Source organism: Ipomoea triloba, chromosome 7, assembly GCF_003576645.1.
Source record: "Ipomoea triloba cultivar NCNSP0323 chromosome 7, ASM357664v1".
In the NCBI taxonomy this organism is placed as follows: domain Eukaryota; kingdom Viridiplantae; phylum Streptophyta; class Magnoliopsida; order Solanales; family Convolvulaceae; genus Ipomoea; species Ipomoea triloba.
The window spans coordinates 27,101,231-27,168,603 of NC_044922.1; the positions used below are offsets into that span (position 1 = coordinate 27,101,231).

Below are 67,373 nucleotides of genomic sequence, written 5' to 3' on the forward strand. Positions count from 1 at the left end.
CTCCTACTTCTGACTATGATCAACAGGCCGAAGAAGTCTTCATTGGCGAAGTGCGTCAATTCATGGCTGATCAATCTCAGAAGATGGCTCAGCTCGAAAGAATACTCGCTGTGGTCCGCAATGCTGCAATGCCTGCTGATGGCACAAGTGAATCCCAAGGCCGTCATGCCGAACTTCTCGAACAGGCGATATGGGCTGAGGATGCAGCACGGAAAGCCACTGATGAAGCCGCTGTAGCTCGAGCAGAGGCTGCAAGTGCGAGGGCTGAATTAGCCGAGATGCGAGCAGAGCTGCGAGCCTTCCAATATTCCAGTGAACTTCGACAGGATGTGATGAAGGCCATACTCGATGACCTGTCGAACCAAGTCCCTGCCCAACTTCAAGCTATTTTCGAAGGTATGTCCACCCTCCTCTCCCGTACTAATGATGCCAACAAGGGGGAAAATAAAGAGAAAAAGAAGGGGGATACAACGGGCAAGAAAAGGGCAGCAAGTGAACCAGCTGGACCACCTCCAAAAATACCAAGAATCATGAGCAAAGCAGTGGAGGATGCCAAACAGGCAGAAAACCTAAGGGTCCAGCGTACACTGGAAATGGAGAGAAGGAGAGAAGAGGACAGAGAAAGAAGAAGAAAAAGACAAGAACGACAGTCAGAAGAAGAAAGGAAGATAGATCTTCTCATGACAAACTTTAAGTTTGGGAACAGAGAAGACACTGAACAAATTCTGACTCTGGAGATATTCAAGCTTCTGAAAATCACTGGAATATCAACACACAGCAACATGTCTCCAGAAGAATGTATTGCTTGGTGGAAAGATGGAGTAATTGATGGTGAGTTCGTGGGGGAAGCCTACAGGAACTACAGGCATCTAGATGTCACAGATGAATACTTAAGCCTGGTAAATCCAAAAGACCCCATCAAGACACGAGAAGCCATTAACAAGAAAAGGAAAGGCAACAAGAAGTAAGCTCTCGTGGTCCAAACTCCATCTTATTTCAATGTATTGATACTTATGTTGTTCTTGGTCTTACTTCTTTGAATCTTTTCCACTAAACTCTGTAATGTAAACATTCCCTTAATCTTAATACATATATCTTCTGCTGGGGGTGTTGCGTGAGTTTACTTATTCATGTTTAGTAGAATTGTTGTCAAACTTACCATATGCGCTGAAAATAAAATCAATGCTTTTTCTTTTTCAAATCAGCCATATAAGTAAGTATAAGTGTTGGCATCATCAAAAAGGGGGAAATTGTTAGGAACATCATGTAATAGGTTTTGATGATACCAACTGTTAAGTAAGAATCCCCAAGTCTCGATACATAGGCAAAACAATGTAAGTTCGATAAGTAAACTAAGAGCGAAAATACAACCGGGTAATTTGAGCTCAACTCGGGAAATATTTAAGCTTAAGGTAAACTTGTTTGAACAACTTAGAAGTTTTCGTGTTGTAAGCAAACAGATAGATCAGAAGCAGGCACGAGACAACTCTGGAGGAATAAGGGTCTACGAGACATCAACTAAGTCTCGAGACACAAGCCAAGTTCGAGAGGTAAGGACCTCTCGATATACCTATCGAGTTCGAGACGTAAAGAATATTCGAGAGATAGACCTCTCGATACATGGGATTGAAACATCAAGTGGTCGAGACATCTTTTATGGTCTCGATAAACCGGCACTTCTCCAAGAGGCTGAATGTTAGTCAACATGTGCAGACAAAATACTCTAAGTTTGGAGAAGAAGAATATCATGGAGATAAAATATTGAAGAGGTGCTGAGCGGGAGGTTTCAAAATGGACGGAAGTGGATGACACGTCAGACCTCCACCACAAACGGTCAAGAAGTGCACCAATCCTGAAGTGGTCAGATTCCCCAAACAAGGAATGATGGGAACATAAAAAGAGTAACTTTATCCAAAAGAAGCAAGTGAAGCATGAACTCAAGAAAGTGGAATATGGAATATTCACTACAAAACAAAAGGCTCAAGTTACAAGACCACTACTCCATGAAAAATGCTGAAATTGTGCAAAGACCCATGTTCGGCGTGGGAGACCAATTTCAAACGGAATAGTTTTCCCTCCAACGGAACTATTCTTCTACTCTCATATATAAGGACGTAAAGACACAGAAAAAAAAGGGGTTGTGAAAGAGGTCAAGAGGTTAACAAGAGGTGTCTGATAAAAACGTTCCAGTGCAAAGTGCTTAACTTGGAATATCATCCTGATATTCAATACAGCGAGAGAACACATCTTAGTGTTCGAAGAGAGTTACAAAGCTAAACTGTCATACATCCAGAAGGTGACCAAAGCTGCTCTACATCAAAGTTGATTCAACGATAGCTTGTGGTCAGATTGGAGATTGTTACATTCAACTGTGACTATCAACAACGTCTTGCTTTGGATTAAGCAAGGGAGGTGGAGTATCCTGGCTGCTGTCCGAGCGAAAGAAACCTGAGGCTTGACGCGGGCTTGGTGATCAAAGGTCAAGTGCTCGAGAGGTGGAGTAACTGGAAGCGGGGAGAAAAACCTGAGGAGAGGCGGAGTAACCTGGCTGCTGTCCGAGCGAAAGAAACCTGAGGCTTGACGCGGGCTTGGTGATCAAAGGTCAAGTGCTCGAGAGGTGGAGTAACTGGAAGCGGGGAGAAAAACCTGAGGAGAGGCGGAGTAACCTGGCTGCTGTCCGAGCGAAAGAAACCTGAGGCTTGACGCGGGCTTGGTGATCAAAGGTCAAGTGCTCGAGAGGTGGAGTAACTGGAAGCGGGGCGAAAAACCTGAGGCTTGAGGCGGGCTTCGTGATCAAAGCTCAAGCGCTCGATATTGTACTAGAAAGGGAAGTTTTTAGTGCAATCCTTCCAGGGAGTTTCTGGAAGAAGAGTGGAAGTAGGCGGGTTGGCCGAACCACTTAAAAATCTCTCTTGCATTTACTTTCTGTTTTTATCTCTCGCTAACTTCTCGATTGCACTGCATATAATCACACCTCTCGAACTAACCCAAACTCGTGCTAACCAAAAAGGGGATAATATTTCCGCTGCGCATAAAACTTTGTCTTCACCTCGTGAGGTATCGAACTTAAACATCCTAAGTTCAATACACACGAGAGGTTGAAAAGATTTGCAAAATCTTATACAAGTCTATTCCCCCCCCCCCCCCCTCTAGACTTGTACCCCATCCCCTTGGGACCAACAGGAATAATTTTTTTTTATCATTTATAAGAGAAAATGTAATACTTTTGAAGAAAAATGTATAGTAATAATTTTGCATTTTGATGTAAAAGTATTATATTTTTCATCAAAAATATTACATTTTCCGTAATAAGTAATGTTCCCCTTACTTATAAAGAAAAATATAATACTTGAGGAAAAATGTAATACTTTTTAATCGAAAGGTAAACGTATTACATTTTTCCATAAAAGTATTACATTTACCATTATAAGTAATAAAAATTTTATTCCTGATTAGTATTACATTTGAGTATATAAGTATGACATTTGTGCGTATAAATATCACATTGACACCTTGACCCGATTCATCTCACGGTGAGACGGTCTCACACAAATTTTTGCCAAAGTAAAGGTTGTGAATAGATTTGTGAAGTTCAAGTAGTATTTTTGTAAAATAATAATAATAATAATAATAATAATAATAATAATAATAATAATAATAAATAAATAAATAAATAAATAAATTGAGAAATAATAACGATATCAATTGCGACATCTACTGCCATAATTTGGTACTCATCACGTGGAAATGAGACGCCCTACGTTGTTACTTAGTATACGGGCTACGGCCTATTATATTAAATAGGGATAGAGAGGCAGACCTGCCATTTCCTCTACTTTGTAGTTTGCACCACTCCAATAGAATGTCGACAACAATTATAATAAGGGCTGCAAATTTTATTGTGGACTATGGTTTATGTAGTAGCGTGAATTATGAAATATGTATCGTTTTAATTACACTTTAGTTTCATTAAATAATATTGTTGCCAAGCACCTTATGCTCAAATGGCATTATTGGCCTCCCTCAAATGAAAGGTCATGCGTTTGAGCCTTAGTGGAGGAGATATCGAAATTAACTCTTTGTTCTTCTACAATGTAATAGGGTCAGTTGTATTCAAAAAATAATAATATTGTTATGTTTTTTAGTTTCATTTTTTTCACACTAATTTAATTTCATTATAGCAATAATAAAATACCATTTTAATTATACTATAGTTTCTTTTTTCACACACACAAGTTATATTATAGTAATATTAAAATATTATTTTAATTACATTTCAGATCATTTGACAATATATGTTATTGTATAGCTCTAGATAATTTTAGTTTCATTTTTCACGCACATTAGTTTCATTATAACAATAATAAAGCATCATTTTAGTTATAATATAGTTTCATTTGACAATAATGTGCTCTGTTTTTTAGTTTTACTTTTCACACACACTAGTTTCATAATAATAACACTAAAGTATTATTTTAATTCTACTACAGTTTCATTTGACAATCATGGTCCACTGTATAACAAAAATAATAATAAAGAAATAGAGCCACCAAAAAACTAGGCAAAAACTTGTGTGAGATGGGTCGAGGTCAAGGTAAAAATATAATACTTATACTGAAAAATGTAATACTAATCAGGAATAAAATGTTCATTACTTATATGGAAAAATGTAATACTTTTAAAGAAAAATCTAATACCTTCTCAAAAAAAAATAAAAAACAAAAAACAAAAAAAAAATCTAATACTTTTACAGTTTGATTTACAAGTATTACATATTACCTTATAAGTATTACATTTTATCTTATAAGTAATGCTTTTGATGAAAAATATATTACTTTCACATTAAAATGTAAAAGTATTACATTTTTTAATATAAGTAACAAATACTAAATTCTTAATTAGTATAACATTTTTCGTAGAAGTGTTACATTTTCATATTAAACCGATCTGACCCAACAATTCTCACAAAAAAAAAAAAATCCGTGAGACGGTTCCACACAAGTGTGACCCAAAACTTAAGGGCTGCAGCATCCCTATTTATTCGTGGTATTCCTCTTTTCAATAGTTTTATCCTTCATCAATAGATTTGTGGACCAATTATCATTCCAACCATCTTTTATTTAATATTATATATATATATATATATATATATATATATATATATATACACACACACACACAAGGTGATGTTTCAATGAGACTATCTTCTTCAGTGGGACTGTGAGACTCAACATTGATACCACCAATGTGCATTATGTGATTGAAATTTTAGATTTTGTGTATTCATGTTTTTTGGGTTCAATCTCGCTAGGGAGGTGATCTCACTTGATCACTAATATATATATATATATATATATATATATATATATATATATATATATATATATATATATATATATATGAGTGTGTGTGTGTGAGAGATTTAGAAGTGATGGACAGATAGTACAATTGGGTGTTTAATTTGACATTGAGATCTTTGTGCGCAAAAGTATACAATTTGATATTGCGTCTCGAAACTTAATTGTCTCGTTTTACTTCTTTATAGGTTTAAGGAGCAAGTTCATGTGGGTATAGTCTGACGAAATTGAAAATTTTGGGTTATATTAAAAACAAAAAAAAAAAAAAAAGATGCTACTACTATCATTGCATTTTGCATCTTGTGGGCATGTGCTACTCACACCGCCTTTGGACGCAGTAGTGTTACACTCTCCCTTTTTTGTTTTCTATTTTTTTTAATTAAATTTTACTACATGAACTCTGAATTTTTACTCTCAATTTCTATTCTCTTTTATTTTTATTTGTGAATCCCAATCATAATGACCTTGTTTTTTTAGTGTCGTTAGCTTATCCGTCAAATTTGATTTTTTTTAATTACTATAAACTGTTTGACTTTGTTAAACAATCAATAAGAGTGTTTGATTAATTAGCTTTTTGTTACAGCTTATTGTTTCAAAATGTTAAAATTCAAAACGCTAATCAAAGCTCGATCAGCTTTTTGAGAAAGCCATTTTGCATGTAATCAACTATTAACTAACAACTAATTTATCAAATATCTTTCTACAATCAACTAATTAATGTTATATCAACTAGTCAAACACAATAATCCAATAAGCTAACAGCTATTTACCAACACCCTTATCTATTAAAAATTTTGAGCGATTGGAGTAAAAATTAGGTGTAGAATTTAGAGTTCAAAAAAATTTATTTATTTATTTGCTATTATTAGACCTTGTAGAAGAAGCTCTCCTCCACTATTTTTGCACCCAACCTGTTCGAACTCAAATATTTAATTGATTTGACATTCCGGCCAATATCTCCACTAGAAAGTCTTAGAGCAAACCAAAACAGTTTTTTTTTTTTTGTCCTTTTTTTCTTTAAAGTTTTCGGGTGAGGCAGAGGGAAGAAAGTGTGGGAGAGAGAAAAAATAAAAAAGTTAATACACAATATAGTACTCGACTATAGTGATTTTATTTAATTTAGTCCTAAATGACTTTTTGTGTTCAATTTAATCCTCAACTTTGATGGTTTTACACAATTTAGTCCTTTGTTAAAAATTTTGTCAGTTGACTGTTAGAAATAGGGTCTTAATGGTAATTTATCATCCTTCATCCCATTTGGGATGATTCCTTTATCTTCCCCTTATTAAGATCTACGCAGAGTCGCCGACCAAACGCTGTTAGTAGCCGGAGATCACCGCTACTATGCGATGTAGGAATGAGAGATAAATTCGGCGATGGAAGATGAGGATACAGAAGTAGCAGGCGGTTGTTCACCGTAGGCGGCGGCCACCCCGACGTTTTTTTAAACTTTTTTAATTTTTAATTTATATTTTTAAAGTTTATTATTAAAAATTATTTTAAAATGCCAACACACCGTCTACATGTAACCTGATGAAATAGATTGTAACCTGCTATTAGGTGAAATTGCATGTATTTGGAGTGTTCAGTGGCCTAATTGCACTTTTTTTGTTCAGTGGCATAATTGCACTTTCAGGTTATGTTCAGTGGCTAATTTGAACCTTATTGCTTTATTTATTTGTGGTTGAAGTTGATTTGGAGATGAAGATCTCCATTTTGCATGGAGCTTAATAAGGGGAAGAAGAAAGGATCATCCCAAATAGGTTATGACGATAAATTACCATTAGGACCCTATTTCTAACAGCCAACTAACAGAATTTTGACAAATGACTAAATTGTGTAAAATCATTAAAGTCGATGACTAAATTGAACACAAAAAGTCATTTAAGAGTAAATTGAGTAAAACTACTATAGTCGAGGACTATATTGGATATTAACTCGAGAAAAAGTATGCATCTCATAGAGATATGAGTTTTTTGTAATTTTTATCGCATATTTAAAAAAAAAAAAGTCAATACCCGTCTAGCACACTAACATCGCTCTTAGTCGGCACGTGCACTGCATGTGTCAGGATATTTGCCAATTAACTACTTTTCTTCTTCTTCTTTTTTTCCTTCATCTCTTTTCTACATATATTGAAAAACTCAAAATAACTCCAACCTATTTGGCTTGCTTTTAGTTTTAGTACAAAAATACAATTGTGGGGAACATACGTACGTACGTACATACATATAGGTATTGGATCATATATGAGAACCAGTCTTGGAAAAATTGAACGTATCAGATCAATTTTTTTTTTTTTTGTTGTAAATGTGGTTGCAATTTCGTAATTATCACTAATTTTACTATGCAAATGTGAACACAAAATCTGTAATTTTTAGACTTTTCCATGTTTGCACATTTAGTATTAACGTTTTTCACATTTAGTGTTAACATTTTGAATATTTAGTATTAAAATTTTGCACTTGCAAAAATGCGAAAGTACATTGCAATTAGGGTTTCAATTTTAGACTTTTATGACTAAGTGTGTTTTCTTTTATTTGGTTCAATGGTTCATTGTTTACTACTTAAGGTCTAAAATTTACGGTTTAGATTTAAAATTTAGATTTTCGTTGATTTTATAGAATTTACTAAGTTTGCATATTTAGTTGTTAAAGATTGCATATTAAAGTGTTAAAGTTTGCACAATGAAGTTGATTATAATTACGAAACTATCAACCGAGTCTTTTGTAAAAATCTGATCAGATCTGTCAAAATTTTTACAGATGTAAAGCTGATATTGATTCTTATTTCTCTCAAAGTGTTCTTGTAGGATTCAATTCATAGCCTATATATAAACAAAATTTGATTTGATCAATAATATAATAGTAAATATAACAAATAAAATAAAATATGAGTGATATTATTTTAATTGAATCGAGATTTGACTAACTAGGTAAACAACTGCTGCGTTTCTGAAAATACTACGTAGTATTTTAGCAGTAATGTGAAAGGTATCGATTCAAAACTATTGACCCTACATAGAAAAGTTCTAGTACGTACTAGGTAAACAAATGCTGCATTTGGAAATAGTAATTTGGTACATAATGATCTGAAAGGTATCCATTCAGATTTGCTTGTGGCCTACAACTGATATGGTACCTTTCCATTATTTTCCAACGTTAATTAATCCAACGTCTAATCCTAGCTACAGCCCATGCTCCCTATGCCTGCATGCAAATGTACGCATATAATAAATGATTTTTTTTCTTTTTAGATTGGGGCTTGGTCGCACTTGCATAAGGCTGTAACTCTGTGATTTTTTGACGGTTTGATTTGAACTGATTAGTCATAAAAAAAATTTAGGTTAATTGGTATATAATATTGTAATTGATCTTTATTCGTTATGTTTTAATCAATCAGCTATGAATAACATATGTTGATTTCTCTTTATGGTCTATTGTCGATAATGAGTGTCAAATTTCACTATTTTTTGGGGGCATTTAGGGACCTATTTGAGATTAGATTTGCTTCATTATTTGTGCTCAAAATGTCTTGAAATGTATTCTCAAAAAAAAATGTCTTGAAATGTGATAAATTGTGTTTAAAGACTTAACTTTGAGGCATTTTTTGTGTTTTCTTCCCCAAGAATCCCACGCAATCTCTTCCTTTCCTCTCCTCTCCTCTCCTCTCCATCTCTTCCAGCCACCAAACCGCTTCACACCACGCTCAACGCCGTCCGCCATGCTCCTCTCCTATCCAACCATCGCATTTAAAAAAAAAATTATTTTAAAAAATGGATATCCGTGACCGTTTCAACTGAGAAACGGTCACAAATACCCTTTTTAAAAATATAATAATCCGTGATCGTTCTTTTCTAAAAACGGTTGCGGATGCTTAACATTACTGTGTTACAATGGTTGTGGAAAGCCCAAGAGTTTTTGTGACCCTAGTATCTGCGACCGTTGTACAATAGTTGCAAAAAATGCATTATAATAATCGCGAATTAGCAATTCTGTACTAGTGTCTAAAGATACTTCCCACCCAACACTCACCCAAAATACTATTCAGCCGGCTAGGTCATATAAACCGCAGTAAATAAGATGTAGTCATAAATTATAAACATTAAAAAGACACACATTTATTAGATTTGATGCATCTGACATAACGTAAAGAATAAGTTTATCGTCCAGATGAACTATCTAGAAATATACCGAATTCGACTCCCAAATTTAACTGGAAAATTGTTGCATCCAACAAAAATGGGAAATGGTAAATGCTATTGACTGTAGTGAGGACACGTTTTAAAGATGCTAGTAAAACAATAACGACAAATATTATTTCATATGTGAAAGTTGTTCTTTGCTACAAAATTTCATCAGCTTTCTTGGGTGCAAAAAATAAAATCCTTCGCCTCGAGACTTGTACACACCGATCTTATAGGGATTGTGAAGATCGTTAAATCACAGCAAGAGTGAAACTCCCATACTAGGGTGTAAACGCTTCTTTCATTGGAAAATCAATACCCGATGTCCACGATGAACTATTCTCACAAAATGATGAAACTGACATTTTAATTTGTAGTTGTCAACATTAGATCGTGCGTCATGGGTGTACCATGCCAAATAGATGGCATTGGGAATACATTGATGATCTATTTAAAGTGAAAGAAAAGAAAAGAGCATGACTCTCGCATCTAAAAGTTATGAGTTCGATTCTTCGATTCTTATTAACACTTACTCAATGGAGTCAGTCACGCATAATCTTTCTTGAGCCGCTAACATTTTCAGTATGATTTGCAAGCTATTATAAATGGGTGAGTTTATTTAAAGTCCAACAATAAATTTATACATCATTTTTCTTATATACATACACTAAAAGAATTTGTACATCATTTTTATTATATACATACACTAATAAATGAATTTGGTGCATGAGTTATGGTTACTTGTCCTACGCCATGCAAGTCTATAGTCCATACCATAATTTAATTTCTTGCCCACTCAAGTTGAAGCATGTTAGACCATTTAACGTTCAATTGAATCCTATTTGGGAAGCTCAATTAAAGCATGTTAGACCATTTACAGAATTTGAATCCAAGACTTTATTCGGTTCCTTTACACTCGATGATGTGTTCTACATCAATTACAGATAGAAATTCGGATTAAAATATAAAGCTTGTGTCATATCTAAAAACATAATAAGTGTGAATGAAGGTTATACCCTTTATTTATGTCCGGTTTTTCCGTTAAGTTTTTTGTACATTATGCTATAAAAGTTGTACTTTACAATATATTAGACAAACATACCCCTACCGAAATTTATTAATATGCTTACTAAAAATTTAATTAAAAACTTATTTAATAAAAAAAATACTTCTATGTATATTTTATTGTACACTGCTTTTTTGGATAGGATTTAAACTTGTAAATTACTCTATACTAATGATTTGATCAAATGTTTCCCTATACCAAGATGTATGGCAATCGTTGCAATTAGACGTACACCTCAATTTGTCAATTGATGCAATTCAGTGGATTAGCATATTACCAAAAGGAAACTATATTTTGATCGTCTATTTGAACATTTTAATTAAAAAAGGTTTGACCTGATACTAATTTTCAAGATTAAGCATTTTACCTACGTCAAAAGTTATATTTAGTAGTGAATGTGTAATTTTATTTCTGTATACTCATCTAGAAGTCCGTGCTACATTTCGATGGTAGATTTATCGAGAGGTTAATTTTACTGCTGACAATTTGACTAATTTTAATTTATCTAGTTTTTATATTACGATCTCACATCATCACTTCCTTAATTTGTCAAAATACGCCTATAAATTTACATACATTTAAATACCTACCAATTTTATTGACTTATCTACAAACTTTTTATACCAATAAATTGATTTTTCTTATAATAACAAAATTCCCATATATGCCATGCACTTAGCCATAATGTTGGTACCCCACCCCACCCCACCCTACCCCACACATTATATTCGAAGAAAGGCAAAGATAGATATACACACTCTCCCCTATGCATTATTTGACAACTTTACATGAGAATGTGACCATACACAAGCCATCTCTAATCCTTAACATCTCATGAAAAGGGAACTTTTTAGTAGCACTTGCAACATTGCCATTCCACCATGCTTTATAAAAAGCCATGCATAATAGCTCATCTCATCTCTAATGCATATATCTTTGGTTGACAACTGATAGATATATGCAATATATAACTGGTCAACTATGAGCAACCTAAACTAGTTTACTCGTGGTCATTTGCCGGTCAGATCATAAGACGGGTTTACCCAATGCACACTTTGTTCCAGTCAGCTATGGTCGGACTACCTAGACTGGTTTACCTCTCTCTGATAGTGGCTACCGGTTCCTCATGATCACTCAAAAAAAAAAATAAAAAAATACATGAAGTATATGGTTGCACAGTTGCACTACAGCGGCTGTGTTAGTGTTTCAGTCTCCATACTTGAAAAGGTGAGCCCTAAATTTCAATTAGGGTGGAGGAACCATCGTCATTGTGGGCCAATGGTTCACATCTCTTTGGTGTATGTGAGATTGCTTATTTGTGCCACCATGAAAGATCAGATAGAGTGGAGAAAGAAAAATGTCCTCTTTTGTCTAAAGTATAGTGCAGATTGTTGGTTTAACTTTTAGTTCAATTATGTTAACATGATTATTATTTATTTATTAAAAAAAAAAAAAAAAAAAAAAAAAAAAAAAGAGTCCACAAAGCTTCATTGTGTTAGGACAGATTTAACTCCTGAATAATATATACTTAAATTTATTTCGTAATATTTACTACTTAACGTAACATGTCCTTGCGATAGCTCTCAACCATAGTAAGTATGACTACTTTGCAATCTTTAATTAGAATTCAAGATATATTATTGTCCTCTATACCTTTATGGCTTTATCCAAATTTGTTACATTACATAATGTTGAGGGCCACAGACCATCAATTATATAATATAAAATAATTCATTTATTTAAAATTTATATATGATGCAATATAACAATCATTATTAGTTTTTTCATATTCCAACATAGTAATCCACTCTACTTGGGCCAAGAAAACTTATTCATTATTGATGACCAAAGTGAGTTATTTTTAGTGATGAAAAAATTCGTAATTATTATTTGAAATGTGTATTAAGTAAATTTCATTTTTGTGTAATAATTCATAAATTATATAAGAGGGATAAATCACACTAAAAATAATTATATGTGGTGAATTCAATCAAAAAAACATTAGACTCGTACTCTTCCAATACAAAAATCATATTTCGCGTTAATTATTACTTCCAAGACTTTTTTTTTGTTCAATATTCTTTTAGTTTATTATTATGTTATACATACTAGTTTTCAAAAAAAAAAAATGTTATACATACTACTTTTTATCCGATGAATATGTCAGTTATCGTTGAAAAGTTTGGCCATGATCTGCGCATGCCAACTAATTAAAAAGACATAAATAAATACTATAAAAGTAAGAACCAATCCCATTCTGACCGCTCTGATTCAAGAAATATTCCATCCATCTCATGAGAATAAAATACTAATATATATAAATCTATTGGATCAAATAAGAATAAGTCTTTAGTAGAGAAATTAGAATTAATCTCAATTTTACATTTGGAAAAATCGAACAGATTAGATCAAATTTAAAATTAAAATAAAAAACGCGATAGCATTTTTGTAATTATCACAAACTTTACAATGAAAACTTGAATACAAAAATCTACAATTCTAAGACTTTTCTAGGTTTGCGTATTTAGTATTAAAATTTAGTATTAAGATTTTACATATTTATTATTAAAAGATTGCACTTACAAAAATGTGAAAGTAATTTAGTGGTTCATTTTTTACTGTTTAAGGTCTAACATTTACGGTTTAGATTCAAAGTTTAGCATTTTAATTGATTTTATAAAATTTACTAAGTTTACATATTTAGTTTTTTTTTTTGAAAACACATATTTAGTTGTTAAAGATTGCATATAAGTGTTAAAGTTGCATAGTGAATTTGAAGATAATTATGAAAATGTCACCGCATTTTTTAAAAAAATCTGATCAGATCCGTCGAATTTTTACAGTTGTAAAACTGAGATTGGTTATTATTTCTCTTCTATGGTACTATTTTTTAGGATCCTTAGCATATATATATATATATATATATATATATAGAGAGAGAGAGAGAGAGAGATTGGTTCACGTGCAAAGAAAATTCCAGGTGAAAAATGAGGTGAGATATTAGCCATAGATTAATCTTGATTGAATGGACAAAAAGGCATGTGTTTTTTTGTTTTAAATGCTAATAAGAACTTTTTGTCTTTTTCCTAATATTCATAACGTTTTTGTTAAGCGCCTTCTACTCTACGAGTCTACGTGTGAGATCAAAGCTCTGTTCTTCTTTCTCTGTATCTAAATTTCAGGTGCATAAATTTGCACCTTAAGGTGCATAATTTTGCTCCTTAAGGTGCATAAGTTTGCATCTTAATCTGCGCGAATTTACAGCTTAAGGTGCATGAAATTAACTGCTAAGATGCACAACTCATTTTCCTTACAAATAATGGCTCCCAAACATAAGGTGCATATATTTAAAGCTTAAGGTGTATGACTTTGAAGTTTAAGGTGCATGAATTACAGCTTAAAGTGCATGAAATTAACATAAATGTGTGTGATACAAATTCCTGCAACAACATATATGTTGAAGATGCAAATTAAAGACAACAGGGAGTAGTGGAGAAAATGTCGTAGCTTTGCGTTGTTTTTTGTTTTTTTTTTTTTTTACTTTTATACCCCTCAACGCGTGAATTCAAACATAATCAACCGCGGATTAAAAATTCAATCACCAGTTGAAATCAAGTGTTGAGCGTTAGATGGATGGTTGTGATTAATATCATGGTTGAAAACATCGCTAGGCGCTCGGGGAGCGCCTAGCGCCTAAGACGCCTAGTCGGGGATTGATCGGCGCCTAGGCGCCCGTGTATTTTTTATTTTATTTTTATTTTTTAAAAATTTGTTTAAGTATTTTTAAATTTTTAAAGACTAATAATTATAAATTATATAATACTTTAATAGTTAATACTAAAATATTAAATATTAACCTAAAAAATATCTAAAGTTTGTAAAATTTAGAATTATTTCGCTCAAAACGATGTTATTTTGAGTGAAATAACCTATTAAAAAAAAGAATAATAGTTAATCGACCGACTAGAAGGCCTAATCGGTGCCTAGTTGGTCTAGTCGACGCCTAGGCGGTCAGCGCCTAAGCGGTGCTTTGGCGGCCTAGGCGGTGCTTTGGCGGCCTAGGCGGTGCTTTGGCAGCCAGGCGGAGCTTTGGCTGCCAGCCGCCTAGACCACCATTTAATGTGATACGCTAGGCGGTCGACCAGCGCCTAGCGCCTAGGCGGGGATTAATCGGCGCCTAGGCGGGATTTTTGCAACACTGATTAATATATACATATTTCACCTGGAAGAAGTTTCGCATCTGATCCCTTGTGTGTGTGTGTATATATATCACGTGATCTGTATTGATTAAATTAGACAAAAAGAAAAGAATAAAATGTCTCTTAAAATCATTGATCAATCAACGCAAGTCAATGGATAAGAGATAAAATGCAAGCACAAGAAGTTAATTCTTCACATTGGAAAAGTATTCTAAAATAATAGTTTTAATTATTATATATTTTTTCTCAGACACAAACTTGGAGTGCAGTTAATTTATTGAGTTGAGAATTTCTTATTTTTTTATAGAAAGGAAAATAAATTTTAAAAGAATGTTTTTAATTAAACATTTATCTAATTTGAAAACAAAATATGAAATGAAAAACTGAAGAAATAAAATATGAAATTGTGATACTATGAAAAGGTTTCAGTCGAATTGATGACTCATTGTGGATCCTCCCTCCCACTTAAAGAATCATTACGTCACTATGATTTAACGCTTGCACAATTCTAGTAGAACCAGGGTATTGGAGCTCTTGGCTGAAGAAATATATTTCGCCTTTTGCACCTAGTGTTCCGACTAAATCAACGCACTAAATCAAAACATATCACGTCAAAAGATATTAATTATTATTATATTAACATTTTCCTTTCAATTAACATGTTAAATGTTTGTTCCATGTTATAAGACTCCCATTATTATTTCAGTTATAATTAATTAAGCTAGTGATCAATTCAACACTGCCACGTTGGGGTGGGTGGGTGGGTGATCATGGGCCCAGCATTAGTCACTAACAAATACAAATAAAATATTTGGGCTGATATTGAGATCTAATGGTGGATCAGCTTCCAATTAACAGGCCCATGACTGAGGTGGCTGGATAAGAACCACTAAGTAATTAACTCAACCACCCCCCCCCCCCCCCCCCCCCCCCNTCCCCCCTCTCAATAGTCCTTATCTTTAAATCCCACCATTTATAAGGTACACGTGTCAATTGTCTAAGTAGAGGTTGAGAATTATTTTTTGGAAGATTGTGATTTAATTTTTGAAAATATATATTATTTAATGTAATTATTTATATGTTTATTGCTAATCGTCATCATGATGTTGGAGATTGGAGAATGAGTTCAGAAATATCCATTAGACCATCATAGAGATATGATTGTCGCACATGTTCTCTCTCTAAACGTATATAGACTGCACTGCATGGTTTGATAGACAGAGTTTAGCATTCTGTCTTCGAAATAATATAATAAAATAAAATTGTGTATTTGTTATATTAGGTATAACTTTTGGTATATTGGTAAACACTTGATTCCAAAATTAGCCATTGAAAGCCAATGAGGTTGGGAGGGAGAGGGGATTGTTGAGCGACGAATTGGACACTCACATTGTCGTTGATGAGACTCAATCTTTAATTTCTCGTGACAAATTTCACCCATGCGACCAGTTGAGCTGTCTATGTGAGCTTGATACAATATATATCTATTTTAGTTGTGTGATTGTATGTAATAAGTAGAATGCACTATGACTGTCTGTCAACATTATTAAGGTTGTTTATTTTTTTTTATATATTTATTATAAGCATTTTTAAAAGCGAAAGTTTCTCGTTTCAAGAATGATACATATTGGATGTTTCATTTTTAAAAATTCAATTTTTTTTAATTGACCAAAGAATTTTGGATCCAAAAATACCAACCACCCCNTCCCTCCCCCACCCAAAAAAAAAAAACGCATACAAGCTTACAGTGAAGCTTTTAGCGGGTGGGCATGCAATGATGCAATGCCATTTAAGTTTATGCATTATTCTCACGCAGTTCTATGGGATTGGAAAAGGAAATTTAAAAAAAATAAACAAAACAAAACAAAACAAAAAAGGGAGGATAATTCCAACATTTTCTTAATTGCCTTATTGGCTAGCTCTAATTTGGAAAATCTTTTTACCAGAAAAGTTCTTTAGTATCTCTTGCTTTTTGACCAATTTGAAAAAAAAAAAAAAAAGGGAGCAAATAGAATTATACATTTTGAAATTATCATATTATTATTATTTTTTTTTTTGAAAACGACCCCGAGAGGTTTCAAATATTATAGAAGAGAAATAATAGAGTCGGGTGGGACTGAGTCCCAGTACAACGTGCTAGCCTGTGAAAAGGCCGCAGAAGCTAAAGAATGAGCAATCACATTTTGTGACCTCAGAACAAAACAAAAACGAGAAGACGTAAAATCTGAAGCTAACTTCCTGCATATATTCGTCCATAAATAAACCTGCATAAGAGTAATAGGGAGATAGTCTTGAATTTAAACCACTGCAGAGTTGGATGCAATCGGTGTGAACATCAACAGCGAATACCTCCTTATCTTTAAGCCATGACATCACCTCTTTGCATGCGATAGTCTCGGCCATAAGTGGAGAGAAGCTATCGTGAAGAGGACCAGCACAAGCAGCCACAAAGTTCCCTGTTGATGATAATAGAACTGCACCGAACGTTGCTTTGAGAGACGTCGGATTGTATCCTGCGTCGAAGAAACATTTTTAGTTATACTATGTTGCTCGATTCAATTATGAATTATTATATTAATAAAAAATATGTAAGTACTTAACTTTATTTCTTTATACTTGTATAGCCGCCAACGCCATTGATAGTAAGATATTAGAATTGATGCAGCTCCAAACCTCTGCCCAACACCACCATCAAGTTTTGGTAGTAAGATGTTGGATTTAACCATTCAATATCATATCCGTCGAACAATTATCTTATTATTTTCCCTTATCCGATCCAAATATTTGTCAAATATAATGTCACACCCTGAAAAGGTAGAATATGATCCTAATACCAAAAGGTCACGTGTTCAATTCCTACCAACACCTTCTTGATTGAGGCGGTCACACAAGATCTTCTTAGTACGACTTACTTCTATTGTATGATTTGTAAGCTATTACACGAGTAACGTGATACATTTGTGGTACACTCATACATGAACCATATCCTCCCACCATTGATGAATAAAAGTTGGTTAAAGTGGCACCAACACAAAAGAAATAAGGATATATGAAGGATAATATTCTTCTCATAGGATTTCATTGGTGGAAGAAAGAGTTTGATATATATGGATTGATTTACCTAATCTTTTTTATGCAAGCAAAAGACGACAAAAAAGCCCTCACAAATAAATTGCCCATCTTTCTCATTGCAAACATTTCAAACACTTCTGGCTTTCATTTTCCTCTCTTTCAATTCCTCCCTCTTATTTGATAGCCAAAAAGGGAAGAAAAAAGCAAGCACAAAAATGGTGGCTAAAAACAGGTCCTCTGACCTTCCTCCTGGTTTTAGGTTTCATCCGACCGACGAGGAACTAATCATGTATTATCTCCGAAACCAGGCAACTTCTAAGCCCTGCCCGGTGTCCATTATCCCAGAAGTCGATGTTTACAAGTTCGATCCTTGGGAATTACCTGGTTAGTACATATAAATATATATATTTGTTAATCATTAATTTCTCGGTCATAGTGACGTTTTAAAAGATAATTGGTGTAATGATTAAGTGGAATAATTTTATTTTTTTTTGCAGATAGAGCTGGGTTTGGAGAAAATGAATGGTATTTCTTTACTCCACGAGATAGGAAGTACCCAAACGGCATTCGTCCTAATCGTGCAGCGGTATCGGGCTATTGGAAAGCCACGGGCACAGACAAGGCCATCTATAGTGGCTCCAAATATGTTGGTGTGAAGAAGGCTCTCGTGTTCTATCAAGGCAAGCCACCTAAAGGCACCAAGACTGATTGGATTATGCATGAGTATCGCCTTAGTGACTCCAGATCACACCCGCCCAAGCAGAATGGATCCATGAGGGTATGCTAACTTTAATTCTTTCATTGACTAAACAGAAATTCTGGGTACCCTTTATTCCAATTATCCTGAATTTTATTACTGAACAGTTAATAGTAACTTTTTCGTGTGCATTTTTCAGTTGGATGATTGGGTTTTGTGTAGAATTTACAAGAAGAAGAGCATGGGGAGCAATAGAGCCATGGAGATAGTGAAAGTTGAAGAAGAGACACAATTACCACAAGTTAATATTGCAACGAATTGTGAGCCTTTGATTGGTAATGGACCACAAGGATTGATATTGCCAAGGACATGTTCCTTAACACATCTATTGGAATTGGGTTACCTCGGATCAATTCCCCAACTCCTAGGTGACGAAGACAACAACAATAATTTCCACAATTACCCAAATCTTGACCATCATCAAAGCGCATTCATGGGCAGCAGTGGAAATAATGTCCCTTTTGCCCTTGGTGAAAGTACTCCACAGCACCAATATTTTAGCAGCCAAAGTGGGTTCTCCAATAACCAGCCAATGCCAATTTTTGTCAACCCTGTTGCATTCCAGTTCCAGTGACATCAAGGGTAGAATTGACAATTCCAAGGTGGGAACTATGATCAAGATCAAAGTAGTTGCCGTCATTCGGGCATCATCAAGAATTGGATAATGTTTAGAAATTAAATGGAAAATTAAACATGACCCATAATGTCAGTCCAATGTAATTTTTATTTAATGTTCTACCCCCCACGTGCTTGAGAAAATGTTAAATTAGTTGGATTGTTGTGTTTCTACCTTGCTGAATTGTAATAAATTTTTGTTTTTATCTTCATCGTCCAATCACATTGTGATTTAGTGGCCTGACACAAAGTGGCTCTTCTATATGAGAGATCATGGATTCGAACTCCACTTGGGCAGTATTAATTTATGAGAATATAAACAACTCTTGCAAGGTATAGAGAGTCAATTTGTTAACTACTCGATCTGCTCTGATCTGTTGGGCCCCTTATAATTATGATATTTTAATTTACGAAAATATAGACAGCTCTCGCAAGGTATATAGAGTCAATTTGCTAACTACTCGACCAACTCAGTTGGACCCCTTATAATTATGATATTTTGATTTACGAAAATTAAAACTCACCTCTGCTCCCTGAAGGTGCACACGGTGTGAAATGAGCATTATAATCTAACCGGTAAAAGATCACAATAAAGTAAATTAGCCTTAAATTCCCCTTATACTTATAATACTTAATTCAATTAAAGAAAGTCGGATCTATTCACACATGTGGTTTATTATGGTCATCTCTTCTTAATTTATTTTTTTTGTTTAAAACGATAAGTATAAGGATACAATTATAATATTGTTAATCCAAGAATACAATTATTCAATTATACCATGAGGCTTGAACTCATAGGGATCACATGCTTTATGTGGTCAAAGTGTTAGAAAAATCAAACACTATATGTCTCTATGGCATTTTTCAACTTAGTCCATCTATTTACATTTTAATCAATTTAATTTGATACTTATCTATACTTTTTACATTTAATAAATTAAAGGTTAAAAAAACTAGTGTAGGTAGATAACTTTGATTTTATGAGAAAGTCCGCAACTCCTAGTCTAATGTATACTTTGGGTGAAGCCTATCTTGTAATCCTAGCCGGTAATAAAAGATCACAAGAAGGTAAATCAGTTTAAGTTGCCCATAATTGACCAGTTCAAGAACTTAAAATCGAATTTTGTACCAAATCAATTCGACTGGAGTTGCTCCCAACTAGCATAGTTAACTATAAATATTAGTTGATATAGCTGTAGCGTATTAAAATTAATTGACATGACAATATTGCACTAAATTTTATATTTATTTTAAAATTTATAAACTATAAAGTAAGATTAAAATCAATGTGAATATATACAATATGCATGATTATGTAAATCATTTCTCAAACAAAATTTGTATTCATATAATTAATTATGATAATATATGGTGTGATATGTCAAAGAATATATTTTATTTAGAAATACATATATATTAATATAAAATGAGGGATGCATTGCATGAGGGAGAAGGGAGATTGGAGGGGAGTGTGGTGTATGGACCACTTTAGCCTTGAGAATGGGAAGGGAGTTTGGTGCATGCATGGCAGCTTTATTCCACGACGTTGACATTTGGAAGTTGAAAGGGGCATTATGGAAAAGGATAAGTGTAAATTTTATTGAGAGAAAGTATAGAAATTGTAATTCTTTGTCTTTCTTTTTTTTAAGTAAAAAGTGAGGTTCATTTATTTCAGAGTTAATTCCACCAGAGGTCCCTTGTCTTTGGCGGCAATTCCAAATTTAGTTTCAGACTATCGTTTTTGCCATTTAACATCCCAGACTATTATTTTTTGGACAATTTTTAGTCCTTCTCATGACTTTTTCTATTTTTAGTAAGGACATTTTTGTATTTTCATATTTTTCTTTTGTTATTTTTTCGGTTTCAACCAATTTAATTGGTTTAGGACTTTAGGTAACCTCTGATTTTTAGTAACCTGATTTTTCAATCGGTCTTTAGTAAAGTCCTAAACCAATTAAACCGGTTGAAACTGGAAAAATAACAAAAGAAAAATATAAAGAGACAAAAATGTCCTTACTAAAAATATAAAAAGTTATGAGAATGACTAAAAGTGTCCAAAAACTAATAGTCTGGGATGTTAAATGGCAAAAACGATAGTCTAGGACTAATTTTGGAATTACCACCAAAGACAATGGACTTTTGGTGGAATTAACTCTTTATTTCATTTTTACTTCTTAGTGTAGTTTATATATATGTCTGTATGTATTTGATATATTAATATTAAATTTATGCTTCTTTTTTCTTTTTGTGCGTCTGCCCCGTTTCAAGCGCGTACTATCTGACTCTTCTGAATATGATTTCTCCTGTATCAGCTAAAAGGAATTCCAACAACTCATTTGGGGTCCTCTAAAATCATTGTGCCACCACCCTTTCTGACCTAGGCTCGCAAAGAAATTAGCACATTTGTTACCTTCCCTGAACACATACTTAAAAATCATGTCGTCAAATTCTGAAACAAAGAACTTACAATCCGAAATGAAAGTAATGGCAAAGTCACAAGTGCCCAAACCTTCACTCATCACTTTAACCACAGCTTCGAAATCAAGTTTTACCACCAGACATAAATATTATAAATATTTTTAGTCTAATAACATTAGCTGAATCAGACATAAAATGGGTGGTACATGAGAAGAATTTTATTTTTTAAAAGTATATTTATTATTTTTATGTACTATTAATTATTGGGTTGTATATATTTTTCAGTATATTCGCCGCCACTGCGCCACAATTGTTGTATATTGATCTTTTAAAAAGTATTTTCTTTTTGTGGATAAGATTGAACTATTCTTCCCAATAAAATCAAGATGAGTCTGTCACGTACGTAGTACTAGATTCTGATATGTTATCTTCCTAGTTAAGGTTTAAGGTGGTGCATGTATGTACCCACCAATTTTTACCCAATAATCCATCTATTCGCCGCGGTCGCATACCAATTTCTTTCATACATTTATAATTCGATGAATTGTCATATTTGATAAAATAGTTAGCTTATCAATTAATTTTAACTTATTTGATCGATCACTATTAGTTATTTAACTTATTAAAAAATAAATATAAGTGTTTTGTTAATTAATTTTTGTAACTTTACCTTGCTAAAATTCAAAAAACTGTTCAAATCAATTTTTCCAATTAGCTTTTTGAGAAAATAAATTATACCAAAAAAGTATCAGCTAACAACTAATTTACCAAATACATTTCTACAATTCGCTAATGTTATCAACTAGTTATACACTGTAACCCAATTAGCTAACAACTATCTACCAAACAGGGTTGTGTGTTAAATGATTTAATTTTTTTAAATATTAGGATTCAAATCATGTACTAATGAAGCTATTAGTGTTGGGTGTCACTTAGAGAGCGAGTCTAGAATTGCTATGCAAATATAAGAAATAAAGTACTACTTTCGCCACCAATTATAACTCTTAGCGTGATAATAAGCATTTGATCTTGATAGCTAGCGAAGCAAAGTTATGTACTGTGAATCTAGTTGGCCCAATCTTCTCTTAAAAATTAATATAAAAATTTCTTTAAAAATAATTAATTTAAAATTATAATGGCACTAAATTTATTAACAACTCAATCATGGATGGCTCGTGTTCGTAACACAAAGATTGTAAACTTTTTTTTTTCTTTTGAAATATTCATGATTCTTTACAATGTAGTATCTTTTCTATATTTTTCCAACATTAAAGTCCAAAAAATCTAAGCCTCATCACAGAGGTTCAAATAATGCACTTAATTTATGTATGTACATAAATAATATAGGGAGTAGTTTTTTATTTATAGTCCACACAGTTGTGCTGATCATAAATCATAGAATAATGATCCCGTATTATATTCTCCCATCAAAATTTGGTGATGACCGATGATTCTTATATTTGTATAAGAAAGTAAAATTACGCATTCACTACTAATCATACCTTTTGACTTACTAAGAAGCACTTACATCTATAGGTGTACATGTAAATGACAACAAGCTAAGGTTTCTTGTTAACTGGTGGGAAGCAAGCAAGCAGAAAGATGATGAACAAACAAAACTCCATGCAAAGCTCATGATGAGACCTATCAAACTATTCATTCGACTCCTCACAAGAAACCCACATCTCATCAACCTCTACTTTAACACTCCACGCATCTATTTATTATCTTCCTTTATACATAAAGCTGTCCGTCAAATCAAACCCACTAAAAGTAGTCTAAAAGTTAGCAGCATGGAAACGTTGGCGTTAGCTTTGGGTGTAATAATGTTGTCCTGGGTTTTTATCCACAGGGTGTCGCAGAGAAAAGGCGGCGGCGGCGGGCCCAGAAGCTGGCCGGTGATTGGGGCGAGCGTGGAGCAGTTGGTGAACTATGGGCGCATGCACGACTGGCTGGTCGGTTATTTGGCCAAGTCTACCTCGGTGGTTGTCCCAATGCCCTTCACCACATACACTTATATTGCCCATCCGGACAACGTTGAACATGTTCTCAAGACCAACTTTCCTAATTATCCTAAGGTTTGGTTTTTCCCATCTCCATTATCCATACACTTCATTTGTTTGTGTGACCACAGTGGCTGAAAAAATCGCTAGGACTTCTCGAGCACTTGGAGAGTGTCTAGTGCCTAGGGCGCTTAGGTGGGGATTAATCGACACTTATGTGTCCGTGTATTTTTTTTTAATTTGTTTAAGTATTTTTAATTTTTTAAAGGCTAATAATTATAAATTATATAATGCTTTAATAGTTAATACTAAAATATTAAATATTAACTTAAAAAATATCTAGAGTTTGTACAATTTAGGTTTATTTAGCTCAAAATGATGTTGTTTTGAGTGAAATAACTCATTAAAAAAAAAAAAAGAACAATAGTTAATCGGCCTAGTCGGTGCCTAGGAGGTCTAGTCGGCACCTAGGAGGCCAGGCGGTCTGTGCTTAGGCGGTCGCCTAGTCGACCAGTCACCTAGACCACCATTTAAGGTAATAGGTATCCTATACTAGTCGACTGACGCCTAGCGTCTATGTGGAATTTTTGCAACATTGGTGACCACGGAAACTCGCAGCCACTACTGAAAATGCGAGGTAAATATTACATTATGACCTTAGCCGGTAAATTAGAGGACTGAGAAATATAAATCAGTCTGGGTTGTGCATAACTGACTGGTTTAAACCAGAGACCAGACTGCTTCTGCTGAAAATTAAATTTATAATATTATGGTTACAAGTAAAAAATTGAGTTACTTTACTAGGTTGCTCTTGTTCAATTCTTTTCTTCTTCTATTTTTTTTTTTTTAAAAAATTTGCCTTTATTCTATTTTCTCTGATCTGATCGGAGTATATGTTCCATCATTTTTTGCTTTTCCTTTGTCACTTTCATTCTCTTTTTTGACTACCAGCCCACAGCTAGCTCTATCCTACTTTAATTATTATTGTTGTTGAAAAAGAGTTTTCGCACTTTTAGTTCCATGTTACGATTATTGTAGTGTTATCTCATATTTGGTAATTGATTTTTAATTTAGTAATTAATTTTGGTGTTTCCGGTGAGCTATTAAAGTTCCACTGTTTAAAATCTGCATTCTTTAATTTTCTTTCAAAAAACAAAAATCTGCATTCTTGGCCATTATATAAAGGCAAAATAGTTTTAGCAATAGTGTCTTCTTTTTTTTTTCTTTTTTTTTTTTTTCAATGAATCCAGGCTTAATACTATGAGCAAAATTTTGCATGGGAGGTCCGCAGGAGAGGAAGATAAGGTTTTAAAAAAAAGGTTAAAGGATCGGATGATAAAATAGAAAATAAAATAGCTTAATACCATGGGGGGTTAGTAATAGATATTCCCTTTACAGGGGGAACAGGTCATTCTCAAGAACATTATATTGTTCTTGGAAATAAAAGTCATTACCAAACAAGGGAATATGCTTGTTCCCAAGAATGCTATTTCATTCCAGACCAGCTATTCTGTGAACTAAACGTGTGGTAAAATTACAAATTTTGGAAGTCAATTGATCAAATTTGAGATGGCTACTATTACCATATATATCATATATATGTCAAGTACAGTACTATCTATGGTGGTGAGTGCTGACCAAAAACATAGTTTATGTATAAGGGACTTGTATGTTATCTCTAACTTTTCCCTTTGTCCTTTGTTAATTAATCTATTCTTCTTTTTTCTTTCTTTCTTTCTTTCTTTAATTTTGACACTTCTCTTTTGCTTCTTTTTTTTTCCCACTTTCAAGACTTTACTTTGTACCATCTTTTTTCTTTTTTGGTAAAATGAAAGCTAAATTATATTAATTTGGTTGCATTAGGGTGAAGTGTACCATTCATATATGGAAGTTTTGCTTGGAGATGGCATCTTTAATGCAGATGGTGAGCTATGGAGGAAGCAAAGAAAGACTGCAAGCTTGGAATTTGCTTCCAAGAACTTGAGGGATTTCAGCACTGTAGTCTTCAGAGATTATAGCCTCAAACTCTTCACAATTCTAACCCAAGCTTCTATCCTAAATCAACAAGTTGACATGCAAGTAAATTGTTAAAAATAAGCATTTTTATTTATTAATTCTTTTGTCGGGAAAACCCTACCGTGCCAATAATATCAAGTATAGGTTGTGTCAGTACTATCGGCACATGGCACTAGTACCAGGTACAACGATGTGTATTATTTTTGTTGTACCAAGTACTATTAGCATGTTCCAATAGTACTTAGTAACATGTTTACCAATAGTACTCAGTATATTTGACCGTACCTGGTATTATTGGCACTGGTGCAATAGAAAGATCTATCTTTTACACATAAATTTAATATGTTGGCATAAAGTCTAAACTTTTTTCTGAGTTTTTTTATATTAGTCCTTTTGTCGAGAAAGCATACAATGCCAATAGTATCAAGTACAGCCTATACCAATACTTTTGACACTAGTACTAGGTACACCGATATCTGTCTGAATATGTATTAAGCACTAGTACTAGGTACGAATATTTATAGTATACATTACTATTGGTAAACATGTTGATAGTACCTAGTACTAGGTATAGCAATGTATACTATTTTTGTTGTGTCGGGTACTATCAACATGATTACAAATAGTACTTAGTATATGTTCGGGGTGCACTGTATATGGTCGTACCTGGTATTATTGGTACCGGTGCGATAGAAAAATTTGTATTTTATACATAAATTTAATCTATTGGTATAAGGTCTAAACTTTTACCTTTGGGTTTTTTTGGTAGGATTTGCTAATGAGGATGACTTTGGACTCTATATGCAAGGTGGGATTTGGGGTAGAAATAGGAACATTGGCTCCAAATTTGCCAGAAAATAGGTTTGCAAAGGCATTTGATGCAGCCAACATTATTGTGACTCTGAGATTCATAGACCCATTGTGGAAAATCAAGAAATTTCTGAATGTAGGATCTGAAGCCATTCTTGATCAGAGCATCAGAACCATTGATGACTTCACTTATGCTGTCATCAGGAAAAGAAAGGCAGAGATTGAGGAAACTCAGAAGACTGAGAAATCAGTGAGTTAAAAAAAAAAAAAACAAACAAACAAACATTTTTTTTCTTCAAACCTTAAACTTTTTTTGTTGTTTCGACCTTTGAATTATCTGTATGATCGAGCAGATGAAACATGACATATTGTCGAGATTCATTGAGTTAGGCAAGGACCCTGAGAACAACATGAATGACAAAAGCCTAAGGGACATTGTCCTGAACTTTGTGATCGCGGGGCGTGACACGACTGCAACGACTCTCTCTTGGGCTATTTACATGATCATTACACACGAAGATGTTGCGGAGAAGCTGCGGTCCGAGCTGGAATCGGTCGAGGAAATGCGGGCGAAAGAGGAGAATGTTAGTTTGCATCAGTACAGTTCTGATGATCCTGAGTCACTGAACAAAAGAGCAATTCAGTTTGCAGGGCTATTGAACTATGATACATTGGCAAAACTTTACTATCTGCATTCTGTTGTAACCGAGACGCTTCGCCTCTACCCTGCGGTTCCACAGGTCAGGTTAAACTTTTAGCTGAAACATGACACATATTTTCGTTTGGTATCAGGGCAGGGTTGAGGTTTTAGCTGAGACGGGACACGTCTTGTTTTGTAGGACCCGAAGGGGATTTTGGAGGACGATGTTTTGCCGGATGGGACTAGGGTGAAAGCTGGGGGGATGGTGACATATGTGCCATATTCAATGGGAAGAATGGAGTACAATTGGGGACCTGATGCAGCTTCTTTCAAGCCTGAGAGATGGCTCAAGGATGGGGTTTTCCAGAGTGCATCTCCATTCAAGTTCACTGCATTTCAGGCAAGATAACTATTCCCCGAAAACTTATTATTAGCCATCTTGCTTTGAGCCAATCAGTTTAGGGGTGATTTTGGGTTGAGTTCGAGTTCAACTTGCACCCAATCATAATTAGTATAGTTGAAAAAATTTCAGGTTTAGATTTTTTAGGCCTGAAAACCAAACTGAAATATAGAGAAAGTGTGTCGGGTTCCAATCAGTACTAAATCATGTTCGGGTTACTAAACTCGAAATTTTGCTAGATCGAAAAATTTTAATAGTCACATGTTTGTTATGTCCTTTAATAGACAATTAGTTGTCAATTATTATTAGAAGTTGGCATTGACAATTCATACTTTGGATATATATTATGTTCGGTTATTGGGTCTAGTTTGAATAAAAATCCTTTGCTCGATACCTAAACTAATTTAAGCTATTTTGTACTAGAGTGAATTTAGGTAGTCTAATCGGATTCTATATCCGGGCATTCAAAATTCGGGTCGAATCCGATTACATTTCGGGTTAAACCCAAAATATGTCCACGCCAACGATCAGCGATGGATAACCTAGGTTTGTTTACTTTATTGTGGTCATTTGTCAACTAGGATCATAAGGCGCTGGCCTTTGGATAGTGGCTAGCTTCGAGTTACCCTCGTCATACAAGAAAATTATTCCCCAAGAAGATGACTCTAGCTCAAAACTTGAAGAAATCCCAATAAATTTGACATTTTTTTTTTCTTTTTTGGTGCAGGCTGGGCCAAGAATATGCCTGGGAAAGGACTCAGCTTATCTGCAAATGAAGATGGCACTTGCAATTCTGTGCAGATTCTTTAAGTTCAAGCTGGTTGAAGGCCATTCAGTGGAGTATAGAATGATGACAGTTTTGTCCATGGCTCATGGACTCAAGCTCACAGTTTCACCAAGAACTAACAATCCTGCATAGTTCTGCTACCTTGTTTTCCCTATACAGTAAATGTAATTGGTATGTTTTCAGTGAAATAATAATATTACTGCAACCCCATGCACATACAAAAATTACATGTTAAACTAATTACCCATTAAATTCCCGAGGAAATAATTTTAGGGGATGTGTTTGGCGTACGTGAGAAAGTAATAAACGTGTTTGATAAGGAGTATTACTCAAAAAACATGACCATTAAATTTCTTAAAATGTTTTTAGAGCATTTGGTTAGTTTAAATTTTTCGAGGAATTCATTTTTTTTCCAATATATACATGCAAACAAAAAAAAAATATCCTACTCAAATGCAAATATAACTTTTAATTTTGCTATTGCCAAATATATGGCATAAGAAGTAAACATAGAACACATGTGAATTGGTCCATAAAATAGTTAGGCAATAGCCAATAGGGGTAGTTTCAAGTTAAAACAATCAATACCTAGGTAAAATGTATAGATTAATCTCATTCATCCATATAAGTTGATCAAAGCTCAAAGTGCAGAACTTCTTTCTTTCTTTTGTTCGTTGGTTGTATATGGCATTTGGTAGTACACCGCTAACATAAATTATTCATTATTTAATCTTTATATTATTTCAATCATTTAATATGTTTTTGCACATGGCCTATAAAAAAGACCAATACAATTTATATGTTTACAAATAACACTAATTAAAAAATATATTAAATACACAAATTATTAAATAGTGTTAACGAAACCATTAAATAGGTAAAATGGATTAGAAAGATATAAAAATAAAATTTTTCCAATAAATATTTTCTCCATTTTAGTCATCAGTTAATTAGTTCATAATCCGATCCTAATATATATTAATTCGGTTTCAATTCAAGAAAGTAAGGGGTTGTCAATGGCTTTCAAGACTTCCTGTTATCATTTCTTGCACCTTCATCTTCATTGAGGTTAATTTGTGCTTAAACTTTTGGCAACCCCGCACCGCCGCTCGTGAATACCAATTCAGCCGTAGTAGAATTCCGGTTTTCTATTTCTTTGTCACCTTCTTCTTCATAGCCTTTTATGCTTAAAATCTTTGCAACGTCCAGCACCGCCGCTCGTGAATACCAAATTGCGCCATAGTCTGGAGCTGGTTGACGTAGTCCACGTTCAAGAATCAACAAGCAATAAGAAATGGCTAATCCCGAGGAGATAATAATGGCTGATGAACTCCTCGAAGCACTGTATGATGATGGACCTGCCGCCCCCGCCCCTGCTCCGGCTCCGGCGGTGGCCGCCCCCGCCCCTGCTCCGGCTCCGGCGGTGGCCGCCCCGCCGCCGGAAAGGCACCTTATCAAAATACACTATTACGGGAACATTTACGATAATATTGAGATACAGAACAACGACTATGTTGATCCTTATCACTGGAGAGCAACTGGAGGCTCATCAACCAGGAGGTCCTACAGGTGTATATCGACTGATTGCCCGGCAAAAAAGCGAGTTGATCGTGATGAAAATGGCACATTGTTTTGCGTTGTATACTACGGGGACAGGCATGACCATGCCCCCGGTGAGGAGAGGGGCCCCAGACCCTGGCTCCGAGGAGCTGGAAGGCAGAACCAGGGTGGGCTCCGAGGAGCTGGAAGGCAGAACCAGGGTGGGCTCCGAGGAGCTGGAAGGCAGAACCAAGGTCGGAGTGATGAACAGAGGCGGCCGTGGCTCCAGTACAGAGGCGGATGATCGGAGAGGCTGATTTAGGTAATACACTTTTTGATTTTGGAAGCTGTTTGATTTCAAATGGAACTGCGAGGCTGTTACAACAACTCACTATTGATTTCACTAGTCTTTAGGATAGCTGTAGTATATGATATGGATTTCAGAGGCTAGCTATTGTACTTTCAAGAATTCACTTTCTTGGTAAAATAGGTGCATATAAATTTTATTGTATGCTTGATATACTTCATTGCATCATTAAATAGTTGAAGCAGAAAATTCTTCACTATGAAGCATAAAACTAAATGCATTTTGAGACAAATGGGTTGCCTGGAATACTTACATATGACCTTTAATTTGCTCCATTAGACCATAGTTCTGTTTGCAATATTGACTATTGGAGTTTTGAATCAGAGATTTATGACATTATTTGTTAAATCAAGCTCCTTGTTCACTCTTAACTGTATTTGCTTTGTAAATTAAATGATTCATGCTTGGCTGTTTTCATTTTAAAATAAATTGTACTTTTCTATTTTTTCTAGTGAAGATTCTAAAACTGCAATGCATTAGAGTTGTTTTAAAACTGCCAGCAATTGTTTGAGTGGAAAATTAAGTGTGAAACTGTCAAACCTCTTGGATATCCTATTGCTATTTACATACTCTAACACCTTCTTGTTGTTGTAACTTTATTGTAGGTTCTTATGTGGTGGAAACAGTGGGATTCAAGTGTTTATGGATCTGAAATATAATACTTTCTAGATCATAGGCCCCTTCTACTTTCTAGACTAAACTGATACGGACTATATATATAATACTATGCCGTATGCTTCTGAACTTCCTCTTCTCTCAATCTCTCGTCGCTTCTTTCTCTGAACATCCAGCGCTCCCTCCTACTATTCTGCTTCTCTCGCTTAAGGTATTTTTATTGCTCCATTTTTATTTTTATTTGAGTTTCTGCGGAACAAAAATTGGAATCCTGGAGTGCTTTCGTTGTATCTGAAACTTCCTGTCTGGCAATTATTGATTTCAGTAGAACAAAAATGTAATTCGTTTCTTTTCGTTTGCATTTTTCAATATAGTTTTGCTGTCTTTCTTGATTATTTTTGTTTGTTTGTTTCTTCTCGATTTGCCATGGACGGATGGTTAAACAAAGAAATTGGGAGAAATAAAACCCTGCTCTTTAGGGTTTTGCCTACAGCGTTCATTTTTTATACTTTTTTTTTTTTTTTCTCCTCTTTAATACGCAGTGCATGAAGAAACGATGCCTTAGTTTTTCATTGTCTCTGGGCATGTATTTCTTTCTATTTTCGCAATATAAAACCTTTTTTTAATAAAAAATATATCGGGCTTATTTTGAATGCTGTGGTTTTAAAGAATATTGTTTTAAAAAAAAAAGTAATATTTGGGATCTTTTTGATTTATTCAATTTTTCTAGTAAACTTTTCAGGTCACTTGCCACTTAGAATACTTATTTTAAAATGATTTTAAAGACTTTTCACCAAGTATGACAAATTTGCTGATGGTTTCAGGTGTGATGGGTCGTTTAAGCAGGACCATTTATGTTGGCAATCTCCCTGGAGATACCCGGGAGAGAGAAGTTGAAGATTTGTTTTACAAGGTTGCTTTTTCGTTTTATGAAATGATAAAAGCATACTTATGGTCCTGATGTACATGGCTTTCTATAAGGGCTATTCATATTTCAGTCCTCACTTGTATTTTGCAGTATTCTGTTTCCTTGTACATTTTTGACATGAGGTGCTTACTGGGATTCAAGTGTTTATGGATCTGAAATTAAGAGTACAGAGGATCATGTCTTGTCTGCTTTGAGACGCCATTCATTAGTTAAACTCCCAAAATATATTGATACTTGTGGTTTTATGTATGTATTATTATGTTTTTATAAATTTTGTATAGTATAAACGTAGGCCTTAAATAGGCTCAAAACCTATTTATATAAGTTCAAAGTCTTATTTAAATAGGTTCAAAAGCCTATTTAATACCTATTTTAAAGCCTTTTTAAAGGCCTATATATTATATAGGCCTTTAAACAGGCTTTCAGGCCAGGCCTTTCGAAGGCCCAGGCTCAGGCCTTATATTTTCAGGCCTACTATGAAGCATGCATACAGGCTCAGGCCCAGGCCTAAATATGCAAAGCCTGGCCTGGCCTGGCCTATTTTCATCCCTAGATATGTCGATGGGTCGGGTCATGGGAGATCGCGTTGGTCCAAAGCCCACCCTTATTGGGCCTAGGCCCACGTTAAGCTGCCCAATAAATGAATATAGACAAATTATACTATGAACTGTGGTCCATATTGGTGGATTGGACAGCGATTCGCTAAGTGAAAAAGCCATTAACCAAAGTCAAATCGCTAAAAAATGGTGGATAAGCTGATAACCAAATATGGCCATTTTCTTTTTTTTTTACCAAAGTCAAACCGCTAAAAAATGGTGGATAAGCTGATAACCAAACATGGCCATTTTCTTTTTTTTAGTATATGCTGAATATTTATTTTAAATATACTATACGCTCATTTTTAGATAGTATCATAAAGTTAAACCCGCAACACATTAAAATTGAGCCATCAAAAAACAAACATTTAGTACACTATAAAAAAATGAAAAATAAACTTCCAATATATTAAAAAGGAACATTTAGGTTAGCGGTTCATCTTGCAATGTGGACCATGCTCCACAATATAATGATTTCACTTACCTAAATGTTCATCTTTAGTATACTAGATGTTCAGTTTTCCTCTATTACAAGTTCATTTTAGTGTACAACAAGTTCATTTTTAGTGTACTAATTAAAATGGACATATAGTACACTAAAAATGAACCTACAATAATATACTAAAAATGAACTTGTATCAGTGATCCACAATATAATTTGTCATAAATTATAGAGTATGATTTTCAATAAAATTGACATTAAGATAGCTCATATTCATATTTCATAACTAACTCATAAATTACAATAATTGACAAATTCAATTAATCATATTATATGTTAAATATTAAATATTATATGAGAAATTTCATGAAATGAAAGGATCTTCAAGGTGATACATGTGGACCTATACATCCACATTATGGACCATTTTATGGTCCTAATTGATGCGACAATTAGATAGTCGCATGTATGTTTATTATCGATGCGACAATTAGATACTCGCATGTATGATTATTATCTTCTCGTAATATGACATTTTCAAGATTGCTTGCTCAGATAATAAAGTTGCAAGCAAATTTTTCTGACCATCCAATTGAATTAATCCGAATGGATAAATGCTGAAAAATTTACATCCCAAGATTTTGATAATTATTTGGGATTGATTGAACTGAAGGTTCAGTAGATTATTAATTCTTGTCAAATATATATCTATCTATTAATGATGTTGTCTTGAAGAGGCATTCGTCAAGAAGACGAAATACCCAGTGGTGCACCAAATAATTATAATACTGGGATGCGGAACGACCAGATTTCAATGTTGATGAGAAATGTCCATCATCTGGTTGATTTTGAAATTGCCATGAACATTATGAATATAGGAGAAAGCTATGAAAAATGTTGTCGACAACACAATTGCCTTTATAATTGCTCAATCTGGATCCAGAGTAAGGCACGAGAAGTGCCCTGATTATTTGATATATAAATGAACAATTAAGGTATAACTCAGCTCGCTATTGTATTCTCTATATTATGCGTACACACCATTAAATATGGTGTTGGTACGAAAGAGAATAATGATATAATAAAAGGCGAAACTTGGAGCTTATGGATTTATATAGAAATCCATAATTGATATGATATACTCCCCTATAATGGATGACAATAAGTTCCGCTGATTAATATCAATTGGCAGTTGATAAAAGTCATGACTACATAATGATGGATCATTGGACAATATGATGAACGTCATGACCGCTTATTAAACGGTCATTGGACGATATATCCAAGAAATACATATTAAAAATTCTCAAAAATAAGAAAGCAAAAATTGCAAGGTCTATATATGACCTGAAACAGTTAATGACTGACTAAGTATCTTTCCTCTCGAAGAAGGAATAATATGTACTATTATGTGCTCAATAAAGAGTTACTAATGAGCTTATTGATTATCTCAGTCAATATTGATGATATGAACATCAATGAAATACATAAAGAGCTTGATAATGTCAGCTCATGGGGGTTTTGAAATAAAAGACTTGTGAAAAGTAAATATTATCTCGACCTGAAGATCGAGTATTTCCTTGAAAGGAATTCATACATTAGTTAGTCAATATATAATTTTGATTGATTACTTGGACAAGCCAATATATGATGAACTACTTGGGTACTGGCTATTATTATTTGACCCTCGTGATGCCAAGTACCAAAACTGGTTGTATTATATTTTACCCCCATTGTCTTATAATGAGACAATAAAGATGATGTTGCACCAATAATTGATAAATGAGTGTATTATGAAAAATGCTGACTAGACATAATGGTGTCAGCGTTATACCCACGTGAACTCCAGAAGAGCCACGAGATTATTATAAAGTATATTCACCCCATTGACAGTTGGACATATTTTTTACAAAACCCTTCTCTTCTGAAAATTTAACGAATGAGATTTGAGGGATGTTATCTTCAGGGGGAGTACCATTTTACTTGAATATTAATATATTATGCCCGGAAGTTTATGTTGGGGTTATGGTTGTACTCTTTTTCCCTTAGCTAAGTTTTTCCCACTGGGTTTTCTTAGCTTAAGGTTTTTAATGAGGCAACCAGTGCAACACATAATTCGATATATCATGTACTGTTTTTCCTCGACTAAGTTTTTTCCCGGGTTTTTCTAGCGAGGTTTTAATGAGGCATGAGTATAATCAAATGATGGCCAACGAGGAATGCTATTAATCAATATGGCATCATCTCAAAGATCTTCAAGAAAGAGGTGAAATAGATATTCAACAGATTCGTTCAAGTGAGAATCTAGCAGACATATTCACCAAGGCATGATCCACGACAACATTCAAGCAATACGTTCGTGGCTTAAAGATTCAAGAAATCAGTTCGTGGCTCAAAGATCTTTAGTGATGTCCTTATCTAATGTTCTTCCTATGGACATCCAAGGGGGAGTGTTGTAAAACAAAAAGAAATGTGGATGTCCAAATTGAGTTTTGAACCCTTTGAACCCTTAACCTCATAGGCAAAAGATAAAGTTTTGTCCACCAAGCTACTACAATTATACATGTCAAATGCTGTATATACTCTACCTTACTATATGAGATGGTGGTGCTCAGCTCTCAAAAGAATAAATTCAAATTCCAAGGAAAGCAGCTGCTGGGGATGGAACACGCGACCTAAAGCATGACAAGGCAAGCCTATCTCTGATCAACCAACTAGACTAGCCTTAACACCTATCCATCCTATGCAAAATATTATATTTGTTTACTGCACATCCTGATGCTATATAAACCCACAACCCGTTTGTACACTAGAGAAGATCAGAATTAGAAGTGAATACAAGAATATAAATGCCCTCTTTTGTTCTAATATACTGCTGTTCTTACTATTAATATTATCATTAGTATTATTGTTATTATTCATAACAATACTATTACTACGTATATGTTATATTAAAAAAGACATGGAAAAACGATTGGGGAATTCGAGCCCTCTCCCATTTCGAAACATAAATGTGCACTTACCATCTGAACATACTAATCAATTAGTTATTTTTATTTGTTTTTCTATAGTTATATATAAAACATGTACTATATATACATATATACATACAAGGGCTATATATGGGGTGGGGGTGGGGTGAGTGGGGGAAGCTGCCCCCATTTCCCCCAGGCAGCTCCGTCTCTGGACATGCCAATAAATAATTTTAGTTACAAGTGAAATTTGATTATTACTGAAAAATGAAGTTGATCAATTTTGGTGGAGAAATTATAGTACAGCTCTTTAGAATTGCATGCATTTATTTTTATTTTATGTATAGTTTTTTAATTGATAAAAATAAACATAAATTATTCATTATTTAATCTTTATATTATTTCAATCATTTAATATTAAATAATCTAAAAACATATATGATAAGTTTCAATCAAGTTATATCCCTAATTTATGTCCATATTTTTAGTGCTAATCATTTTGTACATTGTATTTTTAGAGATGTACTATACAATTTTTTAGATAAAAATACTCATACTGTTATAACATCTGTTATCTTTTCCATTAACTTTACTATACAATTACAATATGCATTCACCATATCTTTTCTTATATAATATTTATAGTCATTATATTTTTTGAGTACTACTGATTTTGATACAATGCAGTATATGTTCATAATTACTTTCTAGACATTATATATTAGATTAATATAATAAATATTTTTTTCATTTAGATTTTAATTAGTAAGAATTTGTCAATTTTTAAATATAAATATTGGACATATGTTTTTGCACATCGCCTATAAAAAAGACCAATACAATTTATATGTTTACAAATAACACTAATTAAAAAATATATTAAATACACAAATTATTAAATAGTGTTAACGAAACATTAAATAGGTAAAATGGGTTAGAAAGAAATAATAATAAAATTTTTCCAATAAATATTTTCTCCATTTTAGTCATCAGTTAATTAGTTCATAATCCGATCCTCATATATATTAATTCGCCTTTTAAGTTTCAATTCAAGAAAAATAAGTATTGTCAATGGCGTTCAAGAATTCCTGTTTTCATTTCTTTGTCACCTTCACCTTCATTGCCGTTTGTGCTTAAACTCTTGGCAACCGGAGTAGGTCCAGCACCGCCGCTCGTGAATACCAAATTCCGCCGTCGTCTGGAGCTCCGTTGACGTCCACGTTCAAGAATCAGAAAGCAATAAGAAGGGGCGGTGGGCCGCCATGGCTCATCCCGGCCGGTTAGAGGAGATAATGGCCGAATTCGCCGAAGCACTGATAGATGATGGAGGGGCGGTCGCCCCTGCTCCGGCGGTGGCCGCCCCTGCTCCGGCGGTGGCCGTCCCGCCGCCGGAAAGGCACTTTATCCAAATACAGTATTACGGGGACATCTACGATGATATTGAAGTACTGAACAACCAGTATGTTGATCCTTATAGCTGGACATCCAATGGAGCTAACGCCCAATTATATAGAAGGTACTTTAGATGTACATCCACTGATTGCCTGGCCAAGAAACATATGAACTTTAGGGTGTTGATTGCACTATCTGTAATCAATTGAACTTTGAATTCTTGAAGTAAAAATACAATACATCATGATTTTTAATTTCATTTCTACAATTTATAACAAATTCCGCCGTCGTCTGGAGCTCCGTTGACGTCCACTGCGTTCAACATGCCGGCAGCGCAACCAAGAACGGAGCAGTTTTCTGCATGGCTCCCGGGCGGCGAGTGGGTGCTTCTGCACGCTAGCGTCGGCGTCTCCGCCATGCACATGCAGCTCATGCCGGACAACAAGGTGGTGATGTTTGATCGGACGGACTTCGGAGCTTCAAATCTCTCCCTCCCTGACGGCAAGTGCCGCGATAACGACGAGGTTATTGCCCGGGACTGCACCGCGCATTCTCTTCTCTACGACATTTCGTCGAACACCTACCGTGCACTCATGGTGCAGACCAACGTCTGGTGCTCCTCCGGCGGGTTGGACCCCAACGGAACCCTAATCCAAACCGGCGGATACCACGGCGGCGATCGGAGAATACGCACGTTCACTCCCTGCAACGACGATCTCTGCGATTGGGTTGAGCTTGAACAGAATCTCACGATCCAGCGATGGTACTCCTCCGATCACATTCTCCCCGACGGCCGTTTCATTATCGTCGGCGGCCGGCGAGCTTTCAGCTACGAATTCTTCCCGAAGCATCCAAACACAACGAATTTAGCTTATCAGCTTTGATTCTTGGTGGAAACAAATGACCTAAAAGAAGAAAACAATCTTTATCCGTTTTTGTATCTTTTACCGGATGGGAACTTGTATATCTTCGCCAATCAGCGTTCAATAGTTCTTGATTACCAAAACGACCGCGTTTTGCGAGAGTTCCCACCGATTCCCGGCGAGAAAAAGTCGTATCCGGCGACCGGTTCGTCTGTAATGCTGCCGCTACGTTTAACCGGAGATTCGTTCCCGGAGGTGGAGATTCTAGTCTGCGGCGGCAATAAAGGAGGCGCGTATCTTAAAGCGGAGAAGACGCACGTGTACGAGCCGGCTTCCCGCACGTGCGGGCGGATGAAGATAACGGATCCGTTTCCGGTTTGGGTCATGGAGGATATGCCGATGGGTCGGGTCATGGGAGATCGCGTTGGTCCAAAGCCCACCCTTATTGGGCCTAGGCCCACGTTAAGCTGCCCAATAAATGAATATAGACAAATTATACTATGAACTGTGGTCCATATTGGTGGATTGGACAGTGATTCGCTAAGTGAAAAAGCCATTAACCAAAGTCAAACCGCTAAAAAATGGTGGATAAGCTGATAACCAAACATGGCCATTTTCTTTTTTTTAGTATATGCTGAATATTTATTTTTAATATACTATACGCTCATTTTTAGATAGTATCATAAAGTTAAACCCGCAACACATTAAAATTGAGCCATCAAAAAACAAACATTTAGTACACTATAAAAAAATGAAAAATAAACTTTCAATATATTAAAAGGAACATTTAGGTTAGCGGTTCATCTTGCAATGTGGACCATGCTCCACAATATAATGATTTCACTTACCTAAATGTTCATCTTTAGTATACTAGATGTTCAGTTTTCCTCTATTACAAGTTCATTTTAGTGTACAACAAGTTCATTTTTAGTGTACTAATTAAAATGGACATATAGTACACTAAAAATGAACCTACAATAATATACTAAAAATGAACTTGTATCAGTGATCCACAATATAATTTGTCATAAATTATAGAGTATTATTTTCAATAAAATTGACATTAAGATAGCTCATATTCATATTTCATAACTAACTCATAAATTACAATAATTGACAAATTCAATTAATCATATTATATGTTAAATATTATATGAAATGTGTTTTTTTTTTATTCTAACTACAATTTTCATCCACCAGTCAAAACTAAAACTACATACTAGACCAATACTAATCTTGTTTATGCTAGGCATTACCTCATAGCGTGATAAAGTACTCCCTCAATGATTTTAAGGTAGTTGCATTCCACGTACCCGCCTATATAAGTGCTCGGAACATAATTAACTTGTTAGTAAGCTACATCCTTTTGCGCAATGAATATGAGTTTGAAGTTTATTATCGCGTTTGCAATAATATGTATGTGTGTGTAAAAACAAATTAATATAGTAAAATTTTTTATATAATAACTCATGAATTAAACAAGAAAAATAAATTACACTAGGAAAACTCTATGCAACGAGCTCGAACCCTTATAGTGAATTATTCAACATAAGGAGTGTATATATAAAAGTGAAGTAGGGTCTGAATAAGTCACATGCATGCAGATATGATCCAGACTTGGATAGATTTCTTATGTTCTGTGCCTCAAATGGAACCAGCTGACCCACCATTTTTTGGTCCTCCATGTTACTTTCCAACTCTAGTGTTACATCATCTATCCAATTTCAAACCAAATAAAATTATAAAAAATAATTAATTAAAAAACACGATTAAACTGTGTTGTATTTCAACTAAAAGTATATATAAATAAAACTAATAAAAAAAATTATGATAAGAAGAAGAGGAAAAGGAAGAAGAAAAGGTGACTTTTGTAAATAAAATAATAATAGTTTTGATTTTCACAACCGTTCATTTTATATTTATAGTACTCAGTTAACATTTTTATTATCATATTATTCGGTATCATATAGCGCGCGCTGTTAAAATTGTTAATGAAAATGCACATTTTTTCGAAAGTCCCTACTCTTTTTACCCTGGAGACAAAGTGAAAAAGGTTGCGTTAATCATACGGATGTGCTTCTACTAGCTCAACAAAGCAAAGCAAAACGAAATTATTAACTTAAATTTGATTGATTGGTCAGTTGAACTATATAACAGTCGAATAGAAGGCAAGGCAACATTATATTGTATGCATATATGTGTCAATAATATATGTTTCGGAGTTTGTCAAAAATGTACTACTACGTTGAGCAACGGAAACAGACAGACAAAACATTATACAAAAAGGGACAAGATCGAAGCTGATAATGTTGTGATGATATATTATTATATTATTAAAAACTGGAAATGAAGTACATTAAGTAGGTAGCTAGCTAGCTTACCTGAACTCTGAACATAAAAACAAAGTTAATAATAATAATAATAGCAGTAGTTCGGGTCAGGCCTTTTTCGAGTCAAATTTTATTACCGCAACCCATATTAAGTCCGGGTTAGTTTCACACGATAGTAGTGAAGATACCGGATATCATAATAAGTAAAAGAATTTGATAGTTATTATTACATAAGTAAGCTTCTAATAATGGCAGCTTGGGCACTATCACCATCAGTGGATTCCAAAAGCTGGGATAACCTATCACTTAAGTCGTCAACTTCTCTGTGCAAGCTTCGTATGTAGTTGCATGTCTCCTGCAACACCTTCGAGGCAGAAACCTTTTGAAACCATACGTATAGTACAAATTAAACATTTTCAATCATATTATTATTTTGTTTATCGAAATGACGAGACATATGTAAAGAAAATCATGTATCACTATCGTCATTTTTTGTTAATTAGTACAACTGACAAAGAATATATATGAAATGTAACTCACAATCCGAATTTTGGTCTACGACTTAAAAAATGTTACTTAGAATAATTTATATCTTGGAAGAGTTGTCTTGAATGGGGTTAGATAGAGTATACCAAATGCATAATGTGAAATGTAACTTACAATTTGAGTTCATGTCTATGGCCTAAAAATGATATTCGAAATAATTTATATTATTTCAGAAGAACTGTCCCGAATAGGGTCAAACTAAACCTCAACAGGATGAGATTGATTTCATCCATGCGTACACCTAATACTAAAAGCAAAACGTAACTTACAATTCGAGTTCATGTCTACAACTTAATTTAAAAATAATACTCATAATAATTTATATCTTGAAAGAACTACCTAGCTTAAATGGTGTCATAAACAGTGCCAAGCCAAATTTCAACAGAATGCATGAGATTTACTTAGTACACGAAACGTAACTTACGACTCGAATTTTAGCTTACAATTTAAAAAAGTAATACCCAAAAAACTAATATCTCAAAAAACAATCTAAAATAAGATCGGACTAAAACTCGACTAGATTACGAGTGCAAGTTGCGCGGTTAAAAGGAACTATGCACCTCAAGATATGCAATAAATGAGGGGTGTGCGGATTTGTATTATTGTGGGCAAGAGGCCGGAACGAGAATGTGACCCTTGCCCGGAACTTATCTTCAAATGGGGAAACCACGTCCACATAAACCCATACTCACAAATGCAAGAAGGGAAGAAATTTTCCGAGATAAAGTCCGACAAAACCCAAAAAAATGAATGTCCCAAAAAACAAACGACCAAAAGACAAGAATAACGTTATTATAAAACAAAACAAAAAAGGGTACGGTTGATGAAATTAAGGTACCTTGTCGGAACGTCTGCCACGGATTTCAGGGATGAGGCGTTGCAGCTTGGAGACGAGGTCGGCAATCTGGTCGTCGGAGATCCTGGAACTTTCCGGGTGTCGGGAACGTGACCTCCGGCTAGACATTGCGGCGAGGAGAGGGTAACTTGTCGGACAAGTAAGTGAGGAAAATTAAACACAATCTGGGACGACAGAGAGGTAGGGGGGTTTATATTATGGAGTGTCAGAGAATATTGAAGGAGGGGGGGATTTAAAGGAGTGTGAGAAGGAGGAAGTGTTGTGGGACAGGTTTAAGGACAGGGAGACGAGGTAGCCATGAAAGAGTGGGAAGTTATGTTTGTGGGAGGGACAAGGAAGGAGGAGTGTTGGAGGTGGGGAAGACAAGTGCATGGGAGAAGAAGCCATTGGCCTTAGTTTGATTATTTAAATAGAGATACAACTTTCTATCTCTATCTCTCTAGATTTCCGTATCTTCTACTCCAGTGTCGAGCTGTATCATATCGTCATGTCAAAAAAGGAAATAGATAGGATAATTTAAGAACGTAACACTACTACAAGAAAAATCAAAAGTTATTTGAGTTATATATTGTCATGTGTGGTTGGGAGCTTGGGAGCGGCTTATTAGCATGGGCTTCTTAATTTGAATCGGTTAACTATAAACAACTTAAGTTTGTTTACCTCCTTGTGGTTGTGGTTCTTTGCCGACTAGGGTCACAAGACAAGGTTTACCCAATTCACACCCTCGAGTAATGACGGATAGTTTCTTTCTTCACTCACAAAAAATTTAAATTCCTAAAATCGATAGGCCGATATTTAATTTACCAATGAATTTTGGTAGGTAAAATGCTAAAATAATTCATAGGTATTTAAGGTACGGTTGTGGCTAAATGTGTACGTATTTAGTTGTTTTAGAGTAGTGGAATAAACCAATTTGATATGTTCCTTCAATTCATTTTATCATAAAGTATCCACCACATTAGTGGTTCTTGGTGAGATTTTTGAGGAAAAATGACTGATGTGGAAGAGAAAAAAAAAGTAAGGAGAGGGCCAGAATGAATTCGATTGCCTTCTCCTACAAAGACCAAGGTTTTTGCAGAGAGTAAAAAAATGCGCAGGAACACGCTTAGAGCAGATTTCGACAGCCACTCTGACTTAAGAAATTAAAGCGTTACTTTCCTCTTCTTTTTTTTTTTTAATTGTCAGAATATTTTTTTTTCTTTTCTTTTTCTCTTCCATTTCTCTCTCACTCTCTCTCCTACTGACTTCCTAAAATGTTATGCAAAAATCACACTGTTGAGGGCGCCCCAACATTTTTCTATAAAAATTAAGTAGGGGAGTATGTAGATGGCAACTTGGTGTCTTCTGCTCCGGTATCATGTAAAAAAAAAAAATTTTAAAAAGTAATTTTGAAATAAATAACTTCATTTTCTTTATGGCCAAAATATTCTTACATTTTCATTTTCAATAGAAAGCACTGCACGAAAGTATAAGAAGGCACTGAAATTTTGTCAATCGGTACCGTATTGATTTTTATTGAGTATGTAGTTCAATAAAAAAACATTTTGTACTCTTATAATATTAGATACAACCAATTCAAATACATTTTTTGAGTTTTACACGGCACAAATAAGTATGTTACCATCATTTTATACACCTTAAAATTTCTCGTGAATTTTTATGTTATCCAAATTGAACTTGTATACCGCTATTTGCTGTAAAGGCACGTAGTTGTACTTCTAAATAATGGTACTATATATTACAATAAAAATACAAGAAAACATGTTTTAAACATTCACATGCGTATTAGCAATATGTAAAAGGTTTTACACATATTAGTCAAAGAAGGTTGACATGTGTGATTAAATAAATATGTAATATGAAAAAATATAATTAGTAAAATAATGACATGATGCTAATTTCTTTTTTCTTTTTTTGAAAGGATGCAAATTTCTTTAAACTTAACTAAAGTTTTGAGATTCACATGCATATTGAGTATACTTTTATGTTAAAATTAATGACGAAATATTTTATCATCCTTAAAGTCCTATCAAACATGAACATGATAATGTATAAACTATCATCGCAAATAGTTATATGTACCAACACATTTTCTATATATTTATATTTATATGTTATCATCATTAGCTTTTATATAATTTATATATATGTTAGATCAAATAGGTGAAAGTAAAGAAAATTAAGTAGGAGGAAAGAACAATAATTTTTATTTTTATTTTTTGTGATGAAGGGAGGTCACCGTGAATACCCCTGTACACTGGGTAAACCTCATTTTTTTATAATAGGTTGCAAACGACATAAGAGAGGTAAACCGTACTAGGAAGACTCATGTGATGGGCTTGACCAAGAGAGTGTTGACAATAATCAAATTCGTGACATTAGCTTTAGATATGAGAATCATGCTTCACTTACTTGGTCAACCCTTTCGGGGTTAGTTACAATCATTTAATTCGTGTATATGAAACCTGCAATGTTGAAAGATCAACTCTCGTAATGGCACAACATATTAAAGAATTCTAAGCCAAGTTTTTTTTTTTTATTCAAGTAAAATTTAAATTATATAATAAGCGTAATTCAAATTGATCTCACATTAATAGAAATACCAAATCAAAGTCGTCAGTAATTTTAAAAATATTTTATTAAATAATTTTATTTAAAAAAAAAACACCAAGACAAGAATTCTTAGTTAATTAGCTAGTAGGATTCGATTATAATAAGAAATGAAGTGAAGGATATAATTATGAGCTTATCCAAAACCTTGCGGGCCTCTTTGTGTCTGCAGAAGCATGCAAGAGCATCTGCGCATGTTATCCAATTTTCTTCATCGATATTTAAATTTTTATCTTTTAAATATTTATTTCTTAGCCCGAAATAATATAAGTATCCGAGATTCCGAGTGCAATCTTTATACCATGGACCGACTCTAATACATGTGTATGTATTATATGTTTTAAATTTCTATGTTTTGTGTTGTAAAATTTTATACTTTAGGCATATGGATTTTGTATAAATAAATTAGTAATTACGTCTTATGTTATGAATTTTGTGTCATATATTGTGAAATTCTGTGCCTATGAACACAAATTATGTACCTAAATCAGATTTGAAAAATAAATAAATATATAACATATGTGTGTCTTGTGTAGTTGTGTTATAAAACTATGTACCTTACAAGTATATTTTTTGTACCTCGTCATTTCGATTCAAGGTCCAAAATGCTATGTGGACCATAGTGTATGATATAAATTGTCATCCAAGTGAGTGGAGCATAATTTTCTATTTAAAATCTTTTTAGTGTACGTGATTACTCTCTTATATAATTTACAAGCTTCTTTTTTTTTTTTTTTGCAAACAATATAATTTACAAGCTATTATATAAGAGTTGTATTTACCTAATGTGTCTTGAAAAATATTATATTTTTTTTAGTACTGATAACTCTATTATAATGTAGTATTTATTCATATTAAAATTTCGTAAAAAAAAAATTATAAACGTTATTCAACTTCAAATTAATTAGGCAATTCACAGTACTAGACTGAACGTAGCGTTAGATGACACTTAGACAGTTAGGTACGTTTACCGTTGCGTATGGCTCCCAAACCAGTCATCGTAGCCAGCTACAGATACGACGTTGACTGCTATTCTAGGATAAAATATATATATATTTTTAAAAGACTATATATTATTTTCATCTCGTAATTTACATTATATTAATCCAACGCAAATAAATAAATACATAAAAATCCACACTTTAGACCCAACAATCAATCATTAGTAATTAGAGATTAAGGATTAAAATATATTTTTATATATGAGAGTTTCAAAGCGGGTTGAACCCGAGCAATTTAAATCATGAATCATAGTCCACATAACATTATGGACTCTGAATTAAAACAAAAAAGTACACAATTCATACTCATAAGGTACATATTTTCATAACGCAATTCAACTTTTCAAACCCAACAATTGGCTTTGGCGAATTGCCAAAACATAATTTTGTTTCTGTACATGATTTTTGTTTTGATCAGGCTCATGCTCCAGTTTTTTTCTTTTTCTTTTACTTGTTTTATTATATTATATAAAAATTATAAATGTTATAGTAATAATAAATTATTATTTAAAATACAATTTGATAAAGTAATATATAATTAATAATTAACAATTATTTTTATTTATTTGTTTAAATATTTATGTTATTTATTTAATTTATTTTTATAATTAAAAATTATTATATAATTAATAATTAATGAATAATGAATTATTTTTATAAAATATACACATGTCCATATATATCTTTTGATATGTTAACTAATAATCATTAAAAAAAAAATTTACTAAACATCTCTCTATAAACCGTTAAAACAATTCGCTAGTCAAAACTGCTAAAAGAATCTGCTAACAAGTATCCGCTAACGGCTAATCGTCAATTATCAAACAAGACCTATAAATGAAAATATTTTTCAAAAAATAAATTATTTTCTAAAAATTAATTTTTTTTTTTTTTTTATGTTTCTAAACCAACTCTCTGCTTGTGGCTACTCGATTCTCAAAAAAACTCTTGATGACAATAAACTATAAAGTGAACAATTAATTAAACTTTACAGATGTTGCTTTTTGGATGTTTTCATTTGCCAGCCATTCAGCCAACTATACTATACATACCCCCTTGAATACAAAGTTAAAAAATGTCATTTTTCTTGTTGTCACGTTTATTATTGTGTTCACTTTTAATCACATATATGAATATATGATTATTAAATATCACTATATCGGACAATTTTTTACATGTCATTTTTACTACTCCGTATTTATGAGTTAAATTAACTATTTCTTCTTTACTTACCTTTTTTAGTATTTTCTTATTATTTATAAATTATTTTTTTTTGGTTGTGTTTAATAGTAGTATACTACTTTACTATTTTTATGTAGTTTCTAATAAATATATACGTTTTGTATATTAATGCTAAACTTAATATTATAAAAAATTGAATTGTATATAACTTTTGTCAAGTTTCGTTAGTGAACCAGATACATACAAATGGAATATATATTTAAAATGGAACGGATGGACTAACTTTTGGGTCAGACAAATAAAATGCTAAAAAAAATCCTAATTTTTTGCCGTTGATGAACAATAATGTACGTGCCAAATATGGCACAATACTGTTCACCCTGACAAAAAAAGAAGAAGAAGGCATTTTAGTGTGTTCATTGGAGGAGAAATACACCATTTTTTGCCATTTTGTCGTTATGCAGTCTCCCTTGAAGATGGTCTTACTTTTATTATCTGGTTCACAATATATATATCTGTTGTACAAAGAACAGACGCGGATACCCTAATTTTTTTTAAATATTTCCTTGCCAAATTGCAACGGAATTATTCCGTCGCAATATTTCGCGACGGAATAATTCCGTCATATCTCGCGACGGAATTTTTCTGTCGCAAACGAAGATACGACAAGCCGATAGGCGACGGAACGAATTCCATCGCAATTCCGTCGCAAAATCTGTTTCACGACGGAATTTGGCTGTTTCGCGACGAAATTTGTCCGTCGCGAATTGCGATTTTTCTTGTAGTGATAATTAGCTTGTTGTTCAAGTAGTGTAAAATTAAACATTTAAGAATCTAAGACTAAGATCACATATCGAGACTAATATGTTCTGACTTGTCTATTGTTCTTATTTAGACACAGAACCTAATCTTGTTCATGTAACGTAAGATAATCTTAGTGGCCAACACTAATCCCGTACGTTGGTGCATCTCTTATTTACAAAGCAAGAATAGTATTCTTAGTTTATGGTAAGACCTCAAGAGTCAAGAATGTACTAATCATGTTCGCATTGAGAAGAATCTCGAGAGCGATCGACAAAATACTCCATCATATGACTTTTAAAGTAGTTGAATTTTTAGGGCTTAGAACTCGAACCTGAAACATTTGATTAACCACTTTTTTTTCCTTTTACCATCATACTATAAATTGAAAAAATAAATTTTGTCGCCCCAAAAAGACTAGTTTAGTGAATGAAACATGACTCTTATACGTAAAGGTCATGAACTCGATTCCATTAGGTTTTCTTAACACACTTTACTTTATATACACCTTTAAGTAGTAGCTGTAAATTTATTTTTTCTCGTCATTCAAATACTGAATGGTCAAGTCAAATATTATATGCACAACACGGTATATGATCTCCAAGATTAGAAACATGCATGAACTTATGTTTCCACACGCAGAGATCGATGAAGATGCTGCGACACATGCGGCAATTCGATCCGTATCTCCGGCGAGATTCCTGGTACGACTCTATCATAAACAAGGCATGCACACGAACTTTACATGTTTGATTTGCATGTCAACAAGATATATATGTAACAAAACTACATGCTAGAATTGAATTGATTCGTGATCAAATTCTTGGTCAAAATTAGAAAAAAATGGTTCAATAATCTCGATTATTGTGTTTACACTATCTAAAAAGAGGCTGGGTAGAAAAAAAAAAATGTGTATCATTAATCCTAGAAAAGAAAATTGTCTAATCTCGTGATTTCATTATACTACATGATACTGATAGACAATTCCGTTGAATAATTAATCGCATGCACGCAGTTGTAGTTAAAAACGTGATTAGGAGATTAGGATATATCAACCACAAATATAATGATCAATTTAATTTCACACTTTAAACGCATATGAAAAATATAAGTTCGGTCAAATTCATATTCAAGCTGAACTAAAGCCGACTCGTTAAGTAATCAAGCCAAGCTCAAGCTTAAAAAGTGTTGGGTTGTATGTTTTGGGCCGCTCACGAGCCATGCGTACGTACGTGTATAAATATAAATAAATAAATATGTGTGTGTGTGTGTGTGTGTGTGAATAGCTTATCAAAGCCCGTTGCATCGGAGAGTAAAATTGAGAGAGTAAGATTTGGGGTACATGTAGTAGAATGATGACCAAGTTCTAGTGCGGTCAGGCCTTAATGTGCGGCCGCACCATTAGGTATGCAAAAATGCACCAATTGTGTTTGGAAATGTAGAAGAATGAAATGCACCAATGCACCATAAAACGCACCACACACCAAAGAAAAAAAAAACATCATCCCTCTCCACACCTAATGGTGCATTTTCAAACATTGTATGATGCGTTTATGCGTACCTAATGATGCATTTTGTGATGATGTGTACTTAATGGTGTCTAAAATTTTAACCTACCTAGGTTCAAGCTTAGTACAATTCACTTGCACGCCTAGTAATAAATGAGGTTTGTGTGTACTTTAGACTCCAAATATTAGATACCATTGAAATGTCAAAGACATTTGTTCTTTCTTAATAGTGTATTGTATTAATGTGTCGTGGTCACGCTTTTTATAATTTAGTTTCTATTTTTATAATCTAAGTTTTTTTTTAGTACTACTGACTTCGTTACATTGTATAGTAGTATCTGTTCATATATATACTTTCTCAACCTATTAAAACGCAAAGAGCCAATACTGCTTCCACTGAGACTCAAACCTATGACCTCTCATTTTGAAGAGTTACCCCATGCCTCTTGATCACAAGTTTATTGGCAAAAAAAAAAAAAAAAAAATCATTGAACTTTTTTCAAATAATTTGAAAATTTATCAGACTTTATTTTCATTTTCATGTCTAATTAACAAGAAGGGTCCCAAGGATGATAGGCTTATAAGTTATACCTCACAATCACAAGTAAGATTACTTAATTGCCCATACAAAAATAAGATAAGACTAGGACTATTGTGACAATTACCTTCCATGGCAGCCATGGCAATACCTTTCATTACCCCTACATCAACATGTATATGTTATAGAGGTTTTTTTTTTAACTGTTTATCCATAGATTTGGAGCCGATAGTCACGTGACTATACCTCAAACAACCAGTTTTAATGCTGCCATGTTGTTGTTACTTTCAATCGAGAGAAAATACTTGCAGAGATGTCGGCTGCACCCAACTGTTTTGAATATGTTTCATCCATCATTCAATGATGTTTAAATTGTTTTGAAAGTTAATTTGATAATTACAAGATTTTAAATTTGATTTCTTGTGAGAGTTATTATTTAGGGTTCTCAGTTTCAGCCAGTTAGGTATAGGTTTTCTAGCGGTAGACTGGTTTATCTCATTGTAATCCTTTGTCGACTAGAGTCGTCAATCCTTATACCATGGACCAAGGTTTATAGTGCACTGTGAATATGATTATATGAACAAATTCGGAGTATTTTCGTAATAAATCATCCAAATAGCATCTCTTGTCTCACTTCTTACTAGTAGTGTTGCCAGCGTAGACCTAATAACATCACGAGGTCAATCCCCGTTAAGAGAAACGATAAACCGGGAACCCTAATCAAGAATCAAGAAATGGCAAGCCCCCCATGATGATTATGCAAGTCTGCTTGCCTAAATCCATTGCCATTTACCATGGAAGGTATGGGTATGAATCCTTCACCAACATGAGAAGCAGTACCATGAAATTCATCACATGTAATGGCCTCTTTCTTCTCCGACAAGATCTTGCAGTTATTACTGTGATAAAAGAAACCAACAACCAACCCAGAAGCCATTGTCAAAGGTACAATGGACCATCATGCCTGTGTAACAGAAAGGGAATCAAACTTATACCAGAATGACATTTACTTTCTAGGTTAAGGACTAAAGGAGCCTCTGATTGATATGTTTTTTTTTTCTAACAAAAATGTATGAACAGACCATGTGGGGTGTCCCCTAGGCTCTCTAATGCTGTGGAGTTTTCCTGGGGGGGCTGCATTTTCTGCATTCTCTGATGGTAAAAAGTACAGATGTTCTTGGACTTGCAAGCATGGATGGGACTAGGGTTTGATTTTCAAAGAAGATGACAAAAGTTCCTCATAAGTAATGTTCCTCATACCTACTATTTTGTTTGGCTTTTTTTTTTTGATACATTATGTTTCTAGCTTACGCTAGACTAATCCTAAGCCCCCATAATCCCTGTCCAAGAGTCGCTGGAAGAGGCCGCGAGTCGACCAAGCAACATCCCAGTCAGTCCCTATCGTTGGCTCTACGCACAAGGGATCCATCTCCACACTTCTGCCAACTTGGGGAGCCCAAGGGCCCAAACTCTAGCCTGGAGAGTCCTAACTTAAAGATGTTGGTGGGAGTCGAGTCTCCACCATGCCACTGGTGTGGTGACTTTAGGTCAGGTGATCTACCACTTGTTGTGTAACAATGACCTAATCCTATGTTCAAGTCACCAAGAGGCCGAGAGTCTTGGGACATAACTTAACAGGTTGGCCAATTCAAAAAGAGTTCAAACCTCTGATTAGCTAACAACCGCAAGACTTTGGGAAACCTGTTAAGACAGGTCTTACAATTTATAGTTGGCGTTCACCAGTTTCCAACCAAGTTTTCCACCCACCCCAAGTTAGATAACATGAGAAATGCTAAAGTGAAAGCCTCATACCAAAGTGCAATTTGCAATCTAGACATTAATGCTCTAAGGATTACATGAGTCATTGTTCCAAGAATGAAATCTTGCTTAGGATAGAAAATTCTGCCCTTGAATGTCAAGAAAACTAGGATACCGGGATCTAAATGCACCCAAACTAGATTTCAAGTAGCAGTGTGGAGATCGCCTCTAGTTAGAATAGCATGTTTTTTCTTTTCCAATGTTCAAACAAAACCTAATTGATCATAGGCTTTTGGTGGCTTCCTTGTCCAGTCAAATCAAACACGGGATTTCTTTCATCTATCTATGATTGTGTAAACAAGATTAAGGGGGAGGAGGAGGATGAGGCATTATGATGCAAGAAATCTACGAGTCTTGTCAATTTTCAATAGCCTACAGGATACTATTTTCCAATCCAAGTTTGGCTCCATCGCTAAAAGCTTAAGACTATCAATGCAAGGGCACATGCATATACTTAAACATTAAAGCACAAAGGCTGCATAATTCAAAACTTACATATACCAGACAGCTACAAGACATTGACAGTCACTGGGAAGACGGGCCCTCCGTGTTGACTTTGGTTGAGCAAAGTTCTGAGGCTTGGAACGGGGTTCTCACAGACAGATACTAACAGTACATAGCAAGTTGTTCCAACACAGTTAAGCTGCTTTTAATAAGACGATGGAATTCTCATTTAAACGGGAAACAATAATGCAGAGTGCTATGTCACAGAAGAATATATTCCCGCCTATTATCTTCCTAGGCTAGACAAAAAGATGTGCATACATGATTTTGCATGTGACATAGATTCCTTCTTCGATCATCTATATGTTCAAGTAAAAAGTCATCCTAAATCCTAATCATTTAGTTGAGAGATCAGTAACACATTTCATAAAAACATGATCTTCTTTGATTTTTTTCTTCTTTCAAAAAAAAAAAGTTCCAAAATCGTCGAGACATTTCTAGCTGCTATTAATTTCACCTTGTTCCCTTTCTTCCTGTCTAGAATTTCTGTCTAACTTAAAGCAGTAAAGATGCATGCAAAAGTTTAGCAATTTCCTTTTTCCCGTTATGGTAACTTAACTCCTTTTTCTCCTCGAGTTCAATCCATGTTGTCCTAAAAACATTACTTTCTTTTTTCGTCCTATTGCTGCTAAGAAAATCTAATAAAGTTCAGACAGAGTGCTCAATCAGGTGTATTAATTGAAATTGTTCGGTAGTGTACAACAAAGAAACGGGAAAGAAAACAGACATTAAGGTGTACATTCTATTCCACATCACCACATGTGGCATGGTAGATGCTACCCATTCCCCTGGAAGAACTGCATGAAAATTATTCCAGATTACGAACCAGATTCAATGGATTCAACCATGACCGTTGATTGTTGACTAGTCTCTCCCAGGTGTAATTAAATCAAGCCGGCAAGACATACCTTCTACATAATACTAGCGTATTTGGCTTCATGCTGTATAGAGCAAACTGAATCTCTGCATGTTGGAAAAAAGAAAATAAAAAAATAAATGAAATATTAGACTAGATATCATCAGCATGTGCAACATATGATTTGGTTACTAAAAGAAATTTTCCATTAAAAAAAAAAGTTTAATACATCACTTTCGGGGAATATCTATGATTAATTACAGAAAGAGCAGAAAAGCGTAAAACTCTTAGTTACAAAAAACATGTAGCACCATCAAACACAATCTCAAAATCTATACTAGTCTCTAATTTGAGGATTAATGGAAGTCACCGGACATCTGTGAAGCATGTCATGTACATAAGTGCGTGAACAAAAGAATTAAAGACGACAATTTTAGTTATTTACAGAAATATGGTGAAAGTAGTTTGCAGTACTAAAAATGCGACAGTAGATGAAGGTTATACTTCTGCTGAACTTGCAGGTAACCCTTGGAGAACGGTTAGGTTTAGTAGTTCATTCATAATCTATTATTGAGTAGACAATGGGATGCTCGATAAAGCATTATAGCCCATTGGGAACATTTTTAGCGTGTTACATTGAACCTTGCAACTAAATTTGAGGCAGAGAATTTATTAAATCTTGCAAAAGAATGAAGCCGGTGTTTCAATGCCTGACCTCTTCATCCGCTATGTTAAGGAAAGCATTTCATTCTCTGCAAAAGGGAAATGGATTGCTCGTTTAATAAAAACAACACTGAATTTTCTCAAATTAGTAGAATATACAATACAATACAATTACCTGTCTTTCAATTTCAATAACAGATGCAGCAAGTCTTCTTTTCAACAAGGACCTCTCTTGCTCGCAAGATTCCATCTCCGTATCTAAAGCAAACAAGAAGAATAGCATTGCTACATCAGAATCAAAGAAGAGATATAAAACAATGAAAAAGGTTTAGAATTCAAAGTAAAAATTATATATTTATATACATGTCATTCAAAAAATTGTTCTCTGTTTTATGTTTTCTAGCGAAATTTATTTTTCTATCAATGAAATGGAACCAACACAAATATTTTGGACAGTCTTACCATAGTAGTATGATGACAGGATTGTGATGCGCTCCGTTGGCTACAACAAAGAATTTCACAGAAAGTCAAGGATAATCAGTATGAAGCAGAAAGCCATTATCTCAATCAAAACCTGAAAACATGACTAAAAGTATCATCTATTAGGGAAAGATCACTGTGAGAGTTCCATTCTGGTACAAAGAATACGTCAAAGATTTAGTAGAAGCAACTTTTTGTCACGTCACAAGCTTTAAATCCAATGATTGATCATGACATTAAGTTGTGATGATTCCTAAGGGAAAATCACTGCTTGATCTGAATCATGCAAGAAGCTACTTCCCATACCGCAAGATGGTGCTATAATAGATTTCCGTATCATTTATCTTTCTTCTCTTTCCTTTTCAATAAGTAAATGTAAACGCCTCAGAAGTCTTTTGTAAACAACTACCAATCTAAACGGATAAATAGAAATTAAAGATATTAAAAGTCGGGCACAGAAGTAGTCTTTACTCTTTAGAGAAATAGTTCATCCTCCAGAATTACACATTAGTAAGGAATTAAGGATGGTCATCCTCTTTCAAGCAAGACAATATAACGTTATGTATCCCCGAAATGGGGAAAAAGGAAAGTGAAAAGAAAATAACACTATGGAATCATACCATTACAAAGATCCCTTCACGTCGAGTAGGTAGCTGCTCAAGCTTTCTCAATGTTTCATCCCCTTTAGTAACTTTCCCAAATACTGCATACTAATTAGTGCCAAGAAGTAACTATTGTGAGTTATTTGAATCTTCTGACCCCAAAAAAAAAAAAAAAAGAAGAGGATATCATGTTTAATTTAACCATCTTACTTGGCCATCGAGGTGAGGTGCATCTCCAAGAAGCATTGAGAATGATGATGAAGCACTATCGGGATCAGAATATCTAAGCAAAATGGTTGAAAAGGTATAGTTCAGGTAAAATAAAACGGTTAAACTCGAAATTAAGCTAAATTTTATGCACGGGAACACTTTTAGTTCCCCAAAGGCAACCAAGACTTTGCAACGTATGAAGTGTACTTTGAGGTCAACTATGAAATATAGTAACTGTGCTAGTTCGAAATGAATGATATTACTGCATATATCATACGGAGTATAAAAGAGGCTGGACAACATAAAGAACACGATCAGCAGAGAAAATGGAACCAAAAAGTCTTTACCTTCCCATAGAAAGAATTCCTCTTACATGTTTGACGTCACTGAATTCTCCCTTAACAGTCTTTTCAGCTTCGACCCGCTGTTCTTCATTCATAGGCACCGTTCTTCCTCCAACAACATCCGCCACCTGAGCAACAAACCCCTTATCTACCTGTAGACAGTTTGACAGCGGCAATCAACCAACATGTTAGTCGCAATAGTTATTCTATTCTAGAATCCAGACGTTTTGTCATTCTTGGCAAAAACTACAGAATCCAAACGTTTTGTCGTTCTTGGCAAAAACTACCTACCCGGAAGAAGTGATTAGTATTGTAGCATCCCAAGCGCACAAGTTTGAAGATGTGATCAACTGTTCTCGGTGCGACGCTGGGATAAAAACCAAATTCAATATCCCCATAGTTTGTCTGCATTCAACTCAAACTATTCAAACACTTCTTTAATTCAATGCCCACAATTTTCACCATTAACAACATCCATTCCTCAGTCACAATGCATTACAATACACATTCAATTAAAGTCACATAATTCATCAAAACCAAACTTGTAGCAATCACCAAAAACTGAGTAAATACCAATTTTGATCCCACAACTATTAGCGTAGTGACAGTTTTGGTCCACAAGTTTAATGGCTGAAAAATGTCATCCGATGACTATCATTTTAATGCCATTTTTTATCACTCCGGTCACCGGCCCGACTCAAACAGTCCGGAATCTCAAACTTTTAAGGTTATTTTCATCCGATCCAAGTACGCTAGGCCCTTTGGTTATCTCATCAGTAGACCTTTTCCTAAGTTTCTTTGGTATAACCTTAAAATTTTGGGATTCCAGCATGTTTGAGCCGGAACAATGACCGGAGTGATCAAAACTGGCATTAAAACGATAATCATAGGACGACATTTGGTAGTCATTAAACTTATGGACCAAAACTGTCACTGCCTAATAGCTGTGGGATCAAAATTGGTATTTACTCACAAAAAATTTCATATTTTTCGTTTAAAGTTTCATTTCTAACACCATAAAACACAGAATTCCATATCATAACACACTCAAACATCAAAATTCCAATTTTCATATCAGAAAACACTCAAAATTCCAATTAACTTTTAAGTTCTACAGCTAAAATTCCAGAAAGCTTCAATCTTTTCACTTATTTAACTGATTCCTCATCATCTGGAGCCATGAAAACCAAAAAAGAAGCATCCAATCGCAAGAATCCATTAAGAACACAACAAAGAAGAGAGAAATTGGAACCTGAAACACAACACGGGTCGTACTCATTTCGGATTCTGAGCCATGGGCGGCATTGAATTGGTATGAACAACAAAGGAAAAGTATGCAAACAAGTGCAGCAATGGAGATGGATCCCATACCCGCTTTGACTTGGCGCCCCATTTTTCTGTTGTCAGATCATAGATTCATCGTTAGTCGCTTTGAACTCGATAAAAATATTCTACACTTTTATATTTCATCCTCGTTATGCGTCCATTCAAATATTCTACACTATGCTCCCTTTATATTTCTCTAGGCCCAATTAACAAATTGATCCAGGAGGCCCAACTTGTATATGTGCAATAATTAGATGCGGATAATACTATCAAATAATGTACTTTTAATATATTAAAAATATAAATTATATTTTAAAAAAAAAAGTACATTATTTGAGTACTAAATGTGCATTATTTTGTATAATGTACATTCAGTACACAAATAATGTACTTTTTGTTATGATTTACACAATAATTTGTCGTATATGGGACATTATTCAATGAACTTGTCAACAAAATGTCAATAATGCCCCCAAAGCATTTATTTAGTGAACAAAAAGTTTCACATAAACTTGCTTTCTACAACAGGGCGAGAGGTTAATTCATGTCACGGGCATTGCGAATTCAGGTTTAAATAGGGCTTGTTGTGCATAAAAATTTACGATTTGATACTAAGTTTAAAAACTGAATTGGCTCGATTTATCTTTTCATGAGTCTAAGAAATGAGTTCATGGGATTCATGATATAGTTTGGAGATATTAAAAAAACCTGGATTATGAATAAATGTCAACAATTATTATTATTATTATTATTTTCATTTTGAGCAGGAAATGGGAAAAGTCTTACCATTCAACGTTTTTATTGGAACAAAATTGACCATTGACATTGTCACATCAACCCAAAAAAAGAAATTTAATTAATTTTTTTTCTTTAAAAGACAGATAATTATGGAGCTAGCAAGCAGCCAGCCATCCAGTTGGTAACCTATCTAATAATCTAATTTAATCATGGAAACTAGTCTCCTCCCCCATTGTAGCCTCATATACATACACATGCCATTATAGAGAGATCTCACGCGGTGATCTATATCAAATATAATTACATATACTATTTAGACTTTACCGAGGATACTAAATATTTGTCTTTAGGTATGATATTAATTTCAATTAAACACGCTCGGTATATATATATAGTTATATCTGGTACAAAAGATACTGATATTGATCGGTACTCTAGAGAGATTTAAAAGAAAAAAACACCCATACACACCGAGTATAGTAAATATTTGTCTTTAGGTATGATATTAATTGCAATTAAACATACTTTGTATATATATAGTTTTATCTGGTACAAAAGGTACTGATATTGATCGACACTTATGAATTCTTTGAATAGTAACTACGAGTTTGCTCATTGTAAAGATAAAAAAAAATAGTATGATAGATTTACATTATTTTTGTTTTATTGGGACAAGCTAAAGGGTTGAAGATGAATAATGAGTGTGTGGTGACCACTGAGCAGTGGTATATAGAATTGAATAAATTCGAAACCTTGAGAAATAAAGCTAAAGAGGATATATATATATAGTGCACCATCATATCCCACTAGTGCACTACTGTCTCTCTATTCTCCTTGGAAGCAATTCTATTTCCATCACACTATTTACACGTTTTAGTGTTGTTTACTTTTGACTCAATACTACTTCATTGACTTTGAGTATAAAACAGTCTTAATTAAATCTCTAAATAAGTTATTCTGTCCAAAAGATGTGCTTACAATTTACAATTTAGCGAGCGAATTAATCATTCCGCCCGAGGGTGGAAACATACACACATTTAAAAAAAAAAAAGTTTCGAGTTTGAATTAAGTTTATAAACACAGCAATAAATGTTAGAAAATAATTGAAAGTTGATAAGCTCGTATATGAATTGGGATTATATAGCTGTTTGACTTCAAAACGACGCGGTATAATTCATTTTCATAAACCATACATATATGTGTGCTACATTTGACAATGGAATCAGAATATGAAAAAAAGCAATATAGGAAGAGATGATGATGACAGAAACCTGTTTGCTTGTAATTCATGAGATGAAACAATATGCCAAAACTCACAACTTTAATCGTACATTACATTAAATTTTCTCATTCCAAATTATATTCATATATATATATATATATATATATATATATATATATATGCCCACATGAAAATTCTTCCATTACAAGAATTTGGATTCATCATTCTTGTGGCCAGCAGCTGCCAACAACTTTTCCTTATAATTCCTTAGTGACATCAATTTAAGAATCTGATTCTATGTTTCATGATTTTTCATTCATGCATCTTTTTCTACAAACATCACAAATTTTCTGCCTCTCTCCCTTTTGGGTTTTGTTTTGGTGTTGGTTCATTAACTATGAAATAAGGGTTACATTATATTAACCACTTAATTACACGGGAAAATGCAATTGAGTTATCCAATTTATTTATAATTTTTTAAAAAAAATGCAATAATTAAGTTTCCTTAACAAGTCGAATCCGTGCAATTTGATAAAAAAAAAATTAAAACATAAAAACCTATTCTCTAAGTTCACTATTGACATGACGATTAATCTTTAAATTTCTTTTTCACTTACTTTTACCAATTTTAAATATTTAAGAAAAAAAATCCAACTCACCCCTCCCATTCAACTATGACCAGAGGGGAGGGGTGGGCTGGTTTTTTAAACTAATTTTTAATATTTAAAATTGACTAAAAATATCAATAATTAACGTGAAAATAAGTCATTTTGTACTCAATTGCACAAATTTAGCATATTGTTCATAAAAGTATATATAGAACCAATTATAATTTATTTGAGTTGGATGTTTCAATTGCATTTTCGTGTGTAGTTCAGTAACTAACTTGACCTTATTTCATTATAACTAACTTATGTATATTATTATTGTTTATTCGTCGTTACGGCGTAAATTATTAACTTATAAATTTTATGCGCTGTGAATTTTATAAACCGAACACAATTTGAGTGGTTTTTCTCTTATTTACGTTTTTTTTTTCTTTAAAAGAAAACGTTATTTTCAAGGGAAAATAAAAGGAGCTCCTTTTAGACATGGATAGGGCATGGATGAGGAAGAATCAGTGCAATTGTGCAATCTATAAGTGAAGTAAAACGAATATATATTATTATCATGGAATACGACAAATTGAATTGAGAGTTCTAATCGACAATTCTACTATTTTTATTTTCACTTTTTTGAAGAAGCATTGTTTAACTAATACACGTATAGTATTATATATAGTGTGTGTGCTCGAATAAGACAGATAGATAGATTTGTAGAAGAACTCTTATGTCTTCGTCAATATTTAAAAAATAGTCTAGATCAGAAGGCATCATGGACGAGATCGATTAGCCTTGAGGCAATGGTTAAAGTCATGTTTAAAAGAAAAAAGAAAAAAAAAAAAAAGAAGAAGAAGAAAAAAAAATAGAAGATTTAGTCAAATTTAAATTTTAATAGAAGACGTATTATAGAAAAATTCTCAATGAAGGATGAGTCGTGGAAGTGCAATATGTGCATGATACATGAAAGAAATTGATTGCAAATCGATAAATTGGCACTTGACCGTCTAAGTCATCATAGAGTTAGTAAAAGACTTACAATTTTACAAAACTCACCTAATCATCTATGACAAATCTCATGGGATAATGCAAACAAATTAGAATTATATTGACTAGATTTTAATCACTTTTTATTTGTTCCAATTCTATCCAAAAATTAATATATGTCTAGCTAGGTTACCAAATTATGCAATATTTATTATTATAAATTTATGACCATCACCTTCATCAACCTTAAAACCTCTTTAATTTGCAAATCAAATCAAATTATCATTTCAATTATTAAATTACCACAAATGGGTTGACAAATAAGTAGCTAAATATAGGTTATCAATCAAGAAAATGTTATATATAAGTTTGAACTCGCCACTTAAAGACCCTCACCGCTCTTACCCTGAAAATTAACTAGTGGAGATCGAAAATAAATCGCAGGATGTGTCTCAACTGATCGACATACCTTGAATGTAAATTTATATGGATAGGACTTATTTTGAATTAGTTGACCAGTTGAGTTGTGCTCGTACAATAAAATGTTAAATATGATTTAATCACTTGCTTGACATGAAAATTTGACAACAACATTTTGTTTTGTGTATAAACATTTCCTGCTCCAAAGAAAACAACAACCTCTGATCTATTCTAAGATGTCAGCCATTGTTTAATCTAGTAAATATGTTTGAAGTATGGGTAGGCTTGCTTTCAGATTGTGATAGTTAGCTAATCACTTTGTTTGAGGTTGATAGGCAATAAGGGCAACCAATGAAATTAAGATAAAAATCACTTGATGGGAGGATGGATGGATCCCTTTTCCCAATTTCATACCACAATAACGTTATTATGAAACGGGAAAATGACACTTTTCACCGCTAAAGTATAGAGAAATAGCGTTGCTTGTCCTTCAATTACGCCATAACTATTTTGTATTCCTAAATTGTCAGCAAATAAACATTTTTCCGTCTCTCAACTACTATGACTTGACCTTTTTTTATTCCTAAATTTTGTTAGGGTTTGATTTAAAAAAAGAAAAGAAAAAAAAGAAAGATATGTTGTAGATTAGTGAAGGACAATAAATGCCTAAAAGATCATATGTGACAGACTCAACTAAAAATGTGTTGACAATAATCGAATTCGTAACTATATCAGCGCAAATTTTTTACACCGAAATACCACTAATAACCAACTGAGATCCAATTCACAAGGAGGATGTTGGCCACTGCTACACTGTTTGGTCCATCACATCTTGTTGATGTACCCTCCAACTTACCATTTCAGCTTTGCACAAGAGGCTAACATTATCAATTTTCCCATTAGTAGGGTAGGAAGAAAAAAAAATCATTTTTTGTATCAAATCACTTACATACTAGCTCCATAAAATAATTTTTGTATTCACTGATTAGTGTCAGGTTGAAAAGTTTTAGACGTAACTTGTAGTTATGAGTTTAGTCTTAATTATCTAAAATAGTGTTATATATGTGGAATATGTACTCCGACTCAGATAGTGACTCCAAGCACAAATTCAATACACGAGTAGCCGGCAATGTTCACTTGAAGTTTCTAGTATAGCTAGTATTTGTTGGTTTAGGTAAACATGTCGGCATGAATTGGACTGTTTAGGTTGATTGTTAGTTAAACTTATAAGTTGTTGATTCTTATCCAAAATAGTGTTATATATGTAGAATTCGTCATCCAATCCAGATAAAGACTCCGAACACAAATTCAACATGTAAATCGCTGCAAATATTCACCAAAAATTTCAAGTACAACTAGTATTTGTTGAGTTAATTAATAACTAGATAATCCACATGAATTGGATTTTTTAGGTTGATTATTTGTTCCAAAATGTAAAGAAAATCACTTTCAAGGCTTTCAATAGTAACATTGGGCATTGATATCCTCTTGTCTTGTTTTCAATTCTTCTTATATTTTACTATTTTCTTATTTTAATTTTACAAATACTACTCGATAGCTTCTACTATTATGTACAACACAAAAACACTGCTACTCACCAAATTAAATAATCCACTCAACACATCAACTACCTAACCGATATACCTCTCAATTCTCGAGTGCATGACCGATTATATCTCCTAGCAACCAAAACCCCCGGCCTGACCAAGTGATTACCTTTGTTACATTCTATGAACTACCCGATCAAGCAATACATAACTATTCTCATTAATACTATATTCTATACTTTACGAGTTAAACATGTAACTTATTGCTCCATAAAATAAACGAGTCCATATCTGACAAAATTGTGATCCACATAACAGTAGATTATATCACCAAAACAGTGAAATTTTGCCAAAGTCGTCGGGTATGGCTTTATATGGAGATCAAAGCCCCCAAACAAGCAATGGAAACAGGAAAAAAAATATAAAGAGAAATTAAAATAAAAGAATTAAATAAATTAATATATAAAGATGCTTTTAAGTTGCTAGTTTTAGACTCTTAGGTATAAAAGGTGAAAGTGAAATTTGTACGTAAAAATCAATCTGTCTATGCATCCCCCATTCCCCCCTTCTCGATTGTCTATTACCTATTGTTCAAGAGTACTATTCCCTATTGCTCAAGAGTACTATAGAATAGTGTTTATTTTTTTGGTAGAAATTTTTATTTTTATGTTCTCTTATATTTTTTTTTTCTGCCAAAAACCTTGTGGTCTAGTGACACTTGGTTTACACTCCCACGTGAAAGGAAGTGGGTTCGAGCCTTAGTGGAGGTGGCTGTTGATGCTAAGCATTGACACGTTGTTTAACCTATGAGTTATTTCCCTCAAAACGACATTATTTTGAGGTAAATAACCCTAATAAATTCTTTAAATTCTATATATTTTTAAGTTAATACTTAATATTAACTATTAAAGTATTAAATATTGTATAATTATTGTCTTAAAAAATTTTAAGCAAATTTAAAAAAATAAAAATAAAAATACACAGGCGCCGGTTAATAGCCTCCTAGGTGCTCGAGGAGCGCCTAGTGATTTTTTCAATCATGATGTTGAGAGAATAATCAATTTTAATCAAATTGATGGGATATTTGATTTAGTAATCACAATGTTTCAAGTTGGACTCATTGTGAGAGACTGAGAGTTGTCTATTGGATGGTCTTGGTTTGATCTAGTCGGCCAATTATAACAATTTAGACTGGTTTCCCTGGTCCTTTTTTTGCTAGGGTCAAAAGATGGGTTTTATCCAATACATTCATTCGGATAGAAAACTAAATGTGGACTTCTTTTTTTTTTTTTTTTTGTAAATTAAAAAAGAATAATGTTAGTGTAACGTTTATCTTGTTGACAAGTTCAATTTGATACTTTAATGTGTTATACATGCTTTACTTTTTGACTCAAAAAAATGCTAATTTGACTATTATGTTTTGCCATCACCAATTATACTTATATACTCTCAATTATAACTCAACTTTACCCAATCCTCAATTATATCATCACCAATTTTTGTCTCTCAATGAAAATGGCACTATCCATTCAAAATGTTAAATTAGAAAGAAAAAAAAATCCTAATATAACTTAGGACGAAAAAAATTACTTCACGAACACATAAGAAATGAAATGTAACAATGTATATAATTGAAAAATGAAAAATCTATATTCCTATAATTTAAGAACCAAAAGTCCCATTTTTAATAAAAATATTTTTAATCAAATCATGTCATATAAACTATTTGCTTACTACAATTAATGAAGAAGGGTCTAAAAAGAAAAAGAAAAAAGTCATTTTCTCACTCAATCTAATGATTACTAATTGCATTTACTGATTTACACTTCCAAAAAATAAAAATAAAAAAATCTCCCATCTTTACAATTTTGGGAGAAGACAATAGCAACTCAATAATTTTTGTGATAAAATTGACTAAAAAAGGGTTAAATTGATGAAAACAAAACCCTAATAAAGCCCAAAGGGGCTAATTATAATTGACTAAATTTGATCAAAATCATTACAATCTTACCCATACAAAAACTAAATTTAAAAAAAAAAAAAACAAACAAACAAAAAAACAAAAACAATATTGTTAGAACCATCATAATATATGGGCTGTATTAATATTTACGACTTTCATTTTTTATACTTTAATTATAATTCTTTGATATTTGATAGTCATGTTAAACTTCAAACAATACAAAACCAATTTATTATTTGACTCTAAAAAATAAAATTTTTAGAAAACTATAATATTTAAGCTGTCACGCATTTATAGCAAAATTTTGCTGTGGATCATGGTTCAAAACGATACTGTTTATTTTAATGAAAAGAAACGGCACATATTCCGTCTAATTAATTATGCTTTTATGACGTATTCAGTTTCATTTTATATATACATTGTAATTTCATTTCAGCACAACTAAAATATCATTTTGTTTTAACTACAGTTTCATTGGACAATATACACTCAAATATGTGAAACTGTTATCCAATTTCATTTTATATATACACTGTAGTTTCATTACAACACAACTAAAGTATCATTTTGATATAACTATAATTTCATTTGAGAATATATACACTCAACATGTGAGACACATTATTCAGTTCTACTTTATACATACTGTAATTTCATTTTAACACAATTAAAGTATCATTTTCAATTCAACTAGTATTCTCAAAACTCTTAATAAATTTATGCAATTCTTTAGTATATATAGGGTGTGAAGTGGACATATAATCCAAAATCTCTTGCAAATAAATGCATGCGCAGACATAGCTTCAATTCATAAAGAGGAAAGATGACATTTGCCTAACATCTATATTTGTTGAATACGTCTCTCCCTTTGACATTTCCACCTATTTGCTTTTCCTATATTTTGACTCCATCCATCACATGCAGATCCATATCTATCCATGCATTTTTATTTTATATTCCAATTCTCGATTACTGTATGACTAATTCTGATTTAAATCGAGTTTAGTAGTTTGGTTCTTACTCAAAAAAAGATTAATCGAGAGCTTTAACATAATGTAGATCAGAATTGCATATTTAAGATACTGTTTTGTTTTCATGTTTACTATTCAATGGTCTTTTTTTTTTCTTTTTTTTTTTTGGATTGTTTTCTTAAGTTACACATGCGCTCATTTTATTTTCTGAAAATGAATTTTTCTTTTCTTATTTTCTTCTCTTTTGCTTCTTAATCAATCAATTCAAGGCATACCACATGTGAAAATCTCTCTTTGTGTGTCCCGACATTCTCTTTTGACATTTTATTATAATTGTAAACTTTAAGTTCATTAAATTTATATAACTTTTAACTATGCTTATAAATAAATAATTTTTAATTAACATTAAAAAATGATACCAAAAAAAAAAAACAAATTAACTTTTTTTTTAAACTTGCTTTCTTATATTTACTCCCAAAAGGTTAAATCCCAACACCCGACTCTATTTTATTTCGCTATATGAGGTCAGAAAATTCACCCTATTAGAATGCAGTATCTCCGTCTCTGAAGTTCGAACCCACAATCTCCCATATGGGATTGCAATTTAGTGTCACTAGACCACATGATCTTGGCAAAAAATACAACACTAAATAATGCAAAAAATAAATTATAAGTAACATATGTTAATTCTCATTTTACAAAAAAAAAAAAAAACTATAAATAGAATATTTAAAAGTGATACTAAAAAAGGAAAATTTTAAATTTGTGGAGTGCTAATTGGAAATGTATATATTAAGAGGCTGGTGTGACATTATGCCAATTGCAACCTAAATTACTTTTCATTAGTTGTCCTATCAATATAACCCAAAAAACTTTCCTAAATGTATTTTCTTCGCAGTCATCGCTACTTAAAATTATGCATTTGAAAAAAATTCATTCATGTATAATAGCCAATAAATCATATAGGAGAGATAAATAACATTATGAAAATCATGTATGACAGGCACAACTGATATGATGCTAGCAAGAACTGAACCCAGACACACTAATATTCGCGCATAACTTATTAGGTGGCTAATTTGAGTATAAATTATATAAAAATGTTTTTATTTATTTAATTAAAAATTTAAAATGAAACCATAATTACCACATTTGACAAATGCCACCAACACATATACCTATCACATGGGTAGCCCCCTGTCCTTATTGTCCCTTCTTTTGCACTCTAAGACAAGAAATAACACCACTAAGAGAAACCCATAAACCTATACTATATAACATAAAAGAGGACACAATTTCTTTCCATTTATTTAATTAGACTTTAAAAAAAAATGACCAATTTCAATAATAGAAAATATATTTATGCAATGTACATACAAAGACAAATATAAACTATTTCAATGTATAACACACAATGACTTAATCCAAAAATAGTTAGGGTAGGGAGAGTACTAATAGAATATAGAAAAATATTTATATTCTTGACTTCAAGTATAATTTATATATATATATATATATATATATATATATATATATATATATATATATATTAGATTTAGTATTCTCACCATCGTGAAATTAATTTAGTATGAGTACAGATCGAACTCGTGAAGTTTGACTATTGCTTTGAAAAAAAAAAAAAAACCTAAGTCATAACTCTTTAACGTGATGTATCCCTACAAGATTGCCCCAAGTTGCTTGGGATGTTCGGTATAATTTGATTATACAACATAAGTTACAATCTTTTATAAATTGTAGATTTGTGTTTGAAACAATTTAAACCTATTAAAATGAGTTTATCCTGCCGAGTTGACCTACCCCGTCACCTAATAATTAAGATTGGGACATGCAGGGGATTTTGAGGCTCGCTGCTAAGAGGGGCGAGCTTAGCGGGCGTACGAGTTAAATCACTAATATTAATATTGAAGAATGAATTTTCATTTAAATTTTACCGTCTTGGACAGAAATTGTGATGCTTAGAATTAGTATGTCATAAACTGTGAAACTTAATTTATCAAAACAACAACAACAACAACAACAATAATAATATAATAATAATAATAACAACAACAACAAGGGACACTTTTTCTCCATGAATTATATGCTTATACTTTTTTCCCTCCTGAATTATTCATGTATCTACATTAGCCTACTCAATTATTTTAAAAGTAGCAGTTTATCCCATGATATATTAAATGGACATTTTTACTCTTAAAATAAATATTTTATTTATTTTTTATTCTCCAATAAATTATTGCTTATATGTAGGAATGACTACGGGTCGGTTCAAACTAAATCAGATATTGTAACAACCGAATTTGAAATGTTCCGAATTTGATATAGAATTGGAACTCAATATTTGGGTTTCAGTTTATTAAAATTGTGAACCAGAAAAATTGGATATTGAACCGTGAACCATTGGTTCAAAATCGGAACAACTATTAGCATTAGCTTAAAATTATAATTATAAGATTTGTAAGTTGTGTATGTTCTTTTTTCGTATTTAATTTGATTCCCACATATAAGTATATATGACAGCAATTCAGTTCTAATTTTGAATCGTCAGTTCACAATTCTAGATCCAGCTTGAACCACTGGTTCAAACTTTTTAAAAAAATTATATTTATTTAGAAATAATTTAAATTTAACAAATAATTTATTTTTTCTGTTCGGAACCAGAATTGGCAGTTTCGGTTCGCGATTTTAAAAAA

The 67,373-nt window shown here is 33.3% G+C and overlaps 4 protein-coding genes and 1 pseudogene across 6 annotated transcripts; 3 read left to right on the top strand and 2 right to left on the bottom strand.

Annotated features, from left to right (window-relative positions):
• Positions 1–17,986: 17,986 nt before the first annotated feature.
• LOC116024664 (NAC domain-containing protein 2-like) lies at positions 17,987–19,541 on the top strand. The gene is made up of 3 exons (XM_031265617.1): positions 17,987–18,264; positions 18,378–18,658; positions 18,777–19,541. Exons 1-3 carry the CDS (start codon positions 18,096–18,098, stop codon positions 19,209–19,211), a joined length of 885 nt encoding a protein of 294 aa, XP_031121477.1. The 5' UTR covers positions 17,987–18,095; the 3' UTR covers positions 19,212–19,541.
• Positions 19,542–23,300: 3,759 nt separating this feature from the next.
• Positions 23,301–28,531, top strand: LOC116026175 (cytochrome P450 704B1). Its single transcript, XM_031267644.1, has 6 exons — positions 23,301–23,748; positions 25,537–25,752; positions 26,459–26,749; positions 26,853–27,239; positions 27,339–27,539; positions 28,267–28,531. The coding sequence occupies exons 1-6, from the start codon at positions 23,305–23,307 to the stop codon at positions 28,456–28,458; spliced, it is 1,731 nt and encodes a 576-aa protein (XP_031123504.1). The 5' UTR covers positions 23,301–23,304; the 3' UTR covers positions 28,459–28,531.
• An 8,969-nt stretch (positions 28,532–37,500) lies between these two features.
• LOC116024442 lies at positions 37,501–38,544 on the top strand (annotated as a pseudogene).
• Positions 38,545–40,334: 1,790 nt separating this feature from the next.
• On the bottom strand, positions 40,335–42,153 carry LOC116025791 (transcription factor PRE6). Its single transcript, XM_031267133.1, has 2 exons — positions 41,755–42,153; positions 40,335–40,749 (listed from the first exon to the last, which is right to left on the bottom strand). The coding sequence occupies exons 1-2, from the start codon at positions 41,878–41,880 to the stop codon at positions 40,597–40,599; spliced, it is 279 nt and encodes a 92-aa protein (XP_031122993.1). The 5' UTR covers positions 41,881–42,153; the 3' UTR covers positions 40,335–40,596.
• A 10,228-nt stretch (positions 42,154–52,381) lies between these two features.
• Positions 52,382–56,331, bottom strand: LOC116024548 (peptidyl-prolyl cis-trans isomerase CYP23). 3 transcript variants are annotated; one of them, XR_004099498.1, is made up of 10 exons: positions 56,142–56,331; positions 55,181–55,294; positions 54,893–55,041; positions 54,546–54,618; positions 54,354–54,443; positions 53,716–53,755; positions 53,429–53,511; positions 53,306–53,342; positions 52,643–52,697; positions 52,382–52,531 (listed from the first exon to the last, which is right to left on the bottom strand). XR_004099498.1 is itself a non-coding variant. In XM_031265462.1 (9 exons), exons 1-8 carry the CDS (start codon positions 56,280–56,282, stop codon positions 53,322–53,324), a joined length of 711 nt encoding a protein of 236 aa, XP_031121322.1. In that variant the 5' UTR covers positions 56,283–56,331; the 3' UTR covers positions 52,382–52,697; positions 53,306–53,321. The 3 variants fall into 3 exon arrangements, 2 of the variants coding, with proteins under 2 accessions (XP_031121322.1, XP_031121323.1); XM_031265462.1 differs by having other exon boundaries at positions 52,382–52,697; XM_031265463.1 differs by lacking the exon at positions 56,142–56,331 and having other exon boundaries at positions 52,382–52,697; positions 55,181–55,300.
• Between the last annotated feature and the right edge of the window lie 11,042 nt (positions 56,332–67,373).

Excerpts from the sequence above, each read along its gene's own strand:
- LOC116024664 (XM_031265617.1), top strand. The coding sequence starts at position 18,096 with ATGGTGGCTAAAAACAGGTCCTCTGACCTTCCTCCTGGTTTTAGGTTT. Across the intron at positions 18,265-18,377 it reads CGATCCTTGGGAATTACCTG|ATAGAGCTGGGTTTGGAGAA; the intron begins GTTAGTACATAT and ends TTTTTTTTGCAG. Across the intron at positions 18,659-18,776 it reads AGCAGAATGGATCCATGAGG|TTGGATGATTGGGTTTTGTG; the intron begins GTATGCTAACTT and ends TGCATTTTTCAG.
- LOC116026175 (XM_031267644.1), top strand. The coding sequence starts at position 23,305 with ATGATGAGACCTATCAAACTATTCATTCGACTCCTCACAAGAAACCCA. Across the intron at positions 23,749-25,536 it reads ACTTTCCTAATTATCCTAAG|GGTGAAGTGTACCATTCATA; the intron begins GTTTGGTTTTTC and ends TGGTTGCATTAG. Across the intron at positions 27,540-28,266 it reads TCAAGTTCACTGCATTTCAG|GCTGGGCCAAGAATATGCCT; the intron begins GCAAGATAACTA and ends TTTTTGGTGCAG.
- LOC116025791 (XM_031267133.1), bottom strand. The coding sequence starts at position 41,880 with ATGTCTAGCCGGAGGTCACGTTCCCGACACCCGGAAAGTTCCAGGATC. Across the intron at positions 40,750-41,754 it reads GTGGCAGACGTTCCGACAAG|GTTTCTGCCTCGAAGGTGTT; the intron begins GTACCTTAATTT and ends TGGTTTCAAAAG.
- LOC116024548 (XM_031265462.1), bottom strand. The coding sequence starts at position 56,282 with ATGGGGCGCCAAGTCAAAGCGGGTATGGGATCCATCTCCATTGCTGCA. Across the intron at positions 53,756-54,353 it reads GTGAAGGGATCTTTGTAATG|CCAACGGAGCGCATCACAAT; the intron begins GTATGATTCCAT and ends TCTTTGTTGTAG. Across the intron at positions 53,343-53,428 it reads TTATTGAAATTGAAAGACAG|AGAATGAAATGCTTTCCTTA; the intron begins GTAATTGTATTG and ends TCCCTTTTGCAG.